Below are 65,292 nucleotides of genomic sequence, written 5' to 3'. Positions count from 1 at the left end.
GAGAAAAAAAGAAAAAAAAAAAAAGGACGATAGACGAAGTATTCTTAGCAGATTATATTTTATTCTTTTTGTTTAGATTGTCTAATATACACCTGTATAACCTCACGCTGCTCATAAGCGGCTGAGCCCACGATGCACTTCCCCGGTGCCCTAAACTCGATGCACAACCAACCTCGCTAAAACATCTGATCGCCTCGGATGCACCCGGACGTTCCAATCCACACTCATTTTGCTTCAACCGCTTTTGTTTTCTCCTTTTTCTTAAAAGTAATATGAACAAAGGTCAGATGAACTTCTTTGGAAATTGCTGCAGTGTGTACGTGTGAATGTGAATGTGTCCCTGTTAGTTCTGACAATGGTGTTGATCTGTTAGACTTTTATTTCTCTACCTTCAGAGGCCCCCGCACAGGAAAAACGGCATATAGCCTTTTGAGGTGCCGTGTTTTGTTCCGGCCCTAATGAGGACGACAGGAAGTTACAAAACACACACTTTATTTTTTAGTGCTCGCTGTGATAGAAAGGGCAGGAGACCGTTAATAAACCCTTAAAGCAGCTTTGATCTTTTTAAAGTCAAATCGACAAAAAACACAACCTCCATCACGGGTTGTTAATGCAATTTTATGTCAACTTCAAATGATGCAATTGGACATCTGCATGCTTTTATCAAACAAAAGTCTGCAGCAAACGTTCATGGTCGTCGGATGTTTTACTGTCTCATGAGTTGCAGTTGTCTCCATGAGTGACACCACGACGTTCATGTTGTGGGTTTAAGACCAGCTGAGGTGTCTCCTCCCTGGAGCCCAGGACTGAAAGAGAGAGTAGATGTCCACAGAGTTGCCACCTTCATAACAGTGCGTGTGTGTGTGTGTGTGTGTGTGTGTGTGTGTGTGTGTGTGTGTGTGTGCGTGCATGCATGCATGCATGCATGTGGAACAAAGGATCAGATGACCTATTTTTTTTTTTTTTCAGATTTGTATACGAGTGTTCTATTCCTTGGATATAATGAGAGCATGTTTATTTTTTTTTTTGGTTGAATTATCTGTTGGGAAGGGGTGGGGGGGAGGTTTGGGTTGATTTCTGTCAGATTTGATTTTTATTTTTAATTTCTGTGCTACTTCAGCCCATCCAGAGTCGTAACAAGTATTTTGAGCAGTTCAAAATGGGCAAAACCCGCTCTACACCATCACTGACTTTTACTGCTCATCTGACGCTGTTTAAATTTAAATTATCACCCCGTGTAAACTCCCCCTGTTTTATTTTGGAGGTTTAAATCTTCTGCCCCTGTGTTTGGACACTTGTCTCCTCCGTGTCCCCCTCACTGTCCGGCCCTTTTCTTCTTGAACACGGTGACTACTGATGGATGAAAGGACAGGATCGGTAACACCTAACAGAGTGAACCCGTCTTCAAACCAGCTGTCAGGATGTATGAGGAGGCGTTTTAGATTTAGAAGGAAACGTGTCTGTTAAATTTTTTTATTTTTTTTTTTGTTGGTTTAACTCCTGTGAAACTCTGGCAGTTCCTTGCGGGCATTACAGCCTATCACAAAGAGCCGAAGGGCTCCGTTTAGCTTATGATCACAGACTGAAGGGCTTTGTCATCAATATCAATTCGTAGCCACGGCCTGCGGTGTTGCACAGCTCTCTCTGGCGATGCATTTGGAATAAGTCTTGACTTTTCACGCCAGTTCAGTGTTCACAGATGTCGGAGGCAGTTTCTTTCTTCCTCCTGGACGTCCGCTGTGATATGCAGTTGGTATATTATAACAATCAAAAAACTTGCTTCTCTGTCCTCACCTGGGGCGACATCTGCCATCCTACAATTCTAGTTTCACAACTATAAACTCTCCCAGAAACCAGTTTGCTGGTCAGATAAACCAGATGTTTTGGCTGTCACGCCGCACCACAAAAAGAAAGCTGTGGTCCCGTCAAAAAACAAACAAAGTGGAGAGCAAAAGGTTTTGCTGCATGTCACATGTCTGTTTCCCCTGTTCCTCTACCCCGTCCCCTCTCTTGATTTTGATCTGGAAATGTCCGATAGCTTTTATTTAATGTGGAAAAAGAACACAGAAATAAATTATTTGATTTTTTTAATGCTGTAAACTGAGTTATCTTGTCTGCTGTCTGGAGTGGTTTTCATTTAAAGCAGAATGTTATAAGAACGAGTCACAATCAGACCTCTGAGAGAATTGTTTATTTGATCACGTTTTCATATCTACATGAAGAGACAAAAAAAGTGTCCACTATTTTACACCACACGTACTCAAACAGTATTATTGCAAATAAACAGGCAGTTGTACATGAAGCTTATCAGATGGCTTGTGAAGTTACAGAAAACATATTTCCTTTGAACGAAGACTTTGTATTGAAGACGTTGGTGTTACAAACATGGCTCAAAGAGCAGCTTTCAGATATTTTTTTGCATCCTTTCTGTCTGAACTACAGACCTTTTTATGACATAATTTCCTCTTTTTCCTTAAAACGTAACGACTGGATTTGACTACATATACACATCACATATGTGATTCCCGTGAGGAGTCTTGTCTTCTGTATCTGTCCTCGTCTGAACCGGATTAAAGCACAAATGTCACGATTGTGCAAAAAAATGAGCCGGCTCAAAGTAATCGACTTGTGAAAATATGAACTTCTGGCCTCCTGGTCTTCAATGTTTGTGCTTTTCCAGCCAACAGAAAGCGTTCATTCATTAGACGTCTCTGCTACGGGCGGAGTGTATGAATAGACCTACGAGTCATGCACTTTAAAAAAAGAAGAAAGTGGCAAAATAATGACTTATATCAGAGTTATATTGTACATCAAAATCAGTTTTATGCTACATACTTTTATAGATTTATGGTACTTTGTATGTGCGTCTCACAGTAACTTTAAACAAACAAATGCCTTCGAATAAAACATTTACATTTCCACAAAAGTCACATTTAAACAAAGGAGTAATTTAGATGGTTTCTTTCTAACTCGGCAAGAAAGCAAATAAGATAATTTCCCAAAAATGTTCCTTTAAATATCCTAGATGTGTGGCAAGAAATAAAACTTTATTTACACTAAAACGACTGACGTCAGCTACATATACAGTACATATATATTTACATTGTTTATGTAATGTAACTCTTCTACAGCCCTTTTTTATTTTTTATTACTTGACAGAAAACCCGCTGTCCCACACGTTTCCCTCGACTCAAACAATTTACCAGCAACACTTCCATCCTGCCAAAACCCTGCTAATGCTTTTTTTTATTTTTTCACAAGCAGCAATATCATTTTTATGTCAAAGTGCATCACGCCAGCCTCTGCCTAACAAAGTCGACATCACCTGACGACGTTCAGAAAAGTGCTCACATTGGTGCTTTCGTAAGAGGGCATTCAAAGCTGACCGTTAGTGCAGATTGTGCTCTACAGGCCACTAAGTCACACTCTGTGGATCAGATGAGTCACAGACCAGACAGCCCGGTGATTGGAGATGCGGTAGTCATTGCGATGGGGGTGTTTGCAGAGCCTCCGTTACGGGAGCATCCGCCATTGGTCACGGACGAAAGGGGCCCCAGAGGACCTCGTCAGAACTCGTCCTCGGAGCTGTCGGCCAGCAGCATGGCCTGGTCCTGACGGCTGGTCCCGGGCTCTCGAGGTTGCTGGGGAGGAAGAATGAACTTAACACAGGATTGATAATCAACAACAAGTGGAATAAGTGATATGTGATAAATAGAAGTGGGCTATACTGACCTCTGGCTGCCGGACCTTCCTCCTCTGGTGTTTGAAGCTGTTCCTCCTCTTGCGGTAAATCATGCGGATGCTGTAGAGGGCGCCGACGATGAGCAGGGCCCCGGTGATGCCGATGCCCACGGGGGCCAACATCCCAGACACATAACCCGCCTGCCGAGGTAGAAAACACCGACATCAAAGTGGAGCGGAGTCGTCAACAAGACTAATCCAAGCAATCTTTCTTATACTCCAACGGATGAGAATAGAGAATATAGCCGGCTTCATCCAAAACATCATTCAGTAAGGGAGCAAAGGAAGCTGACATGTTGAGGGCAGCAGGGGGCGGTCTTACCTTTTCTCTGATCAGCTCTACCCAGCTCCTCACTGGAAGAAAAGATCCACAGGTTTACCACTGTTTCCCTCTTTATATGTTTCTGAAGGTATGAGCATTAAACACTACACTATGTTGAATTCTAGGGTTTGTAAGAAAATTCAGAAACCACGTTCGCTTACTCAACCCCTGGTTGCGTTGAACCCAGACGGGGGGCGGAGGGATGAGGCTGTACGGGGGCCGCGTTGACGATTTTTTAGGTGTTTCTGTTAGGTCCTCCTCGCTCTCGTCCTCCACCGATTCCTCAGAGATCTCATCGTCCTCGTCTTCATCTGGCTCCTCTGCCGGGATAAAAATAAATAAAAAATATCTACTCAGCCAGCCAAGAAAATATCACATTTATGATTCAAGATAAGATAAGAAAGAAAATGTTCAGTTGTCAATAAAACTCTCCTCACCCTCAGACTCCATCTCCTCCAACCCTGATCTGGATTTGTGCTCCGGATGATGGGTTGCCATGGTTACCGTTGTCATAGCATGCTGGAAGGATGAGGATGAGGAGGAGGAGGGGCCGGCAGTGGGCAAGCGCTCCTCGAGGTTCAGTGTCCTCGCAGCACCTTTACGTCGCAAATCACACGGTCCCAAAGAGAGAGAGAGAGAGAGCGAGAGACGATTTCACTCCACTGTGTGCAGCTGGAACTCCCAGCTCAGCTTAGACTTCAGGTCAACTTGTGTTCCATGTTTTAGTGATTTAAGACATGCAAAGAGTAAACGTTAGACGAGTTAATTCTCTGAGAGCCTCGTGTTGACATTGAGATTCATTCAATCATTCTGGTTCATGCCACATCACCTCTCTCAGACTGATCCTCAGCTCCGCCTTGCAGCTGTGACACAGACGGACCCGAGGAGCCGATTGGCTCCAGGAGCTCCCCGCCAGACGTCTGCCAAGGTGACGTCCAGTCTGGCATCAGCAGGGATGGGGCGTGCGAGGGACCGGGCACCCGTGTGACCGCCGCCGCTTCTGATGTGACATCTTCAAATGGCTCGAAGATGAGAGGGAGCGCCTCAGACGACATGGTGCCCTCTGTGGCCTCATCCTGAGACGGCGGGACCGCAGTGTCCACTGTGATTGTGTCAAACACAGAGACCGAGTGAGGGTCAGCATGTGTAGCATGTGGTGAAATACTGCAGTCTGAAAGTTTGTGTGATCGTGCTAGGTTCAGTTAAGTAAACGAGAGCAAATTAATGAAGGTCTTGCAGTTTCTTAGCACACAACTCTGTCGACAGCTAAAATAAAAGACTTCTTCTGTTGCAAAGCAGAAACGGTATTCAGCACATATATAGTAGCAGTGTACAGCTTTTTCAAAGAGGTACCTCTTGTGACATGCAGTTTTCTCATTAGAAGCACTTGCACTCTCACAGTGCCGAGTTCACGGTGCAGCTAAGACACAATGAAAGGAGGATTGTTTGAAAAATGGTTCTTTCTAGATAAGAGGCGACCACAGAGGGGGCTGTCACCGGAGAAGCTGCCACTGCATATCTCTCAGGCGTTTCCCTTTAGTCCAAAGCATTTCTAACGTTGGCTGAAAATGCTTACAATCCTTTTATATAATGCTGTTTTGGGAATTAAGTTTTTTTTTTTTTGTCAGCTTCCTTTCTATTGGGAGGAAGCTTCATCAAACAGACAATCCCCGAATGGACAGCGGGAATACATATTGGCTCAGACAGACTTCTTTAATCCATTTCCCTCTGCCTCTGAATAATAATCTGCCTGTTTCTTTACAATAGTCTGGATGGGGAGTGTGAAGGGTGGGAAAGAAGGCGAGGCGTTTTGAGGGGGAATATATAGATAGAGAGAAGAAGGGGTTGAATCCTCCCACGACTTGTATAACGCACACCCTCCACCAGCCCATTCCTAGCAGTTGTGTGTGTTCTCTGTTTTTTTTTACAGGCTGGAGTCAGGAATAGAAAGTAATTAGACTGCCACGGGTCCCAGCTGGGGTTCAAAGTGGAGCGTGGAAAAGCGGGCGTCTTTTCTTTGCCAATCATCAAAGGCAATCTCTGCCACTAGACGTGTCGTTTTCATTTCCGCCTCATTTTTAATGAAGCCTCCTGAAACAGTGCAAACTCGGCCTGTTGTGGAAGGAAGTCTTCCAGGGTGACAATGACTGCAGAGCATTACCTTACACCAGGGATTCTTTGTGTTTTAAGTTTGGACATGTTGAGTAAGGGATTATAGAAAGTTTTACCAAAAGGTCAATTTCCCATCAACATTAATTACGCTTCTAATTGTTCTGACTTACCTCCACTGGGCCGAGCCGCCTCCGTCCACAGGCTTTCTGGTCCATCCTCTCTGGGCATCAGGTTTGGTCCAATTTCAGGTAACAAGGGGTCTGGGAGGGAGGACATTGTTTCATCATGGCCCCAAATCGACAAAAGTGTGGAGGTCCGAGGGGAGACAAAGACCGTGGGAGGGATGGAGCTGTGGGAGGCTAGTGTCTGGATAGGTGTGCCAGGATTTGGAGGTTCTGTAGTGGATGGCAAGCTTGTTTCTGGGTCTAGTTTTGTCTGGTCCTCCTCACCTTGGTCTTTGGCCTCACTGGCTGTGATGCTCAGCTGTGGGGCCTCTGATGAGGAGGCTAAAAATCCATCTCTCGCTGTAACTGCTGTGTCCAACAGCTTTCTCCCACCTGTAGGACTTAACACAGGCTGATTGTCGACAGCTATGTCCTCCTGTCTGACGTCGGGTTCAACAGACAGCACCGCAGCTGCCTCCGTCTGTCCTTGATCGTCTCCCATCTCAGATGAGCTCCCAAACTTCTTTACCCCGCTGCTTTGGCTCCATGCCTCTCCGCCGGCCTCACTCGGCCCAGATCTTCCACCAAAGCTGTCCCCGTTTTCCGTCTGCGTCACTGGATCCATCCCCTCAGGTCGTCCATGTGGGCCAGCCCCTCCTACTGCACCTACATTCAATATCAGGCCAGTTACAAGCTCTGTGTCTGAGGGTTCAGACTTTACATCTGTAGTGTGCATTGACCCAACAGTTGTAACCGAGCTGTCCTGTGTGGGGGGGGAGTTTGGGAGGTGGACAGGGGTCCCACAGACACAGAGACAGGTCCCAGCCAGCAGGAGGCGATGGAGCCTCCCAGACATCAGCATCTTGGTCTCGTCTCAGTGCCTGCTGAGAGTGGACACAAATGATGAATGCTAATAGGCTCAACTGAGGTGTGAACAGTCTCTGCCTGCAACTTCAACACCCAGCAGACACATGGACTGAGAGACAAAGCAGAGGTGGTGGTGGGAAGAAAGATAGGCGAGAGGACGAAAGTTGTGCAGCTGCAGATTAAAGGGTCAGAATGCAAAGTGTATAGAACTTGACACAGCCTGTGATAACCACAGAGAACAGGATTTACTGTGCATGTCTGCCTGCCTTTGCTTTGATGCCGTGGTTGCACTGTTTTTGAATAATTCACATGAAATTTCCTATTTCATCACACTAACTGCTCATTTTGTAGGATATTACCAGAAGGAAATGTTGGGCACATGCACAGAGGGAGAGAATCTGACACAGCAAGCACCCCCTCCGCACTTCACCTATAAATAGCACCAGGTTTTCTATCCTCTACAGATGGATCCGTGAATGTTTGAATCACACAAACCTGCAAAGCGGCAATTTTCAAACATGCACGCGCATTGTCAAAGGCTGAATTGGATCGGAAAACGAAGCAAACAGTTGTGCGTGGCGCAATTTGTTGCTTCACGTGACGCGACAGCCATGATCACCTAACTAGCGGTCGCTGACACGTCTGGTGTTCACATGGTGACACCGCTTTCATGTTGTCTGAGTCAGACAAACGTCTGAATGATCATCCAGCCCAGTCCAACAATGTCACAACGCAACCCACTTCTCTGTCTGCGCACCTCCCCTGTGATCAATACAGAGAACAGACAGTATGGTCATGCAGTCCACCGCCTGTCAACATAATGGCTCGAGCATTTGCACCGCAAACATATTCACGCTGCGGAATGATCGCACTGGGGCTAATCACAACCTCGCAGAGACTACAATGCATTCCCTTAAATCGCATCATCCATCACACTGTGGCTGTGAGAGCGAAATGCATATTGGTAACAATTTAAGTCGAGTAAAAATAAATACCTTCCAGAGTTCATGACGGATCGCTGTGCCTGGAGGACGCAGAGTTTCTCTTGCAGTGTGCAAAAAAAAAAAAACACACACGAAAAGAGTCAGTTCGTACGGACACAAATTCAGGAGAGTCAAGTGTGGAAAGCAAGCTGAAGGAGAGGCTTGTTGTTGTGCAGCTTGGCGTCACTGACTGGAAGTCTTCTCTACGTACGTCCGCCTGCTTCAGAACAGAAGTGCTGCCACCAAATGCTTAAAATCTGCAGAATTTAGGCAAATTGTCGTCTTTGAAATCGGCTTTATATAAGCATCTATTCCCTGTTGTATAATCATCATTGGTTCCTTTTTTCATTGTCTTTCCCAAAGAGTCGTCTGAGGCTCCTGGTGGTGCTGAATGGACAGCTCCCTAACCTCGAGTTAAAGGTCAGCGGGGACCAGAGAAGAAGAGAACTGTCATGTCTCTTATCCTGAAAATATTATATTAAACTTTTTATTGCTCAAATTTCACCAACTCTGTTACAACAGGCGCAGATGACTTTTAAGGTTTAAAATAGCTTTAATGCATACATTAGGTTAGAAAGCATGTTTGAAGTTCTTCATTGTCATGTGCACATCAATTACACAGAAGGCAAGTCTTTGGAAAGAAAAGAAAATCTTGGATCTCAGGCTCCCTCCAACAATGCTCATTAAATAAGTATACAAATAAAAATTAGGCAAGTAAAAATAGAATCTGTAGTGCAGAAATTAAAATATTGGGATACATTGTATTCTATATAATGCTAATCCAACACTAACATTCCATTATGAAAATGAGAAAATAGGCTACTTATAGAAATAAATAATTGTTTTGTTTAATTGATTCATTCTCTGTGACCGCTTCAATTAGCACAGTTATTCCTAAATAGAGCAGAAAACCAGCATGTGTACATGAGCACTTAGTACTATAGGCAGGAATTAGGTGACACACTGACAGTTAATGATATGGCAATGTGGTATGGTAACTGAATAATAAATGGTTTAATAATTTGTTTGTTTTTCCACCTGATATTTATGACTCATGTGGGGACAGAGATATCCTTCATATTTAAACATTTCATGGACAGCCCGGCAAAGCTGGAGTGTACTCAGAGTTGGGTTTGGGCTATAGACTGTATAAAATAGGGTTGGGGCACACAGAAAAGGTCCCAGTGACCCCCTCTGGTGCTCCTGTGAGGTGGCACCATCACCATCCATGGTTTACATCTGTGTATTGTCAATAGCTAAGAGATAATCAATATACGTTTTTAAGAAACGTTTTTATCCATTTCTAATCCATGTATTATTCATTTTCATTCAATTAAATTGTATTACATCTTAAATGTTCCCGGCCTGTACATCACATGGTTTTTCAATGGTTCAAAGAAGACATTTCTATACAATACACAATGTAACACAGCACAATAATATATCTGACATATAAAACAGTAAAATTATGTAATCTGATATACTTTGAATATACTATTTCTTAAGTTTGTTTGAGTTTTACTTTATGTATTTAAAAAGTCTGCATTTGGTTCATCTGAAATGATGTTTTTTGTTGAATAGAAAGTCAATCTAATAGTTTTGAGCATATTTTTGATCAGGCAATTCACGTGACGTCATCCCGGTTCTTGAAGGACCCAACCCTACGCAACCCAGAAGTCAACAGCGTTTTGTTTTTTCTCCTCCTCCTTTTTGATACGATGCGAATTTGCCACTGCCCAACACTTAGCACTGACATTATTATTTAACAAACTAAATAAAATGCCCTTATTTGATGGGTTGGGCAGTGGAGGAGAGAAGACTGCGATCGTTATTGACTTAGGAGCAGCGTACACGAAGTGAGTACCAGCCGTTAGCATGTCGTGTTAGCATAATATGCTAACGTATATATTTGACACAATGAGGTAATTTAACCCAGAAGTCAGACCAGACAAGGTCCCTGTCTTTTGTCCATTGGGAGATAAAGACAATACCATGTTAACTGTTGTTCGAGTGACCTAAATCATTTTTGTTAATCATCTGAAAGCTGTCTGAAACCAAACGTCATGTCACCTATCATGATATCTTACACATCTCTCCAGCATTTAGGTTATTTACAACGAGCACATGTTATACCAGAAATGCTACTGGTACATTCTTAATATATTTTTTGCTGGCAGTATATTTGGCTTCAATGCTACACAATTTATGTAATCTTGCAGGAATTGTAGGCAAATGTATTTTATTATTAAGATGAGAAACTGTCCTGAGGCGAGTCACATGAAGATCAAGAGGACGGTTTTCTTTAAATAAAGATCTCTTTGTCTACAGTGACTGTCCCACATCATTTGACACAGCTGCAATGGTTTTTATGCAACTTACTATAATGATCATGTCGCCATTTCAGCCAAGTCTTTGCATGCAGTCCTTAGACTTATCTGCATTATAGAATGTATTAAGAGTATGAATCTCAACCTTCTCGTGAAGCCCTCCAGCTGACTGCGTCTGTTTCTTGCAGATGTGGCTTTGCAGGGGAAACGGGGCCCAGGTTCATAATTCCGAGCGAGATCCGGAAACCGGGACAGCAGCAGGTGAGATGCTGCTGTGCTTTGCTGAGTGTAATCATCTGGAAAGATGTTTGGAAATTGCAAAACATATGTAAATGTGGTTATCTCACTTTCAGGCCATCAAAGTGGTTCAGTACAACATCAACACAGAAGAGCTCTATGTCATCCTCAAAGAGTTTATCCATTTGCTGTACTTCAGGTGAGACTCTACTGCAATAAACATTACAGAACATATACTGCTTTTAGCTGATGGAGTGGTCCAGCCTCATCAAGTCAATGTGTGTCTTCCCGTTTGTTTTCGATCAGGCACCTGCTGGTGAATCCTCGCGACAGAAGAGTGGTCATCATCGAGTCCATCCTCTGCCCGTCTCACTTCAGAGAGACGCTCACCAAGGTTTTCTTCAAACAGTTTGAGGTACGAAAACCAAGCAGATCCGTCTTTTATAGAAGCTGCAATAACACAACAATTTTTTTTCAAATTTGTTGTTTTTATTTTGGTGTTCTCCAGGTGCCGTCTGTGGTCTTTGCACCAAGTCACCTCATGGCCATCATGACTTTGGGTCTCAACTCTGCTCTGGTGATGGACTGTGGCCACACGGAGACGCTGGTGCTACCTGTATCCTTTTCCTGTCATCTCTGACCGTTTAAAGGAATATTCCCACTCTGTAGGATATGGGTTTGTTTGCCTTCTTACCCGTCAATAGGAGAGAAGATTGATATCAGGTTAATCTCTGTTGGGTACGGGACACACAAAGACAGGAAGCAGCGGGAAATGACAAGTTCTATTGAAGAGGAAAATAAATCATAGAACAAAATCCTTTAGGTTCATTTTATTGTGTATAAACTTTATATTTTGCCGCCTTAACTGTGAACACAGGTGTATGAGTGCACTCCTATTCTGCCAGCTTGGGAGGCTTTGCCTTTGGGAGGGAAAGCCATCCATAAGTAAGTAGCTCGAACATATTTAAGGAAAGTGTGTGACTCTGCATGTTGCCGTACTACTTTGCGCACACTTGTCTGTAAAAAGAACACTTTTATTTTACTCTTTGTTCCATGTTGATTGCAAATCGTGTGACAATGAAGTGGAACTTTTTTTTAAAGATGTGCTACTTCTTCCTCTCGTAACAGCATGTGTCTGTGTTTATGATAGAGAATTAGATGGACTTCTTGTGGAATGCACTGTGGACACAGACACCACCACCGGGCAGAGTGTACCAGCTGCCATTGGTAATAACAGAAAGAAACTAAACACCGTGTGTCTTTCTCCTTTTTAAATAGAGAAACTTGTAACTCTGATATGGACTGATTTGTTTAAAAATGCAAAAATATAATGGCTTTGATTTATTATTCATCAGAAGAACATGTTTCTGTTTGAGCGAGTCCCCTTCTCATTTTTTTGAATTATACATATGCACACAGTCCATTTCAGAGTTTTCTCTCCACACTTTGTCTTGGTGGAGGAATCCAGCTGTAATATAGTGTTGAGCTGTGAGATCTACAGCTGCAGCAGAGTGAGAGAAGCCCCACGTAATAATTCATCAATAATTGAGACAGACGGAATGCTGAACGAACTGCATGTCTGCAGTAAGCACAGAGCGGCTGAGATCTCTGTAATCGCACCATCTAGACTGGGCATGACTGGAAATGAAAGATGTGGCTGATTTGTCACTAAGCGAGGCAAAGAAAATACAACTTCCCCTCAGTATGTGTCTTTTTCATCTTCTCCTCAGGGACCATCCCAGAGGACACTGTGGAAGATATCAAGGGTAGGTTTTGATGAAGTTGTTTTCGTGTTTTAAATCCGAACCCCTCGCTTTGCTCCCGTGAGGCTGATGGATCAAGATTTTAATTATTTCCATCAAAGGCAGCATTCCCAAAAGCCAACGACACAACAAATACAAACTTCAACTGAGACTGTGGCTGCTTCCTTCGTTACCGTCCGTCCACCGGAATATTATCCCTGTTATCCCATAATGATGCATTTATGTAATTTACTTGGTTTGTGCTGCAAAAGAGCCCTCATCAATAATGTAATAAAAGCTTTCATTAAGGACTAATGTGCTTCCTATAACCTTTTAATTCATTCAGGACACTGGTAAAATGTTCACCCTTTGTTATGAATGTACATGGTTTTAGTTTGGATGTTTAATTGTTTGTTTCCTGCAGTCAGAACATGCTTTGTCAGTGACCTGCAGAGAGGCCTCAAGATCCAGGAAGCCAAATTTAACCTGGATGGCACAGCTGAAGTGAGTGACTTGTTGTTTGCATGTTGGTTTGTATGCTTGTCAGCTTAGTTATACTCAGTCTGTAAACAAATGCTTGCATTAAATAAAGCCTTGCTGTGCTTTTTATTCTTGTGAATGTGTTTGTAGCGTCCGGCCCCTCCTCCAGATGTTGATTATCCTCTGGATGGTGAGAAAATCCTGCACGTCAAAGGATCAATCAGGTAGTTCATCGAAGTGTTTCCCTTTGTCACAGCCCTTCAGGTGTTAATGTCTTTGTAGAATCTTGTCTCTCTGCTGTACCGTCCATCTGTGGGACAATACATTTGTCTTTTAACTTGCTTGTTTTCTTCACTGTGTCTTTAAGTGTCTGACACAGAGTTGTCCCTCATTAGATTGTCTCTTTTCTGTCCTCCAGGGATTCTCTGATGGAGATCCTGTTTGAACAGGACAATGAAGAGAAGAGTGTGGCCTCTCTGATACTTGACGCTCTGGTGAAGGTAGAGAAAAGTTCTCCATTCTGTGAGACTCGGCATGTTTGTGGGGCAAGGTGTTATGTTTATGAACAGTCACTTAATCATCTTTCGTCCATCTCATTTAGTTTTAGATTGCACATGATAACCGGAAAGTGCGGTCCTGTAGTGGTAGAACGTCTGCTTTCCTCCTACTGGAGGACTGTGGACACCTGTGGACACACAGATGACTGATAACATGTTTCCCTGTAATCTGTCAGGTCAGGGTGAAACCCATGTGAGTGATCTAATCAGGTGCCTGTGTTTTCCTCTAGTGCCCCATTGACACACGCAAGGTGCTCTCAGAGAACCTGGTGGTGATCGGAGGCACGGCCATGCTGCCGGGTTTCCTGCACCGTCTGCTGGCAGAGATACGCCTCCTTGTGGAGAAACCCAAGTACAGCAGTGTGCTGGCCAGCAAGAGCTTGCGTATACACGCTCCCCCTGCCAAGCCCAACTGCACTGCCTGGCTCGGAGGTCAGATATGAGATTTTATGAGACGAGATTATTTGTATGTGGCCTCTCGTATCATTTGGAAAAGCCCTGTATGTGTATTCGTACTGTTCTCTGCTCAACAGGCGCTATCTTCGGGGCGCTGCAGGACATCCTGGGCAGCAGGTCCGTGTCCAGAGACTACTACAACCAGACGGGCCGCATCCCAGACTGGTGCTGCTTGAGCTCCCCTCCTCCTGAATCTCTGTACGAAGCAGGAAAGACGCCTCCTCCACTCATGAAGAGAGCCTTCTCCACAGAGAAGTAGAATATGATCATTCAGATAATGTACTCATCCTTTACTCTACGTTATATAACAGCTCAGTACTCTTAAATGTAACATCTCAACAAGTCCTGTCAATGTCTTGAACACGCAAACAGCTCTAGATGTTTTTAAGTCTAGTCGTCACTGTGACTGTGGGCTGTTTGATGATCCGGTGAGCTGGTTTCTGAGCCCACCAGACAGAACAAATATTGGGATTTTAGGCGTTTACATTGATATTCTGCAAGGATTACAGTGTTAGAATCCCTGTGCTACATGCATGTTTGACTTCAGTTTCATTTGAAGTCGCATTGAGCAAGACTGAACCCATCCGTGCTCACTCTCACTCTCACTCCACTTTGTTGTTGTTTAACTGAAGAATCATGTTCAGCAGAAATGTTTCAGATGATTACAAGTTGAGCGTTGCCATTAATCATCAATTTGTCAGCCAAACAGCTGAAAATGTTGCTTAACTTTAGAGAAAGCAGATGTAATATCTGACTGTATTTTGGTTTCTTTGACGGTCATGAAGCCCCTCCCCCCCCCAAAACATACGTTCACGTATTTATTACACGGCAGTGTAAAGTGGCTGTTGACCTCAATAACAGCCCTGTACACTCACACAGCTGTTCTGTTATTCCAGCTAATAATCATCATCATCTTTAATTGGTAGCACATGTGACAGGAGATGTTTTCTCTGTTTTTTATTTTTTTTTATTTAAACTTTATTTAACCAGGCTAGTCATTAAAAGCATTCTTATTTACATTGGCGGCCTGGATGTCAATCAGTCCTGACCTGAACACATCCACAATAATTATAATCACCTGTGTGTGTCCACCGTAGTAGTGTTTGTTGTTGTTGTTGTTGTTGTTGTTGTTGTTTACAGGCTTTAAAACATCTTCCAAACAATGCAGTCTCGCTCTGTAACCTTTGAATCCAACTATTACAACAAATAAATACTCAGAATCCAATCAGACGTGCTTTTTCTGTCCTTTCTATCCTAGAATGGCGTGTGTTTCAAATAAAAATATTTGATAGAGAAATAGCTGATCACATCTTTGTGGGAAGCCAGCTTATAAACACCAGCCTGAACTCTGAAGTCTTAAAAACGGACTACAGACTTATTTTTCCAAAAGCTAGAAAACAAGCAGACTGATTTATGACGATGTGTCGCTCTGCCACAGATTCCCTACAGATAGACTATAAAGACACTGAAGTCACATCTAGAAATAACCTGCAGGTTAAAGAAAACACTACAAAAACTCATTTGGCCCTACAGTATCGCCACAGGTGCTGCTAAACTCAGTTTCTACTTTTCTCCCCCGTTTGAATCTCCGAGCTATAAATTTGCTCAGAATCTGAGAGAAATCTCTTTCCCTCTTCTGCATGTCTTAACAACGCGTAGGAGGAAACACGGGATCGGTTGCCAGCATCCTTCTGGCTGAAAATACAGTCAACACAAGGAAATGCATATATTCATTTATCTATATAAACCTCCCTGACTTTTCCTCATCTATTCTTAATTCACTGAGCTCCATCCACGAGCTCCTTTCTCTTTATTAAGAGGTGAGCGTCTCGTATTGTGGAACAGTGTGTTTCCTTGTTCAGCTAAACTTATTCAAGAAACCCCCAACGCACTGTTAACGTCCCAGAATGGAGTTGCATCTGTTTGACCTTTTGGGTCACATTCATCCCTCAGTGTTGGTCCGTCTGGTCACTGTGGGCTTGGGAACCAGTAGCGTTACCCACAATGCACCTGCAAGCCCAAGACTGGCAAAAAAGTGTGGGAAATCCGAGTAGAGTTTGGATTCTGCTCACAGGCATTAAAATAGGCCTGAACACCGAGCGTAGGAGAGCTGAAGATCAGGCTGTAGATGAATGTTAGGAGGTTTTCATCTGCCTCCCCGAAGCACTCATATGATTGTTGGAAACATTTTCTCATTGCACAAGGTTTCTGTGATTTGTTTATCTGTTCCCATGGGACGTATGGTCAAAAAGAAACTTTGAACTCCAGATGGATTTTGGAGAGTAAAAGAAGAGCTTTGTTACTCTTTTGATGGTTGAGTCCAGACCTCCTCCCTTTGAGCAGGCCAGTGTTTGTATGAGTTACCACGCGTAAACTTACTCAAACTATCCTTTTTCTGACCATATAGCTAAAGAAAACCACAGCCTGAGGATATGCCGTATAGTCCCACCTGCTGCCTCTGCTCCAGCTGAGGGAAACCCCATCCTCCCTCTAATGGGGACTGGGACTCGAGCATCAGTGTGGTTCCCAGAGACAGGAAGCAGCAGCTGTCAGTCTGACCTCTGGCTGTCAGACTGGGAGTCTGAGCGGGATGGGGGAAACCCCCGGACAGTGGGTGAGCTGAGCCCTGCCGAACCGTTTGTTGGAAGTTCAAAAGGAGCTCACACGCCCCAAATCCATCAGGATGTTCACTCCGTGTTCACAGATGAAATCCTGACATTAAATCCTGATTATATCTGTATTCTAAACTGAATTTAGAGATTGTTCAGATATATTTCAGAGTGCAACCTCACCTTGAACTCTCTGGTTTTGCCAGGAATTATTTCGTGTCATTGATATTACTTTTCTCACGTGAGCAACAAGCTGGTGCAGCATCACAGTCTACGTGTTGAGAGGAGAGGCATCATCCGTCTGAGTTATCTCCTCCACAGAGGCTGTTTTTCAAAAATCACACCAGCCCAATTATCCTGTAAATCACACTGGCTGTGAAGACACACCTGGGCCCTCCTGGTAAACGTAGGAGCAGATATGTGCTTGTGATTCATGACCTGCAGAATGAGCAAACAGGAATTGTGAAATGGCTGCTAGCACCTAACTCATTTTGACAACATAATTGGGAATCAGAATTATTTGTAGCTGAAAGCATCTACAAACCAGGAGAAGCCAGGTATTGTGTAAGAGGAAGGCTAACGTTATAGAGCTGTTGTTTATAGCGCTATACTGGACATAAACTGACGATAACAGGCATGTTACCAGAAGTCAACACACCATTGTGTATTTATGTTCCAAAATCATGAATAACTCAACATTATGCTCATTCATGCAGCATCAGTGTCGATAACCTCAGGTCTACTGCGTTTGTTCCAAGATTTGAACGATAGTGTTTGTTTGTTTTAAGCTTCTTAACGACAAAACATTACTGGTATATTACGTTTTTTTGCCTGCAGGCAGTTCGTGTTTTTCCCCCCGTGCTCCTGTCAGCCATTGTTTTTCATTCATTTCTGTATACACGTCGATGTCCTGTTTAAACCATCTATCTTCAAAATGTCAACCTTTTATGAGTGGTGAGTCATGTTTTTGTGATTGTTTGTTTAGCGTACGAATAAAATGAAACACCTGATTCTTCATTTTAATAGCAGAAAAATTTGAGAACTTGATTTTTTTCAGGACAAACTTCTGAGGTAAACTGGTCCTGCTCCATTTCCACAGGCAGTGAGAGAATCCTACTGAGCATGTGCAGAGTGGCATCACTCTAACTTGTTTCTGAGGCCCCGGCCTCCCCCCTCCAGCGGGTATACCTGTATATACCTGTGTAGATACTAATTTATAGCTTTAGCTTTAGGTTAATTTATCATGAATACGTTTCCCATTACAATTGTTTAACGTTTTGTTTATTATAGTTTAGGCTGTTATATTGCTTGTTATGATGATTATTATGGCTGCATTAATTATTACCAGAGAGAGAGAGAGCGAGAGAGAGAGACACACACACACACACACACACACACACACACACACACACACACTGTGGTAACTCATCCCAGCCTCTCTCTCTCTCTCCTATTCATAATCAGCTGTATTCAAGGGTTTGTCCCGCGCGCGCTCTCCATCCCAGTTGCTCGCGCACAGCGGGACAACGCGCCGCTCAAAAGAACCTCAGCCGCCTCACGACGCTGTTATTTTGACTTTGTCACTTCTCACCGACCGACCGGAGACGAGTCGGAGGTAACTCGTCTTTGGCACAATGCAAAGTCTCATCGGAATCTCGCACCTCTTCTCGGTTCTTCTGCTGCAGCTGGCACCTGCACAGGTAATCCAAACAAACTCAAAACATGCCCTGTTTGTAATGTTAGCAAAAATAAAGCAGTTTTTTGTTTTATTAAGATATGACATTTCTAAGTTTAAGGTGTTTTGGTAATGGTTGTGCAATTGATTAGTGAAATATTCGCATTATTATATTTAACAAAGTAAAATTGAATTTGAAATTAATAAATATTCAGCGTGCTGAAGACAGCTTTAAGGTTTTTAGAAGGCTGTCTTTTCTCCTTGACTCCAATTAGCACCTCAGGTGACACGGTGAAGCTAACAGGAGTCACATTTAAATGGCACACTATGTCTTTCTCAGTGTGAGAGGACACATCTGCTCCACACTGCAGTCTGTTTACACACTATCTGTATTTTGTCTGGCTGTGTCCCACTGAAGATAACATCTGCATAGAGGGTTTGCCATGTTCACAGTAAGTCATGTGGCACATACCAGCTTCAGATGCAGCTGCTGCATGTTACTGATCCAGGTTCAGATCGAGAAGTGGGACTGAGGAAACAGTAAACCAGGCACCGGAGCTCGGCCAGAATAATGCTGCCTGTCATGGAACAGCAGCTGTGGTTTGGAGACTCTGCAGCTCCAGGTCCTGCTCCCATGGTCGTGATGAGGGTGTCTTACTGGTGTTGCACATGTGCTCCTTCTCCGTGTAAGAACATCTGACTCCAGGCAAGACAGATACGTTCAGTGTCTCCCAGCAGGGAACCGACTGCACGGTGTGAATATGGTTTGCAGTTTATGTGAGGAGATTAGACTTGAGTAGCAAGCTGGTCTTTAAAGGACTGTGGAAGAACAAGAAATGTTTCTAATAGTGCAGTCCAGGAAGCTTCTCACAGCGCTGATGTGAGAAGAGTTTGCTATTAAAAGTCACAAGATATTGTGAAATGTATATTTGTTTTATTCCAGAGTATATTTCATCCATCCACAACGCTGTGTTTTACAAATGTTTGAAGTGACGTAACAGATCATGAATGGAAATACTTGCATTGCAATACTGCATGAAGGGCACAATGCCAGTGCTAAAATTATTAAAGTTGTAGTTTTGGCTCCAGTTGCCACACATGAGAATTAGTTAATATGAGGAAAATGTGAATTTAGCCTCCAGAATCAGGAAAAGCACATTTACTTTTAGCTTTGCCATTTTCTAAATCCCAAATGACCCCCACATTAATAACTGGGGAAATGCCAACACCTATTACTGGTTGTTCTGGTTTAAAATGGTTTGCAAATGTCTTCAGTATGATAATAACCCATTGTGCCTTTGTGTGGACGTTTTGTGGTAGTTACAAAATTAGAGGACGGAAAAAGGAAATTGTTCCATTTTGAATTATTTTCCATATTTTTCCTTTTTTAGCAAGTTTTAGTTCATCGCGTCCAACATCTTGCCTCTTCAATCACACTGTGATGTTTTTGCATGTTTTATTAATTACAGCTGCTGTGATGCATCTGGTTCTATTGTTGGACGACATCGTGCATTTTTGTCTTTGGCACAAACTCATTTCCAGCAAACATTTCTTTTTAAATCCCACAATAAAACCCACTGTTGTCTAAACAGCGAAAGCATTCCCTGTGTGTGACATTTAGAAGACAATGTTCCCATCGATGTTCACAGAGTGAGCGAGCGAGAGGAGAGGTGAGGAGTCAGAAAGAGATTGTTGATATTGAAAAGAAGAAGAGAGCCAAGATCAACTTTGTGTTTCTGCTTAATTTGGAGTTCAAAAATCCGGAGTATTGTCATTGTGAGTTCGGAGGCTGAGAACTTGGACAAATCCATGCTGAGTCATGAAACCTTTCAGTGCCGCCTTTGTTTTAATCTGTGTTTATTGTGTGTAAAACTCCCACGAGTAAAAGCAGCAACTATTCTTTGCTGTTATTTTTTGCATTCTTTGAAGGTTTTTGCTTTCTTGTGATAATAAACCTTCTAGTATTACATCAGATTGAGAAATCAAGTGCGTTTTTTATTTGCTGATGGCTCATTTTACTGCTTAAACAGCAACACAGTGGTACACTCCTGAAACCATGCTGCATCAATGTTTTCACTGGATCAATGTGTGTGCAGTCCCTTTTCTCTGACACAAGAGGGCGCTCTGCTATTAGAAATTATCCAAATCGGCTATTTTGAAACCATTTCATCTCTCACTTGTATCAGTTCCCTTGTTGTATGCAAGTTCTGTATCATAACAACCATGTTTGGCATTGATATTAATGCCTTTATTAAATATATTTAAAGCGTTGATCACTGAAGATGTCAATTGTTTCTTATTATTTTTCTGTATTTTGCAGATTTCACACCCTCCAGAAGATGGTCACTCAAGAGGTAAGGGGCTGTCCCACTGAATAGGCATCTCCACCTCTCGCAAATTGATCTAAAGACTCGGCTTGTCTCGTAGTGATGCCGTTTCGTGAGGTGATTGCAAAGAGCATGTGTCGGCCCATGGAGCAGTTGGTGGACGTGGAGCAGGAGTACCCTGGAGAGGTGGAGTTCATCTACATGCCTGCTTGTGTCCCGCTGTGGCGCTGCTCTGGCTGCTGTGGCGATGAGAACCTGGAATGCCAGGCCTCCCTTGAAAGCAACATCACTCTGCAGGTGTAGAAAGATCCCTAATCAGACATGATTGATCAGAAATACCAAAAGAGATGTTAAAATATTACATATATGGCCCTATAGTCAGTGTTCCCTTCCCTTTGTTCCTCATGATTGTTCCAGGTGATGAGGATTCATCCCATGATATCTATGCACCATGTGGAACTCAGGTTTGTGGAGCATCAGAGGTGTGAATGCAGGTAACTCTTTCTAAAACACAACAGATGCAAATTGAGATTTTTATAACACAGCTAACTGACAATTGTTTGTGTTTTCTGTTTTTAGACTCCGTCAGAATCAGCTGAATAATAAAAGGTCAGTGGATGAACATTTTATCCATCAGACTTGAACACGTCAATATCTTCACTGCACTTTGGACTTCTTCCACAGCAGCAGCAGCAGCAGCAGCAAGTCTATCAAGAACAGACCTCGGAGGAGGAAACACAAGAAGACAGCAAACGGCTGTGCCAAGTAAGAGATGGATCGCCCTCCTGCGGCACAAACACACACGCACACACTCACACACTCTCCTTATTATGTCTGGACATTTACAGCTACATTCATCACTGATTCTTTTCCTCCACACTGTGAGACTACCAGGGACAGATGAGGTTAAACAATATCACAATGTATTGTCTGCTGTGTTGCTCTTCGTTTTGGCAGGCCTGTAATCCACCGGCCATTTATTATGAGCTTGTGCTTCTCTGTGAAGCCACGGAGCATTTGCTACACAATCTAAGAATAATCCAAGGCCGCTGATAGTTCCAACCAAGGACGGCCAGATTCACATATAAGGAAAAATAACAGGAAGGGATCAGATCGGTGGAGGGGCTCAGTATATTTTCTATGTCACATTCTGCAGCTGACGATATGTGAATTGAAGAAGGAATAAATCCAAAAAGCAGCCAAATCTACCTTGTGAACAAGAGTAAAAGGCCTTTTTTTGATGGAGCATCCAGTGACCTTTTTTAGTCCAAGAAATTCAGAGAAATATCAGACTATCATTTTACAGTCAGATCCAAGAGGTGGATTTTCAGTGAGTTTGGTATTTTGTTTGTCTGTGTGTTCACTCTTTTCACATAAAGGTGTTTATGTCTGTTGTTTCTCTGTTATTTGATGAGGAATCTGCATCTCCTCTAGTAAGAAGCAGAGTGAGGGGACATTGTATCCAGCAGCACAAACAGAGTTGGAAAGGAATCCATCCAACCTTTAAATCAGAAAAAAACGTTGACTCCATGTACGCCTGTCGTTTAATCTATTTAAGCGTCAAAATGATAATTTGGGAATTGATTTGTAGTTCTGAGATTTCATTTTAGTACATTAGTGGGTCTCATAACCTGAGAACACTTGCAATTTGGGAATCGGAAACGTACAAATTCAGGAAGCTCATCTGTTAGTGAAAAAAATCAATTCAACTCACTTACAATGAATGGAATATCCAAAAAACATCTGGATAAGAGAAATGTTACGTAATAGCTATAAAACATGAAACAGGTAATTTCCATTGTTTCTCCAATGTTTCGACCTGATTGAATGATTTTAAGGGGCAAATACAACAATAAGCTCCAGCAAAATGGAATAGTAGCTCATGAATAACGTTGATAATTAACACCAAATGCTCTGCTGCTTGCTGGTTAAAAGGATGGACACGGATGTATTTCAAACACACTCTGAAGTACCAATATGAATGTCTTTGATGTCTATTTTTGTCTTTTCAGGTGCCAGTTCCCTCAGAAAAAGATAACTCTTCACTGATTCACATGGCGGTCCATATTGTGGAGTGACTTCGGAGGGACAAACAACATCGATCGTCTCTGTGACTCTTCATCTTCTGTATATCTTTCCTCATCCAATCGGACATGAGACGTTCCATCGTGTCCATCTTGACATTCTAGTCATTTTTTTTATTAATTATCCAATCAAACAACAATATCTGTAAACTCCTTTGGGCTCTATCTGCTGGTTTTAACAGGCAAAAATCTGTCTGTTATAGAAAAATATTTCTTTAAATCTAGTTGCTTTTGTGGGAGGCCTCAGAAACAGACTATGATACAACACATTCAGAATAGACCATGACGGGTGGAATCCTGTAAACTTATCAGTTACCAGGGGAAAGGATAAAGACCTCCATCTTTAAGTGTTCACCGGCAGAAACCTTCTCCACGACTTCATAAGTGTGACTTTCGCCACCTGTTAATCATGTGTGTTACTTTCTGTAAAGTGTTATTTACCTATTTACATAGCACATTTATATAAGTTCATTAAATAAAATGTTGATTACAAGGAGCCTCTGTGTTATCTATACGTTTGCATTGGTAGACCATTAGGATGTGAGACACAGAGCTTTTCCTCTGAGATGATCAAGGTGTGGCTTGATTGTAAGTTGTCTTACATAACAGGTAGGATCCTTGTGAAGTGACGGAAAAGAAATATACATATAGATGAAGTAATCTACTTTCTAACTTTGTGAAAGCATTGTCTTGCAGCATGTGACAGGCCTATTAGCTGCTCTTACTGTTTAGTAGAGGTTGTCCTGTCTTCCCTACCAGACATGTAGGCTAACTATGCCACCTCATCCTGCATTTGTGTTAATGCAGGCATGAAAACGTGCAGTCACATAGCCTAGTGACGATCAGCATGCCTGCACGTGAGAAGGCTTTTTGTTCTAGGCGGCAGCGTTGTGTTTACTTCTTCCAACATGCCGTAAAGAACACTCACTCTGCAGAAAAGACCTGTAAAGAAGACCTGCCCTGCTTAGGTTAGCTGCAGGCCCGCCAGGCTATTATGTAATACACCCGCACATTAGGCTCCACGTCACTTTCCCAGACCGTTCATTCAAGATGCGTGTGCACTGTATGTCTACTGTAAGCGCACAGCGAACACAATTAATGTCCCTTAATTTACCACACGTTTGGCAGTGGTCACGTTTTTGTGCTTGCTTTGCCACGTCGGCCAATCGGAGGCCTGGAAATGTATGTGACGTAGACGCTACTCCAGACAACCACGCCCCTAACCTCCCAAATATGGCCGAGTGTCTGTAACTAACACCCCCCCCCCCCCCCCCGTCCCTTGATTTATTTTACGCCGCCCAGGAACAACAACTGTCGGTAGGCGAGTGAAAGGCTCCTCTTTTCCGTTTTTAACGCTCACGGAGGACAATTAAACTGCAACGGTTAACGGCTGCTGCAGCCACCGCGCGCCGCACGTGTCTGAGCAGAAAGGGGGGGCGGCGTGTCTCGTGCGGTGTGCAGTGAACACCCGAGTTCTGCTCGACGTCGCTGGCTGCCGGCTCGCGACGTTACCCCTCAGCGTTGAAGTCAGCGTCGTTGGAACAGAACAAGGTACTTCCGCTTATTCTTTTTTTTGTTTGTTTATCAAACGTTTATTTGTGTTTTTGCACACTGCTCTAACTATGTACTTTGTGTCGGTTGACGCTCTAACGTTCGTTAAACAAGAGTTTGCTTTAGCGCGTGACGTTAACGTAGCTAGCCAAAGTGCTAAGTGTTGTTTACTTGCATTTAGCTAGTAAGCTAGTGATGTTAGCCGTCATATATCGAAAGTAGAACGTTGGTATATGTGTTGATGGTACAAAATATGTATGCAGTATGTTGGAAAAATGATATTTAAACCAGGTAACGTTAACCTAATACTATCCTTTTATTTTGTATTACACCAACCGGTAACGTTACTTAACTGTCCAATAAAGTCAGAAAAGTGTCACGTTAATGCAACCTGTAAGACCAGGAAGTGACGTTTATAGCATGCACCAAATCAAGATACAGATAGGCTGCCCACCTCAAACTGAATGTTTAACCTCACGGCTTTTACGTTTTTACATATTATTTACATATTGCTGGTGTTCTGTCATTGTTTACATGTTGCTGGTATTCTGTCATTGCTGCTGTAGTTGCTGTGAGAGCTCGTCGGAGCCAAATGACATTGTCTGTAACTTACAGCAGGAAAGGAGATGAGCACCAAGAGGAAGGCGGATAGTCACTCGAGGGCAACAAACAGACCTCGTCTCATGAAGTCTGGAGGAACCCGGGCAGAATCAGAGAGAGACTCTGGGTTCTCAGGTCCGGCCTTGCTCTCGAAACAGTTTTATGTGCTTAGATTGTAAAAGTATCTCTGACTTGAACCCCGTTAACACTTCTTCCTGGTCTATAGATGCAAGCTCGGAGCATATGAGCACAATGGACAACACGGACTCTGAGGATTCATCCCGACCTGTTGTACACAAGGGGCCGCATACTTCTGGCTCGGGGCCGCCATCCTCTCAGCTGGCTGTGGTGGGAGGCTCCTACTCTAACCTCTCTCCCATGATCATCATGAACAATGTCCTCCTCAAGCAGGTACATTGCTGCTACACAGCAAAGCCATAACTCTGTAACGTAAACCTCAGCGTACAACATAATCTGTATGGATGAATTAATGCTTCCACTCAGGTTCAGCCCTCAATCTTTTTAACTTCAGGCGGTCATACAGGCCGGTCACAACAGTAAAAGTTGCAGTGTAATCCCAGCTGCCTGGAATGTGTTGGCAAAAAAAGACTGTGACCATTCACACAGGGTCAGCACTACTTGCTGACCAACAACAACAGTAAATTGAAGTAGCTCAAATGAATGATATTAACCTGATTTATTGTATTTCACATTGGTGCTAGTTAAACCTCAATATGACAGACACAATAAGGTGTAACATGTATCTGCAGTTTGTCTAAATGAATGGACTGCATGTCATCTGACCCTCTTTTGAACATGTGGGTGACCACATGTGAGTGAAACTCTATCTGATGATTATGTAATTCTGAATTTTGACTTCTTTGCCTTTGCAGCCTCGAGATACTTCTCCTGCTCTGAAGCCCTGGAGGTTTAGTCCCACAGTGGAGGTGGTTCAGCCGGTGGTCCAGCAGCCTCAGGTGGTCTTTCTTCAGCCTGTGGTCTCTCATCAAGCTTCCCCAGCCTCCAAAGAGGCCTCCTCTAGACACAGGCGCCCTAAGAAGTATCTTCCAATCCTGAAATCCTACCCCAAGATCGCCCCACATCCCGGGGACAGCTCGAGTTCCTCAGGGAGAGGAACTGCTTCCTCATCTTCCTCCACCTCGTCTTCTTTTCACTCCTCCTCCTCCTCTTCTGGGTCAGAGAGGGGTAGCAGCAGTTTGAGCTCCAACAACCGGGATCACTGTCAGAGACCGAAGCAGAAGAGAAACCTGAGTGGTGGTGCTAGTAACTCTGGCTCAACCGCTACACCCAGCGCCACGTCTCCTCTGGACCAGAGCCGACTCTCTCTCCCCACAACAGAACCCAGTGCCAGCAGCAGCCCTGCCAGTGAGAGGCCTTCATCTGCTGTCAGCCAGGCAGAGATCTCCACCTCCTTGTCTGTTACTCAAGCCACTGGCTCATCGGGAGAAAGGAAACACAGTGACAGTGGTGTCGATGCAAAGAGGAAGCGCTTCTGCAACACGTACAACATCCTGAGCAAATCTGGCCTGCTCGATATCGCGCTGCGCACCAAGGAGCTGCACCGGCAGAACCGACGCACCCAGAGCGACCTAAACCGGCTAAAAGAACACACGGAGCTGTTCCTTCAGGCTCTGTGTGGCGGAGACGCCGACGTCTGGGTTAAGCTGCAGGCCGAGCTTCAGGGGGAAGACCGAGAGGACGGGAGGGAGAGAGCTGCTCAGACCAGCTTAAAGGCAGATTAGACCCAGACTAGTGCTGGGCAGTAATCCTTTAGACTGAGATCGGGACAGGAAGGCCATGGTTTGGGGGGGTTGGAGTGTATAGAGACAGATGGACCGACAGTAATGTGCTTCGCAATACACATCCCCCCCACAGTCCTGTGGCCTACATTTGGGCTGCCTTAGGGTCCTGACACACCAAGCCAACCTCAAAGAATTGGTGCAGATAAATAATTTTTGTTACTGTTAAAAGTTGCACTTGGAACTCCTCGTTAAACTGTAGCTGGTGGACAGTTGACTGCCAACATGCACATATGTTCTGAACCTGTGTGAGAGGGGATGTGTTAGTCAGCAGTCTGTATTTGTAATGCAAGAAACAAAGCAAACTATGCTACCCCTTTGCTACAGAATTTGTGAAAAGGCAGCTAATCACAGGTTTGCACGGTCACACAGTCTCTTTGATGGCTTCTGTCACCGATTCAACGAGCTTAATAATCCAAACATCCACCTGCTTGTTGTGTTCGGTATCTACGGTCCAACAAAGCCACAACCACAGCTCACTGATCTGCAATCAAGACTCTGAGAGATTTGGATCCAAAACATGATGCGGCAAACAAACGCAAAACTGAAAGCATAATACAGGCTCCGAATCTGAAAGCTTAAAGACCTGATGTGTAAACGTTTAATTTAACAGTGCATGCTAGGGGACAGACTGTCTCACTACATTGAGTTAAGTTGACAACAGTCTTTGCATCATTCATAGTAGTTCTCTAAGCTGTGTTCCACTCATACTGCTTAACAGACATCCGCCAAAGTGTGCACATAATATGAATTACTTTATTCAGCACTTACAATATCAAAGTAAACGTTCTCATGTCACGTAGAATGTGTCCAGTCAGCGTCTATAAATAGACAAACATGCCTAAAGTGTCTTTTTTTTTTTAGTTTTTTGCTGCATTTTCAAACTTGATGTGAAAGATTTGGCACGTTGATGATTTCAAGTTGAGTGTTCCCATCATGTTGATGGCGGCTGTGCTACTGTACAAACTGGCTGGAAGTAAAGCACATTTTCCAATAACATCTCCGCGTGCTTCCTGTAGTTCATCAGTCACTTCTTTGGGGTTGTTTTTGTGTTTACTCTAACTTCAGTGCAGATTTTTCTGTTTGCTCCTGCATGACACCAGTCATCCAGACATCGTCACCAGATGTCACCGGATGTCACCGGATGTCACCGGACATCCAGTCAGTTTTCTTGAAGCTCAGCTTCGGGCCTCATGAGTCCAGGTTTCTATTCTTTTATTTGAAAAAGAAAGAACTACAGGAACAAGAGCTTTGTGATGCCTTGCTCGGAGTCTGAGTCCAGTGCTCCGAGCATCTTGTGTCTTCCCACTATGATGAATGTGATTCAAGCCAATGGGAAGCAGCCAAAGACACAGAAAAACATGCTGACTGTACTAGTTTTATTTTTTTTTATCCAGCAGATGTTCAGAAAAGCCCATAATTCATTCATGAAGGAAGCTACATGTGTTATTTTGTGCTGGTTTGCTAATGACGTGAGTTTCCCAAACGAGAGAAAAAAGAAATTGCAGAAATAATAGAAATTCTTTCATGACATAACCCATGTGGCTTTTAAGTGAGTCACTCTTCTTTCTTTTTCCTCAAATCAAAGCACAGTTGGCTCATTGTGAAAATATTTTTGATTCATGGAAAAGAAAACCTTTTTATATGGCACAGCAGCGAGACTACCGGCACTATTTTGGTCTGTCTTTGGTGAAAAGCAAATGTCAGCGTGTTTGAGCTCTTTTAACAGTCACAGCGTCGAGCCTCTACCGATGCTTATTGTGAATTTCTTCCACCAGCAACATTAAATCCATCTAAACTCAAACTATGAGATCAAAACTTCTTACACAACTCATTTCTACTTTTGCAGACAATTCCTCCTCAATCAGAGGAAAGATGAGGGATATATTCTTGGTCTTAATGTTTTTCTTTCTTAATTAAAGGTTCCTGTAGGCTGCTGCTGAAATGAGATCTTGCTGTTTTTCGATTCTGGTTCACTGCCAGTGGAATAAATTATATGGAAATATAAAAAGATCAATGACATTTTTGCTGAAAATGACACACCGGTCATCTCGTCTTTTTTTAGGTGGTTTCCTCGTTTGCTGCCATCAGCCTTTAATAAAGCATCAACATATTATAAAGTAGCTCTGCTCACTGTGATCTAAAGTTAGATTTACTGCTTCTGTGACTGAACTACAAGTCTCTAAATATATGTGCTACATGCTGTGTCATGTTTTTAACTTTCAAGACAAGAAGTTAATTGAAAAAGAGTCGAGACCGGCTTTGCTCGTACAAAATATTTAGCTCAAATAATTCGTTTTTTAACGTGAAACTGAGTGTGAGTTGTTGTGGGAACATGAACACTTCTGTTAATGGACGTAGTGGGGCTCTCTGGCAATCATTTGTACTAAAGATATAAATGCAGAAAGCTGTTTAAATCCTCGTGGGACTTTACAAAAACATCTGTTTCATGTCTAACAGTTTGGAACATCTTATAACGGTACTTCAGCTATAACAATCAAGGTTTGATGTAACATGCTTTTTGTCGTACAAGTTAGAGGCTCATTGCTGGTATAATAAATGTCATTCCAAAGAATCAGTTTTTGTTGGGTATGATGTGATATGCCTAATCTCTTACAGATTATTGGTACTGCTTTTTGTAGTGTATCAGTTCAGACAAACACTAAAAGGAGCGTTAAGTCTTGAATCTTGGATGGAGGTGAGGAGGAAGACTGAGATGTTTATTTTGGGAGTTTTCCACACACTCATCGCACGAGCAAAGAGAAAGTGAGAAGTTAAATGTTTGCTCTTACATCACAAACACTGTGAACAATGTGTGGAACTCAAGAGATGTACACGCCAGGAGCCACAAAGCCTGTTATGCATCTATTCCTCTTCAGTCAAATATTTTGGAAGTTTATTCTTTAAATGTTTGGAACTCAATCTCTGTACTTGTAAATACCCCTGAATCATAAAAACATATGTGACGCATTGATACTAGTGGTACTAGGAGTTTGTATAGATGTGGTAAAATACAGAGGATTCACCATTTGATCTTGATTAAGGTTTAAATAATGTGCAGCAAATTATCTTTTTATCTGTTTCTGAATTCTGAATTTGAATTTGGCTGCAGCCTCTGTACACCACCGCTTTAATAAATAAAATTAAAAAACAATTACGTAATCAATTCATGTATATTTAAACGGTCTTCTAGACCTAATCATTCTTCAATAACTTTCTGTTTTTGTGATTTCGCTCTTTACATTGTAGTTCATAGTTTCAACCACTAGGTGGCGCCGATGATGCAACATCTGTGGCGGAGACCGGAAAGGGGAATAATAATAAACCCAGAAGCTGTAGGTGACAGCTCCCTCCACTAGGTGGCGGTAATGCGACACCAATGAATGTCAGCTACACGTTAAAAAAACCAAAGAAGAAGAAAAGGAATAGGACTCTTACTACTTTCTTTAGCTCAGTTACACAACTAATAACAAGGTAAACAGAATAATGTCATGTTACCAACGATTTAACGACGTTAAATACACGTACAGTGTATCGTCAGCCGTTGGTATTTGACACCGGGCAGCTAACGGCTGTCTGTTAGCCTCGGTAGCGAGTTTGGTAACTGCTAACCCTGCTAGCTAACAACATAGCCTCTCATCTGTTTGTTTATTTGCCCTCAGATTGTGCGATGGTTTTGGCGCAAAGATGACCTGCACCTCATCCTCATGACCGACCGAGAGTCTCACGTTTAGCAGGTCTAGTTTGAGGTACGCATGATGTTTTGATCAGACCTGAGCCGGAATCGTAGAACACGTGTGTATGCGTTTGATGGGTCAGTGTTGATGTGCAGGTTCCACACAGGGTGACCCATGCTTTCTGATGAGCTCGACTCCAAACCAGAGGTGAGTTCATCATTGTCATCACCGTCGTGCTTTTAGATAAGAGTCGATCATTCATTGCATGCTGTGGTTCTTCTTCTTCTTCTTCTCTCTTTTATCCAGCTGCTGGTGCAGTTTGTGCAGAACGCGTCCATCCCGTTGGTGCAGGTTCTGGAGGACTTGGGGTCCAAACACTCGTGTCTGCCTCTGCTGAGTCCAGCGCAGAGCTCGCTGTGCAGCCCGCTGGAGCTCACAGGTGAGCAGCCTCTCACTGCTCCTGTTCTGTCCTCCACAGGTCCAAAGAACTAGCGGTAGTATGCAACTCACTTGATGAACTTACAGAGTAACATCAACTGGATCTGCATCTCCATCTCGGCTCTCACTGCTCTCACTGCATTGTTTTTGGATGCAGTAGGCAGCTACTTGCTTCTACCTGCTCTGCACCAAACAGCAGACAGACACAGATCGTGACTAGCTGACATACATAGTGGAGCCTTTAGCAGCTAGAAAGCCAGATATTGTCCTCAGGGGTTGGTAGAGACCAAATACAGAACTAAAGGAGAGTTAATATTGGATTCCTTTCACCAGGCGGCCAGAAACACGACTACAAATGAATATGTATGGTCCTCTGTTACTGCTGGATGTGCTAAACCGGTTTGCTGTCTTTAAAAGTTGAATAATGCGTCTAATGTGTGAATGTGGAACATGTAGTGCTGCAGGGGTGACGTGTTTGTGTAGGATGTCAGCTTTGACCCGGTTCCCTCCACAAAATTGGGTTATTGCAGACAAAATAAGCTCCGTAGCGAACAAAAGTGTACGATACTTATACATGGAAAGATAATCTTCACAAATGAACGCCACCTTTATGATTTTTTTTTTAAGCACGAAGGCATTAAACAGAAGTAAAAAGTTAACGTTGGGCTTTAAACGAAGTCCACCTCAGTCGAATGAGAGCGAGTAAACACAGCGAAGCTGTGAAGGAGTTTTTTACCCGGACTATCAGCACTGGCGCCCCCCAGGGTTGTGTGCTCTCCCCACTGCTCTTCTCCCTCTACACCAACGACTGCACCTCAGAGGACCCAACGGTCAAGCTCCTGAAGTTCGCAGACGACACAATGGTCATCGGCCTCATCAGGGACGGTGATGAGTCTGCGTACAGACGGCAGGTTGAACAGCTGGTCCTCTGGTGTAGTCAGAACAACCTGGAGCTAAACAAGCTCAAAACTGTGGAGATGACAGTGGACTTCAGGAGGAGCCCCCCAACACTGCCCCCCCTCACCATACACAACAACACTGTGTCTGCTGTGGAGACCTTCAAGTTTCTGGGATCCACAATCTCCCAGGACCTGAAGTGGGCCTCCAATATCAACACCATCCGGAAAAAGGCACAGCAGAGGTTGTACTTCCTGCGCCAGCTCAAGAAGTTCAACCTGCCTCAGGAGCTGCTGATCCTGTTTTACTCAGCCATCATCCAGTCTGTTCTCTGTTCCTCCATCACTGTGTGGTTTGGATCAGCCACCAAACAGGACAGGAACAGACTGCAACGGATTGTCAGGTCTGCAGAGAGGATCATTGGTTCCAGCCTGCCCTCCATCCTGGACTTGTTCACCTCCAGAGTCAGGAAACGGGCTGGAAAGATCTCTGCAGACCCCTCACACCCTGGACACAAGCTGTTCCAACTCCTCCCCTCTGGTAGGCGCTACAGGGCTCTGTACGCCAAGACCACCAGACACAGGAACAGCTTCTTTCCACTGGCCATCACTCTCATGAACAATAAATAAGTTATCCTGCACTATTACCACCACTTATAATTCATGCCATTGTCTATAGGTTTATGTTCACATGTGTATATATATACTGTATATACACTTTTTCTCTTGAATATATATTTATACTTATATTGTATATAGCTAAATGTCTATGCCTACATCCGTTCTACTTTTTTGCTGCCCTTTTTTATTCTTTATATATATATATATATATATATTGTCTTGTTTATTGTAAATTGGTGTTTGTACATTGAGAGCGGAGTGGAAACCGGAGACAAATTCCATGTATGTGTAAGCATACATGGCCAATAAAGCTGATTCTGATTCTGATTCTGAGGAGGACGAGTCGTCGTGATGACGTTTAGTTGTTTAGTCTTTTGTTTGCAACCAACGGTTTTAAGCTTCAACATTCACAAGAGGGATATTTACTGACATATTTCATATCCAACCACAAAACGTTAAAATCTATTATGTCAGGCATCTAACCAGAAACTCATTAAAACAAGACAGCTGATTTCAAAGTGAGGGAACAGGAACTGCAAAAATGCTGACTCATCTCTTGGTTTTAGGACTTATTCCTGCAGCACTCTATTGTAACGTTCTCTCTCTCTCGCTCCTTGGTGCTCTGTCACGTTCAGGCTAACGTTGCCATATTTGATAAGTCTGTTTGCTTCCATTGCTACATTGTATGAAAGAACACATGTTGTTCTTCACGTTGAAGTTACAATTATATTCAAAGAGTGAAAATTGTGGGAATGAGAGCGAGTTTAAGATCATTTTTAAAGAAGATTTTAACTCTAAACATCAGCGGGTAATTTTTTTACTACGCTTCAACTAACGTTGCATATTTAAAAAAGCGAGGTTTAAAAGTTGATTAATACTCAGAACGTATGAAAGATGTGGAACATTTTAAAGTCTGAACGGAGTTTCTAGCTCAAAGTATGATTTGAGTAATAAGAGTTCAAAATGCATAAAAAAATATGAGAACGTAAATAAGAATAAAAATCCCCGACTGTGCCGGCTCTCCTTCATCTCTGTACACACATTTCACAGTGTTGTAGGTTTGTGGATATTATCCCTGTTTCACAACATCTCCAGGCTCTTTAGATGTGGATCAAGATTCCCTTTAGATCCGACGAGCTCCCTGACTGCTGCAGAAAATAGGATTATTATTTGTTTTAGACTCCTCAGCGCCCACAGCTTCTCCATTTGGATGGACAGATGCTCATTAGGACACGTCGTGTCTGGTTCCCTGTAAAAACATTTAGAGAGGAATGATATAACTAACAATAGATTTAAGAATGGAGGTATTTATACATTAAAGGTGCCCTCTGGTGTTTTCTTGTAAGCAAACACAAATGCGTTTATATTTGTCCGTTACATAATTGAAAGTGTTATTTTTACATCTATGTTTGTGCCACTAAAGTAATCGCTCCTATTTTTATACCATAGTTTGATTATTTTGGATATTGACTCGCCGACTAACGAGCGCTGGTTTTCTCCTCAGATGGAGGCCTGAGTCACGAGCCGGAGAGTTCTCCGTCGCTGTCGGAGTTCACAGGGGTGTCGGGGCGAAGCCCGCTGGTGGTCCAGACGCACTCTCACCCGCCCAGCCCCCTCCCCATCCTCCATGACCTCCAGCAGTCAGACAGCACTTCTTATGTCCTGCTGAACCTCGCGAAAGGTAAGGAGCTCTAAACCCAAGCCTTAAACCTCCTCAGAGTCCCCGGTGTATTCATTAACGACTCTAAATCTGATCGGGTGTCAGCGCTTCGTGTCTTGCTCGGGATGCTAAAAAGCAAACGGGGTGACACATTTTCACGAGGAGCCGTGACTTATTTTTGGGCTGAAGAAATGATCCTTTGCAAACACGCTCTCTTGGTTCATCAGACCTTTTGGCAGGGCAGCCCGAAAAAATGTATTTTAGTCTCTAACATGCAGCTTTTGTGCAGCGCGCCGTGTTCTGTCTGTGACTCAGTGAGCGATGAGAAGCATAGAAAAGGCTTTTCAGCACAAAGAATCACTTTCTGTCTCGTGTGGCATTGAATTCAAATCATGAATAAAGAAGAATCGTGTTTATGTACTTTTTCAATGTTTCCTCTCAGCCTTTCCGTATGAATCTCTAACATTGCTGAGCATGATGGGACGACAATAATTCAGAAATGTGACCTCGAGGGGCTCAGGCCATTGACGCTCATGCAGAATGTTGCACTGGCTTTGAATTCATGCTTCTCCTCCCGCTTCTTCTTCTTCTTCTTCCCTCTCAGGCATCACAGCCTCCTCAGAGTCCCTGATCTTCGCCGCAGACGGCGGCGGCGAGGATGACGATGAGGGGGATTCGTCGGGGGACTACGGGATCGACGGCAGCGCTCCGTGGTACCTGCGGGTGCAGGAGCTGGCACACGACAGCCTGATCGCCGCAACGCGTGCACAGCTCGCCAGAGACGCCAAGGCCAGCCAGGACGCCAGAGCTGCAAGTGTCAGTAACGGTAAAGTCACAAAAAAAGACTCCTCATAACAAGCTGCTGCTGTTCTTGTATATGTGCAGGGCTGTTTGCATGTCCATCACAACCCGTCTGATGTATTTAACATTAAAAGAAAGAAAATAAAGACTGTTGACAAGAAGCTGCACATAGTTCTGGTGAGATAAGATCCGCCGGTCTACTTAGAGACGGCATCAGACACAGAAAGACGAGGAATGAGGTCAGTGATGAGATTAATCAACACGGACTGAGACTGTGTTCAACACTTCTCATCAAAAGTCCTCAAATCAAAATGAATTTGTAACTTTGTCTTCACACATTTACAAGTCTGACAGCAAGCGGAGATCTAAACGGCACATTGTGGTGAAGCGTTGATCGGGCTTCAGCACTTGTTGTTGCAGTGTGTCTGATGATCTGATGATTAATGCTGCAGAGAGGCAACGTGGTGATCAGACAGACAGACGCAGGTTAGACGTCAGGGAAGAGAAGTAACCAGACAGACAACACAGGACACAAGATTTCAAAGACAGTATAACATTTAATGAAATACTATACTATGATTTTTTTGATGTTTTAACAACATCCTATACTATGACTTTTCATTTTTACATTTTTAGACGTACTACAATATGACTTTTTATGACTTTTATACTTTTTCATGATGATCAAACGTTGTTTAATCCAACTTCTTCACTTGACAAAAATCCTAACATCTTGCTTGCTTACTTTTTCTTAACCTCTTTTCACTCTTTTAACTGTGAAGCTATCTTCTCTGATCATGCACCGAGCTGTTGACCCACACCAGGAGTCCGGACTTCATCACAACCTCTCTTTTAACTTCCCTCTACAAGCTGCCTGAGAGATAAAAATGATTTGCCCGTGACCTCAAGAGACCACGACTCCGAGCTACATCTCTGATCTTTGAACCGAGCCCAATTGCAGCCGGAGGTCCTGCTTAGAAAAAAGACACGAGAGTGAAGTTTATTCCCATCTGTGCTCTCTCCCAGTATACGTCCTCCCTCCCCGACCGTGATCTCACTGGTTTATGCTCTCCTACTCAGAATGCATAAACTGCTGCGTCACTATCACCGCATGTTGTCAGGCGATCGTGTAACCTCGTTTATGTTCAGATGGACGTTCTTAGCGCAGGTGTTCTTCCCTCATTAGGATCTCTCAACATTTATCTTCCACCTCATTCTTCTTCTGTCGAGCGAGAACAGTTAGCGAAGGAAGGAAGGAAACATTTATTTAGGATGCCTTCGACACGATCAAAGGGAGCAAAGCGTGGTGTGTAGAACACTTTGTGTCTTATTCTGAGCTAGAAGGGGTGTAAAATCATTGGTTCACTGTCGGGTAAAATGTCTGCAGCAGACTGCAAGTGGTTTCAGTGTGGGACTGAAACTCCACTCTCTGAGCCAGTGTGATGGCCGCCCTCCCACTAACTGGCTGTAGATTAGACTAGTTCCCTCAGCAGTGGGGTATCCGTTATAGATGCATTACTGCCGGCACGCCGTAAGCTGAATTGGACCTGTTAAATGCATTCACGGCGGGGGGGGTCCGGGCAGGTGAAAAGGGAGTGATTGCATTCAGCTTCGGTTGGTTGTTTCTTTTTCGGGCTGCGGTTTGTTCGGCAGGTCTCGGTACCCGATGTGATTGGCTCTAGCCGGGGGCCCCGGGGACCGGCCACCTCACAACTCCTTTATTGTTTTCTGCTTCCTTCCTCTTGTTTCCTAGGTGATCACACACACAGTTTGACAGCAGACGGGGACAAGCGAGAGCTGCAGTCTAGAGCCAGCCGCCCGCTCTCCAAGCAGATCCTCCGCTGCTCGTTTGAGGGCTGCTGCAGGACGTTCACCTGGCCCGCTCACCTCAAATACCACCTCAAAACACACAGGTAGCACGACTCTCACACACACACACACACACACACACACACGAGGGAACGTAATGGATTCAGGCAGCAGTTTGCAACAAGAAGCCATTTCCAAAGCATGAACCTGTGCTAATCCTGGCTTTCGAGGATCAATTTTCCAAATTGAAAAATAATAATGCAAGCTTGCAGCTAATTGAGCTTACTGCTTTTTATTCAAGTAATTACACTCGCAATTATCTTAGCTGTTAATGGAAACGTCAAAGCCATTATTGAATCAAAATGCAACACAGATATTTCACGTTTTAGAAAAACAAGGTATCATTTTAAAGTGCTTCTGTTCCCTCTGCATGAAGATTATTTTATCCAAACCACTGTCCTCAGTCCACAAACAGCTTTACAAGACACCGCTAATCTACATGCAACATATATATATAATAAGAAATAGTATTATATAATATTATATTATATAAAGAAAATGAAACGCGCACACCGGGAGAGACACTGTTCGTTTGGTTATCTCGGCTCCCAGGAACGACCGGATGTTCAGGTGTGGCGCGGAGGGCTGCGGGAAGAGTTTCTACGTGCTGCAGAGGCTGCAGGTTCACATGAGGACCCACAACGGCGAGAAGCCCTTCATCTGCAAGGAGAAGAACTGTGGCAAGAAGTTCACCACGGCTGGAAACCTGAAGAACCACCAACGCGTACACACAGGTAGGTGGGGGGCGGCGACAACAAAAGGGCCCGAAACGCGCTGGAAGCAATAACTGACTCAGGACATTTGACTCCGCTCATTTAATGCTTCCTTGGCGCAGTCATGGCCGGAGATTTGAAGAGTCAGCAGCACTGGCGCCTCCATTTCACTGCTGTAATGAGTAACTGTACTCTTGTCATATTTTATTTAGGGTGACGGTAAGATTTTTTGATGGCCTATCTCACAGTCTGCTTCTTCTATCTCGGGGCCAGCTACACTTTACAGTGTTTATATTTGTGCCCTCACGTCTGGAGGAACAGCTCTCTGTGCGCCATAATGTCCACTTAGTCGGACGAAAGGATCTTACATTTGTTTTAGTGCGTTTAAATAGCTCAGCTGTCACCGTGGGCTCCAGAAATGACTACATTAAGTCTTAATATTGTTGAGTTCATCTATATATATATATATATATATATATATGTATGTGTGTGTGTGTGTGTGTGTGTGTGGCTGCTCTCAGGGGAGAAGCCTTTCCTGTGTGAAGCAGATGGCTGTGGGCGATCCTTTGCGGAGTATTCCAGTCTCCGAAAACACATGCTCGTACATTCTGGTGAGTGGGACCGGGTTCACAGCTGTACAGCTGAGCACTTTTCTTTTGTAATTAGCGCGGGTGGTAGCAGATATAGCGCATTGTCACGTACCCTCCCTTGTGTTTCCCAGGCGAGAAGCCTCACCACTGTGGGATCTGTGGGAAGACGTTCTCTCAGTCCGGCAGCCGGAACGTCCACATGAGGAAGAGACACGGGGAGGAGGGGCTCGGCAGTGAAAGCAGAGAAACAGGTCTGTTTCACACACACACACACACACGGTGCAGTAGGTGGTTATGCTAATCCTTGGATTATGTGGCTTCAAGCTGCCCATACATTTAAAAAATGTGCATAGAGATAGTGTTGGTTTAAGTTGCGTTTTGGAACATTTCTTGAATAATTAACGGCTTTAAGCACTTGAAAATGTATCATTTCAAATTTTCATTCTTCGTGGCCGGTGTGCGAGTTTAACTGGTTTTGAATTAACTGGTTTATGTGGGAGTGCCTGAGGCAGATGTGTGGTAGGAGTGGCATTTCAGGACCCACGTAGAATAAACAGGAAATAAATATTTCGATCGTTTCGCCTCTGTCTTTCACGTAGTTTCTACGGTTTCTTTTGATAGAATATAAACGGAACACTTTGCTGGAAAATGTACTACTCGTTCGCGAGGCTGTGGTTGAGATTCCGAGGACGCATAACGAGGACCAGAGTGAATGACAAAGTTGGTGGTAGGTGTCGATGCCTGTTCAAAATACTTACGTCAATACAAAATACTTACGTCAATAAATCCTTTAAGAAACGCTCTGTTGTCCGTCTTATATTTGTATCATATATCGTTATTAATCTCATGTCAAGTCGATTTGAGACCGATGTACCTGTCTGTGCATCCATACAGCCTGTGAGTTAAACATATGAGCTCAAACACCGCGTACAGATGACTGACAACTGTGGGAAGCTGTGATCCACCCAGATTAACTTGTGATTCAATTTCTGTAGGCTATCTCACATCGCTTATGTTTTATATTAAAGACTACGGACATGCATCTTATGTTAACGATATTCTACACTGTGCAGCACACATTCATCCAGATTAGACATGACTGGTAACTCTCGTTTTGTTACTAGAGGGTTTAATAACTACACGCAGGGGTTAGGGTGTCTGTTGAAACATTACGATGGAGAGGCTTGTTGGAGTATTAATTTAGGATTTCGACAGCATTACCACGACCAATTATCCATCTTCATTACGAAAATAAGATTTGTTGTCTGGTGACATAAAAATAGTCGAAATATGCATCATACAAGAATCGAACCGTTGACCGACCCATGATGTCTAAGTGTCATCTGAACTACCACTGAGCCACGGAGCCTCAGCCTCGCGAACGAGTAGTACATTTTCCAGCAAAGTGTTCCGTTTATATTCTATCAAAAGAAACCGTAGAAACTACGTGAAAGACAGAGGCGAAACGATCGAAATATTTATTTCCTGTTTATTCTACGTGGGTCCTGAAATGCCACTCCTACCACACATCTGCCTCAGGCACTCCCACATAAACCAGTTAATTCAAAACCAGTTAAACTCGCACACCGGTAGCTGAATGACTTTAGACTTCTGCAGGAGTGAGATCGTTGGGTGTCGGGGAAAGTTTTCACCAAGTCATGGTGGCACCGTAACTTAAATCCAGCTTCTCGTGCCTCACTCAAATGTCTCCTTGCCCTCACCTCACAAGTTAAATGATCGGATACTTGAGTAAATCTCCCGCTGCAGCTGTGAGAAACGTCCCCGAGTTCACTTAGTGTCCGTGTCACTACCTCTTCAGAGTAAATCCTTTCTCAATGAGCGGTCTACGTTCCAACATATGGTCTAATCGTACAAAACGGGTTTAAATAAATGTATTTTATTGGTGTGAAACAATGAGAGCAGACGTCACATCTGCCTCCTTGTACGATATGTGATGCAGCGGGGAAGCACCGCCGCTGCATCACCACCGAGGAGCCGCTGCCAGAGCTCTAAATTATAAACAGCAGATTTATTCAGGTCAGCCTCCCCGAAGAAGCTCGTCTTTAGTAAAAGGAAGATGCAGCTTCAAAACAGATGGTGACTGGATGAATAATTAAGTAGACGGTCTGTGTTGGAATAACTACAGTCCCCAAAAAATCCAAAAAGAAATTCACACAAGTGTCAAAGGGACTTAGAAGCTAGTGATAACGAGATTTCCGTTTTGAACATCGATTTCTCCCGACTGTAAGTTGTAACCGTGGATTAAAGTACAGCGTGTGTGGCTCTCCTCTTCGTACAGGAGAGGCTCTGACGCAGAGCAGTCTGCTGGAGGCGGACGGCGTGAATGGAGACGGTATGGTGACCATCACGACGACTGTGGAACCCATGAGTCTTCACCACGCCATGCTGAGATCACCAGGTAGGCCTTCATACACGCTGTCAGTCCGGCCTTGTTCCGTCTTTCTATCAGTCCGGCTGTTGTTATTCTCAGAGGTTGGTCGCAACCCAACTATGATTTATTCAACTCTTGGACCGTTACTCACGATAATATTTTATAACTGGAGCGCTCAACAACCAAGTTACACGGTGCAGATTCTACTGCAGTCCGTTATTGGGCCTCAATGTGAATGTTTAATGGTTTCTGACGCATGTTAATATACGGTTGTTATATTTATCCACCCCGTGCAGTGTTGTCCATCATCTTCTGCGCTGTTTCTCCAATGTACACTGGATTATTATTATTAGTAGTTTGAATGATATTCTCTTTGATCTAAACTTCATAGCTTAAACAAGCTTAGATTCCATATGTAATGCCTAAAGATGAATACGTCTTTCATAGGCTCAGTATTAGGTTTCTTTGCATGGCCTTCATTATTTCCCAAATTGCCCTGTCAGTATTAATAAAAGCCAAAAGGTATAAGCAGGTGAGAGCTTGCAGAAACTGAAGGACAAAGGTTTTAGTAGAGTTGTGGCCCCGGAAGCCGTTTCCTCTCATGACTGTAGGTCCGTACCGACAGACTGATGTCTCACTATTACCCAGCATTCATGTTGCTCTCTGCACTCCTGTTTCTCCCTCCAGGCTCTGCAGACTCCGTGGTCGTTCTCTCTCAGCCACATGAATTGGTGACGATGACGAGCGACGGCCACGCGTTTGGAGACGACGTGGTGACGCTGCTTTAGGCCGCCGTCGTGAGAAACGTCGCACACTGACGACGCGTCTACGTGTAAATAGATGAATCGCCGAATTTCACCCCTGTAGATATTTGTAATTAGCAACCGACGATGGTTTTATTTTGACGTGCGTGAAACGGCAAAGTTTGTACAAACAACCTTTTTTTCCTCAAGTTTTTTGAAAACAAATACTCCCAAAGAAATACTGAGACGGGTTTTAAAAGTTTATGAAAATATAATGACCGTGTACATTCTCCTTGTAAACAGTGAGGTTAAAATGCAGTGATGTTGTCTAATAGAAAATAATCCCACTTCTACAATGTCAAATTTAAATGTACCAGACACGTGTATACCCCATTATCCCCATTAACCCTAACTACTACTGAAGCACTGTACATCACATGTATGCACTGGTGTAGCACAACAAGCCAGCAAAACACACACACATCAATCTCAAACAAACTGAGTAGCCGGTAATGCCCAACGCTGCATTAACGGAGTGTTATTGGTAACATCACTCAAACGTCAACCTCCAGTGCTTCACTTGTTCTCCGAGTAAGACGACACGTTGCTCATTTACAGCTCAATATATTACACTTGAGAATAATTGCCTTTTTTACTCGTGAGGTTGGTTCTGCCCTTATGAAACAAGCGGTGGCTGTCTGGGGCCGTCAGATGAGGCGGTGCCGTGTTCCTGCCGCGGCCTCAGTGGATCTTCAGGTTGTGGAAGTGGTCCAATGTGGCGCCCAAAGCCCAGCTGGCCTCAACGTTATTCACTTTCTTGGTCAACTAGAAGAGTGGGGGGGGGGGGGGGGGGGGAGACAGCAGATCACTCAAATGCCTTTTGTATTTATTGAAATAAAAAAAAGTAACCGAAACTGTGTTGTTTACTTTTTCTATTATTAACTTTTTGGTATTGTGTAATGTGTATATATTATATATATATAAAAAATTATTATTGTTACTATACTATGACTTTTTTTAATTTATTTTTTAAAGTTTGACATACTATATAAAATTTATTTTTTAGTCAAAGTATAATGGGTCATAAAAAAGTACAATTATAGGATGTACATTTTCTTAGAAGTCATAGTACAGTATGTCATAAAAAGGACGTATTAAAAACAATTGTATGTTGTAAACTTCTTTTGAAAGTTATAGCATAGTATGTCGAAAAAAACTCATAGTATATGTTGTAAAGATTTTTAAAAAGGACATAGTACAAAAGTAAAATAAGTCAGTATTGTATGTAATTTAAAAGTAATCGTATATGTCGAAAAAAGTACCAAAAAAATCGTATCGAATGTCCTCAAAAAGTAAAATGTAGTGTGTTGTAAAACAAAAAAAATAAATAAAATAAGGCATATTATTGAAAAAAAGTCATGTCATAAAATAATAAGTCTGAAAAAGTCTGTCGTAAAAAGGTTGTTAAAGAGGTCGTAGTATAGTGTGTCGAAAAAAATAATCATAATGTAAAATGCTTGTGTCTTTTTTAATGTGACTCAATAGTTTGATTTGAACAACTCTTAAGTCTGAGCTACACAACATGGGTAGTTTATAGAATGACTCGCGACCTTTGGGAAAATGTTCCTTTGTGTCTATTCCACCTTAAAAACAAGACCACGAACCAGCTGATTGTGTTGCGTAAGGCTCACCTGCAGCACGGTGCTCTCCTTGAAGCCGAATCCATCCTTGAGCAGACAAGTGATGTAGGTCATGTCCATGCACAGGAAAGGACTGCTGGAGGGGTACTTGGTCATCTTATTGCACACTGAGCAGGCAAAAGGGAGTCATGTCAGTGAGGTTGAATGATCCTCTATATTCTGCTGAGAGCGTAGGAACTCAGATAGCAGCGAGGACACAGGTCCAGACTATTGAGATGCGCGCTGTGTCTCAAGTACAGGGTGCAGATCTGTCACAGAAAGGACGCGTTGCCCGTCTCACCTTCTTTAGCTCTCTTCCTGAAGTCTCGGACCTCCAGCATCCCTCCTTGGACCCCATCTGCAACAGGAGGTGATTGGGGTCATCTTCCACACTTTTTAAAGGCTACACCGTTCATTAAGAAGGTAGATCCACATTCACATTTCCATAATATTAATAATAAAGAGTGTGTGCCCTTTCAGCTCGGACTGGCAGAGGATAGCAATTTCTCTAATAACTACACACCTATAGCTCTTCAAATCCACTGAGACGGGTGCAGATGACTCACACTTCCCTGCCTCTGTCTTGCACTGGAATGGGTAATATCATCCTGCTAGGTCTGTATAATTATGTACGGCGTGTGCAGCGGGTGTGTGTGTGTGTGTGTGTGTGCGCTAACCGATAAGGCCCGCATCCACAGCTCTGTCAAAGTAATAGGAGAATGCGTAGAATACATTGCTGCCTTCGAGCTGGTACGGCTGATGAATAATCCCCTTCACCACCGTAAGTACTTCCTGATAACAACGCTTGTATGCTGCATAACCTGGGGAAGAAAACAGACACAGTGGTGTAAAGTACACGTCTTCTGTGGGAAAAACATTACGACATGACGTGTAATTCAACTCAAGTCCATTTTAATGGACTCTGAAGACATAACTGCGAGGGGAATCGGTAGTTTTGGGCTTTTTCGACTGATTTATTGAGTCTATTACGATTATTTATATGCTCGTTCATGCTGAAAACAGGTGAGCACATCTCTAGTAAACACAAGATTGTAAGTGGTGCTTTTGCATGATTCATCTTAGAGAAGCTCAATCTTACAGATCCGTCGATTAAATCAACTAATAGATTACTCTACAAAATTGTAGAGTCTGAGACGAGTAAGAATTTCTTTGGTCGATGACAGCCCGAATAACTGCAGATGATTCTCTATCGTCACAAAAGATTCACACTCTGATATTTGTAGTCCGACAATCGTAGGTTTAACCTCATCATCAATAAAAGTCAAAGGGGATTTCTTTATACAGTAGCTTTGATTGATAACACTTTAGGTAAACAGGAACGTACCATCTGGGTCCCCGCTCACTTGATAGGTCAGCCCTCCAAAACTCCACTCATCCCTGAACTTCTTCGGCAGGCAGGAACTTTTAAAAACACGCCACTCCAACCCTGTTAAGAGCGTTAAGACGTCACTTGTGTTAATCTCCTAACTCGCTCTAAATGCTTCACAACTGGTCACCGCGGCGCGAGTCTGACTCAGTCACTGACATGATTCCCTCTGAAGCCCTTCGTTGATTCATCTCAGGGTCTCACTTGAATTGTTTATCAGAGAGAAAGACTTGAAAGTACATCCCAGAGAAAGAAAAACATCTCTCTCTCATTACCTCCTCCACTCAGTGTTTGCAGAAATGGCCAGGATGGAAACAACACCCGAGAGAACACTTGGAGAACTGACTCACTGTTGTGTCTCAGTGTCTGTCTCAGACACACTCGCAGTGAACAACACCGACCCACAGCTAATGGCATAGGAGCACCTTTCCCTCCCCGTACAGCACACTACCTTCTGCACCCAAAGCGCCCAGTGTGGCCAGTCGCGCTGCCATCAGTCCATGTCCAAGGTAACTGGATGAAGTGAAAGGATTGTTGTACAGTTACAAAACCAACCAGGGGACAGACCGTGTACGTAACAAGTAAGGCATTCTGAAAATAGGCCAAACAAATGGTGTCACACAGTGTTCACATCCTCATGACTACACAGACAGTAGAAGTTCCCCTAATTAAAAACCAAAGCAAGTGAAGTTACAACGTTAAAGTCAGGAGCATTTTACTGGAGGCCAATTTAAAAAACAGATGGAAATTACCGTTAATAAGAGAATTTATCAAGAATTGACTTCATGCAGTCAAATGTAAGATTAATATATCTTATGAAACATGCATTAATCAACACATCTGTTACCTGTAAGTGTACAATTCGAATGACGTGTCGGAGATGTCAAATCTGGCAACGTAATCAGCCACAGGGACGCTCTCAATGGTTTTCTACAGTGAAATATGAAGGATACAGTGTGTGACGATTCACGAAAGATTTTCATTTGTACAGAAATCTCAAAGCGTGCAAAACAAAAACTGACCCTCAGCTTTGGCAGAAAAGTGATCTGCGTGGATCCTCCTCCCAGATCCAGGATTCCCACTGTCTTCTTGGTTTGTGCGTTCAGGTGACCTGAAAACAGTTTCCTGCTTTAATCCAGCAGCCAACAGAGAAGAGCTAATCAGTTATACCTTAGATGCTATCTTCAAAAGCCCTATTTGACACAGACTGTGCAAGCAAAGAGTAAGAACATCCAGATATGGAGCCCGATAAAGATCAGAGCTACCCCCTTTAGGCAACGAAATCATAGTTGTATGCATTCGGCACGTATTTGTGAAGCGGGCGTCTATAAAAAGACACGAGGTTACAGTACTCACCTGTCAGATAGTTCACAGATATCCAAGCCAGGATCCCTACGTTAGAGAGATTTGCAAACCAAGAAAATTTCAGGTTGAACACACAAGTCAATTTTAAGAGAAAAGCTGACAACAAATTATCACAGAAATGAAAAAGGTCACGGCTTGCACGAACACGTGAGTGAGAGCTATCATGCTGAAAAAACAAGCTTGAAATGCTGACAAATCAATAACACTTGTGGCTCAACAGACAATAACACCAATTTCTCACCACATAATTACAGACTTTTAAGGTCACAAACAACTTTGTGGTGAAGAGCAATTTTCTTAAGCATCATCACAAAAGGCCGCAGTAATCTGCTGCAATTTAGCGTAACAGTCTGCAGTCAACAGAGACACGCCTTATAGAAAGTGCACAGCACACAAAGTAGGGCAGACGCATCGCTGATGCCACCTACGAAGTGCTGCAGAAAGAGCATGAGTGGCTGTGATAAGTGACAGATGTGTTGCTTGTCGGGGCAGACGTTACCTTCATACGTGCCATTCATTATGCTGACGCTGTTGTCTGGGACCAAAAAAGGAGATTCATCAAACACATGTTGAACCTGTGGAGGAGGAGGGGAGGCAGAATGAGTGATTGAGAGAGGGGGGGAGGAGAGCATGAGGGCGCCCAGGAAAGCAGCAGAGAAATGGCCTTAATGTTATCTACTGTAATGGCAGCTCATCCAGAGGTGCCCTCCGCTTGAAGGGATTAATTAATTCCCTCAAGGGGATTAATAAAGTATCATTAATCTTCCAAAGTGCCCCAGGGCCATCCATTACTACCTTATCCCCTCCACAAGAGTCTTCCCCACTAAGCTCACACCGCTTTGATAAGCATACTTTTTCTCTCGTCTATGCACCACCTGCCATCGCACTGGAAATGCTCCCCCCCCCCCTTCCTGCCTGCTACCTCCCTGGATTAAGAGGTTGCACTTTGCCTCGAGAGTTTCAGACAACGTAGCGCCTAATAGCTCCCCTATGATAAAGACCTGCGCTCCACTTTACAGAGGTCTCGACAGTGTGTCGTGTCTCTGTAGCGCTGCACTCTTGTACCTGCTCCAACAGAACCCGGGCTTTATCTGCGGCCAGCAGCCGGAGTCCAGCTGTGGCTCTGAGGACCAGTGGAGTCCTCTTCCACTCCAGACGAGGCACCGTCTTCTTGGCCACCTTCAGCAACATCCTCACCGTGTGTCCAGCCTTTAAAAAAAAAAACAGACAATGCTCAGAGCAGCCTTTTGACAAACAGGGTGACTAGTTAGAGTTGAGAGAACACTCGAAGTGTTGCTTATTATGCTGCTTGAATATTCACTTGTTTGTCATTTTGTTTTTTCTCACTTCCTACTTACTTTGATTCCCCGCAGTGGGAGGCTGCAGTGTTTCTGAACACAATGTAGAGTAGGTGGACCATGTCCTTCAGCTCAATATAATTGATTCGATTTGACAATGAACTTACCATTTCGGGAGAGTCAGCATATGCCGACAAACCGGGCTTTATGGAGTGGAACATCTCATTGTCCAAAATAGGCAGCTCCTCTAAAAAGATACAAGATCCGCCCACATCAAATATGCAGCAGCTATTAAACGCATTAAGAGGCCTAAATCTGCTTAGCATACATATGCAGAATATATATATATATATATATATATATTAAATAGGATTATTTCTTCAAAAGTAAATGCAGTCAAGTATAACCTATGTCCCCCTGTGGTGAACGATGTAGAGGCTGTGAGGACAGAGGGAACGCTGAGGAAAGGAAGAGAGCGAATCAGTGTGTTGCTCTGCTGTTTGCATTGTAAATCAATTGATCACAGGACATGCAAATACATTACATGAAGCCCTGACTGCACTGAATACACATGTGACTTTACCCGTCCCTCACCCTAGATATTCATAACACGTGTTAGAGATTAATACGTCCAATATTACCCGAGTCACTCTGGATGAAGGTGTAGACATGGATGCGCGTCCCTGTGCTCCCCGCATCAAACATCACTGCATAGAAGATGCGGCTGTGGTTTGCCGGTCGGCTCAGTCTGGGAAGGATGCTCCCAAAGCTGTTGGTCAAGTCCAGGAGAGAGGTCTTGACCCGGGCTCGGCTCAGCCCCGCAGCGGCGAGCAGGACCAGGAGTAGAAGTGGCACGGTGAGCTTCATCTTCACTCTGGAGAGTCAACCAAAGAAAGGTCTTCTTGTTGGAGCACTTTAAAGCTGCTATTCTATTAAATGGGGCTGAAGCAGCTCAAACTGATGCCGACTGATGTTAAATTACAGCAAGACAAGCGACAGAGGCGTAAGAAGCAATAGAGTTTTTATATTAGACCACACCCAGTCAGACTCTCCAACCAACCACAGAGACATACCCCAAAATCAACCTCTCCACCTGCTGAGTCAACTCCTGCAGACCATTTAGAAAGCATCGCATCAACACCATGTTTGGTGGACTTAAATCCTTTGATCTTTGATCAATACACGGCAACTCAAGCATGTCTCAACATCGCTCTACAAAACTATATCTAATGTGAGGAAGATTTATTTAAAGCCTCAGTCGGGCAATACTCAGGGAGAAACCCCTGTTGAGACAATCACTCTGCTTTAACTGGAGCTAAAGTCTGGAGAAAGTCACAGAAATGTATAGAAATGCTACAACTAGACACACCGTTGGAATTAGTTTAGTTTGACAAACCCCAGCCTCTGTCCCTTTATTATTTATTAATCACTGAAACGTTTCAGAAGCTAAGCATGACATTCTTATTTGTGGCCTGGATTTTTGCTCATTAAAGCTACTCTTTGCTATAAAATGCTAAACATCAAAATACACACCAGGCCTCATAAATTGATATAACTAGTTTGTGGGAATAAGACACTGAACTTGTCATGACTATAGGAGGTATATAGACTGGATCTTTATGTGGATATTCTGTAAATAAATATAAACAATTAATAATTATATATATATTTTTTTATATATGTATTATAAATAATAAATATGTGATAAATAATTATATAAATGGCTCGTTTTGTCTGATGTTTTACCGGTAACGTTAGCATTATACCTAACATTAGCGTTGCCGTTAACCAACAGTCAACTGTCGTGACTGAAGTAACAACGTAGCTTACGTAATAATGTCTATCCAATACGTATGCTTACTAGTTTTCACTCCTTAATACACTTTACCCCAATAAAACGTTACCATACAGTTGTTGTTTATGTCAGTGGAATGAAAGTAGAGTATCTTTGAACGGCTAAATGTCGTTATATGGATTAACTGTTACATAGCTCTTCGTTAACGTTAATTCTCAGTCAATTGACGTTACTGTCGTAACTTACGTCAGCTAGCGTGAGAATGCTACGTTAAACAAAGCTAGGCGCCGAAGTTTAACAAGCTAGTTAACGTTAGGTAAAAGCCGCATATTACTGCGTGTTGTACCTAGAACAAACAACTAAAACACGGTAGAGATATTTGTAACGTTAGCCAACTTATTTAAAGTGCTTTCTGCACGCTAAACACACTCGGAGCTCACCATGATGGTACGTCCGACTAGTCCTCACGCGGACGACTCGTCGTGACGTCACCTGTGTTGTGAAGTCGTTTTCGGTCTCGTGCACACCAATGGACGTCTCTAGAGTGAAACGTGCTTTAGTACAAAACAAGATAGCGCACAAATACACAGCCTGTTCTGTTAATGAACAGTATTTTGAGTCTCTTACAGCTAAATTACAGGCTGTGTATTGATGAACCACAATAACAAGTTCAAACATTACCAACTACTTCTCGTCTGTGAAGTTAATTAGGCATTATTTCGATCTTTACCCCAGCATACCAATGTGTTGTCTTAGTGTGTAATGAATAATACATAGAATAGCAACAGAACCAGAGGATCATTTCAACACAAATCAGAATTTAATTTAGTCAAATTACAGTTTATTCGAACTGTGAACTACAACTACCTTGATCTCTTAATTTTCAACCACAACTAGTCTAGGTAAAATTTGATGTAGCTCATATCATTTGAATGAAAATATTTGCAACACATACGGTTTCATTATAATAGTTTATAGAGAATGTCAGATGTCATGTAAAACACAGCAATTTACCTTTTACACCATCCATGATCAGAATAAAAAGATCTCTCCCGGCAATACAGTACAAAACCCTTGAACCTCTCTCTGACATACAGACATCACATGTTAGTCCTGGACAGTAGGATACAATACATTTAGAGGTACAAGAACTACAACCATTATTTCAGATTTAACAGAAGAACAGAGAAAAGGTGTGCTCTTTTGTTCTCATGTAGCATTTGCTCCATTTACATCTTCTTTCCAAGTATCTACACAACGCTCTGACAAACAGAACAAGCTGAAAAAAACACGGGATAATGGTGGAAGACATTTGGAGTCATTGCTTCAAAAAGGCAGAATCCCTGATCCTTTTGAATTCTACTGCAGGTTTAAAGAAACGTGACACCAGAGTATAGTAGTGATCATGAAAATAACAGAGCGTGATTACATCCATAGTCCACCCGGTCAGGTCATCAACCGGAGAAAACGGGTACAAAACACAACAAACCCATCAAGAGACTCACGGCACCATTCATTGCATCAGTCCAGCTCATCTCCCGCGTCTCCAAATGAGGTGAAATTTGCATTTGTTTGTGCAACAACATTGTTAAGGATGGATGAAGTTAAAAAAAACACCAACTAATAACCCTTAGTGTGAATATATCTAAAAAACAAAAGGACATGTAGCCTGTTTTCCCCCTATTTCCCTCCATGGTCTTCAGGCATATGAGACGTCTCTCAAAGTTACGCTGGATGTGCCGTCAGCTTAGCGTCCCATGGTGGGCATGGTCACCGCTGGGCCTGTCAGAGTGGAGTCCTCAGCCTTCCACTGTGAGGTCACAGTCTTGATCTGAGTGTAGAACTGGATGCCCTGGTGGTGAAGAGACAACTGCAGCGTCAACTACCCAAGTTCACAAGTTTGTAGTTGTATCTTGATGCAGAGTATTTTTACGATGACAAACCGCTTTTTGTTATTTACCTGCTTGCCGTAGAAGTTGGTGTCTCCTCTGAAGGAGCCTCTGGAGCCAGTGAAGGAGAACATGGGGAGGGGGACGGGGATGGGCACGTTCACGCCAACCTGTACAAATGCATAAATACATGAGGGATGGGAGATATGGCCAAACTATCACAATATATCTCCGTTCATATAGCATGTTTTCTGCCAACTCAAGAAATAAATTAATAGTTTATATGAAATTAACTACACCATTGTATTTTTCAGCTTTTAAATGACATTCATGGTAATCAAGCCCCTTTTCCACTTATTTTTTTAGTAATTCCTACTCGGGGCCCGGGGCCCCTACTGACTGACTCTTACACCCTCAGGACAATTACAGACATTTACATATCCCTGCACAACTCCTCACTTTAAATATTCACTTTACACTTTAATAACACTTGTTTTAACATTCTTAATTTTTTGTTTTGTTTATTATATTCTATATTTTCAGATTCTTTTTAAATTATGCATTATATTATTGCACTGCGTTTATTGTTATGGTGCATAACAATAAACGCAGTGCAATAATATATTAATCACCAAGTGCAAACATACTTGGCAATAAACCAATACTGACATCATTTCTATTTCTTGGGAGGCGATAACTGACATAATGTGCCGATTCCTGACTGGAAAAAAAGCAAATACTGAGTAAAAGACTATTTCTTGAAGTTAAAGGCTGGGTTCATGTAATTCTTTCTCCTGTTCTTACAGGCCCTTATAAAATCCCTTCCAAACACGCCTTTAATGGAAGAGATGGGGAGGATTTGTTACAGCCAATAAAAACTATTTCAATGCACATACATTTAAAGATTGACTTTAACTATTGTGAACCCATTCTTTAATGGTGCAGACAATAAGTGTGAAACAAGGATGAACTGTTAAAATTATACAGGAAAAAAATCTGAGCGAGGAGTTTCACTTTCATGAATACTTTATAGCACCATTGCTTTGAGCCGTCAAGTTGCTACGATAAATATTCACACTTCACATGAAGTCTATGTCCGTTTCCCGTCTTTGAAACACAACACCTCAGACACAAAACTGTGAACTCACACAGGTGACTCACTGAGGCCCACAATAAGGCATAATGTGACCTTTTTTTTTTTTTTTTGGAAACCCTGACAGAGCTCTGTTCAGAGAATAGTGTTCAAATTGACTAACAATCTCCGGTGTCCTTTTATTCAGCCCTTGTAAAAGCGTCTCTCACCTGGCCAACGTCCACCTCATGTGTGTATTTGCGCGCTGTGGCTCCATTGGTGGTGAAGATGGCGGTGCCGTTGCCGTAGGGGTTACTGTTGATTAAAGAAATGGCTTCGTCAAGATCGTCAGCCTCCAGGACGACGAGCACCGGTCCAAAGATCTCCTCTTTGTAACACTTCATGCCCGGCTGGAAAGAACAGCAGAACGATCACATTAAGAGTTTAATCTGCAACAAAAACTCCACAAGGCATCATTAACAGTCCACAATGTACCAGTGTGTACACACTTTATGAGGTTATATCAATACATAGAGATGACTGGGAATAAGCGCATTTAACACAAAGTCTTTAGGCTCCTGTTAAACAAGCAAACGCTTTCCCTAAAATATTTAAACATATCATTCTGGGACCTGTATTGTATCATATTAAGACTTTTTAGTAACTGAAAAAAGGCCAAATCTCACATCAACACCACTCAGTATGGTGGGTCCTACAAAGTTTCCATTTTCATATCCTTTGACGTTGACGTTTCTCCCGTCCAGCAGAATCTTGGCGCCCTCATCCACCCCACTCTGGATCAAATACTCCACCCTGGCCTTGGCTTCAGGGGAGATCAGGGGACCCACATCTGCCCCAGGCTGATCACCTTCAGGACACGTACATTATATCAAAAACTCTTAATATCAAAATGTTTAGCAAAGACTTTTTAATTTGTGTTGACACAGTTAACATTGAAGTTACCTGCGTTGACACGCAGGGATCTGGAGCGCTCCACCAGCTCTGGGAGCCATTCACGAGACTTCCCGACAAAAATAGCAGTGGAGAGAGCCATACAGCGCTGGCCAGCTGCTCCGAAGGCAGCACCCACGAGCTGGTTGATGGTGTTCTCTTTGTTGGCATCAGGCATCACCACGCCATGGTTCTTGGCACCCTGAAAATGAAAAATGTAGGACACGGCTCTGTAGGGTTTCTCTCCAGTTAGAATGTAGCACGGAGCTCATCACATATGTTACAAACATCCGTGATTGACAGTTAAGCACTGAGTTTTGCTCCAATAAGTGGGTTATCATGGCAAACAACAGCTTCACGAGACTGATAATGCAGAATGTAAGAACAGTGTATTTGGTCTGAGGATGTTAAAAGGTGTACTGTGAGTTCTGGTGTACCATGTTGGACTGCACCCTCTTGCCGTTTTTGGATCCCCGCTCGTAGATGTGCTCTCCAGCCGTGTTGGAGCCCACAAAGCTGATGGCTTTGATGGCCGGGTGGTCACAGATGAAGTTCACCGCTACACAAAGATGCAAACGGATACTGTAAATCCTCCGCTCTTCATGCTGCTGCACCCGTAAGGCAATATGAGAGCACAAAGGCCTCGAATACAGAGATCCAAACCCTCTTTCCTCAAACACTCATGAATTACTTACAGATATAGGCCTGCACATTTTATGGAAATTCCCCATCTACATATTGCCAGGAGGTATATGATTAGTGTTTGAATCACCCGTGTACTTTTTGCCATTGGTTATATATCTCACACACACACACACACACACACGCACACACACACACACACACACACACACCTTCTGAATGAAGAGGGAGACACACACTCACCTCCATGCTGGCCGTGAATGATGTTGAGTGTGCCATCTGGTGCTCCGGAGTCCTGGAGCAATTTGGCCAGGAGCATGGTGCACCCTGGGACCCGCTCGGAGGGCTTCATCAGGTAGGTGTTGCCACACACCATGCCGATGGGGAACATCCACAGAGGAATCATGGCGGGGAAGTTAAACGGGGCGATACCGGCACACACTCCGATGGGCAGGCGGTAGGTGTAAGTGTCTATGTCCCGGGCGACGGACGGCAACGTCTCCCCCAGCATGAGGGACGGGATGCTGCAGGCATGCTCAACCACCTCTGGGGGGGGTGACGATGAAGAGAAAAGATGATGTAAACCAATAATAGTGCAGCGATGGGAGGCACACAAACTAATGGATGCATGAATATAAGTTATTTAAGATGAGATCATTTAATGTCTACATTACAAAAGCATTATGCAGTTTGTACTTCTTCTCTTACTTAAGAATAAAAACTAACAGTTAATTGATTTATTTTCCCTATGAGTGAACTCTTGTAGGACATCTCTAATGCTGGCAGCACACCTGCTCATGTAGCCTATCTTTCAGCTGATAAGTTAAAAGTTAGCATGCCAGAATAACTCGGGCATCCCAAAACTGGGAGCTGCACCAAGTAGAAAAAAATACTCTGGCAGCTCTGTCTTGTAATAACCAAAACACATCTTCCTTTATTTGCAAGTGTGCATGGCTTGTTTCATTTCTCAACAGGATTCTTGTTGATGCAGGTCTGCCAAAGTGCACCTTAATGAGGGGAACTGCATAATTATCTTTATATAGCATGCCACCAACAGCAGAGCCTCCAGAGTGTTTCACATAAAAACATACTAGGTAGTCACACTTTAACATCAGGTCTTAACAATGTGATGCTGCAGGGACGTTTCCTTAACCCTTGTTTTCTTATAATTGGACACTGTGAAAGCTTCTTGAAAAGCAGTTTAAGCTTCTATATGTCAACGTGGCCAAAACAGAAGCCTTGCTTCATTATTCATTTCAAAGTTTAAGTTGCGTTCGCAGGAAGTGTCTGGTTACACGCAAATAATTGACACCCTGCAGCCACTTAGTACCAAACTTTCCTCCAGGCAAAGGGCTGCCAAAGATACAGACTTTTCATCAGGAGATACAGACACTATAGACAACAGTTTCAACGGGGGAATTTGATCTCCGCTATATATTCACCAACACTCTAATCTAATCAGGATTAACTAAACCTAATAGCAGACTGGGAAGCCGACGCTTTACTTACGAAGTCCTCTAAATACATCTCCCTCTGCATCGGCAAGAGTTTTGCCCTGCTCCAGGGTGATCAGTTTAGACAGTTCTTTCTGAAATATGAAGAGGAAAAATGATTAATTCAAGACATCCATGAAGGAAAAACAAAATGTAACAATTTCCTTGCTCTCTAAATTGGTAATCTTAAAATGGAAACCCAATTGGGAAAGATGAAAAACGAAAACAAGCATGCGACACATTTCCGTACAATGTTCTCCTTGATGAGCTGCTGGTAGCGCAGGAAGACCTGCTGCCGGCTGAGGACGGAGGTCTCGGACCAGGACCGATAGGCTCTGGAGCAGGAGTCCACCGCTGCCAGCATCTCCTCCTGGGTAGCTTTGGGAACACGTCCTACCACCTCATTAGTGGCCTGAGGAGCAAGAGACAGTCCACAGACAAGTTGACTGAGAGCAAGAGAAGTCATTGCGGCATGTGCATTAATTAATCAATATTAACAACCCCATGGTTGTTTTCTATCCTTTACAGGTTTGATATTTTATCTGACGTATATGCTATAATCATCCATCACTGCTTTTCACTTGCTTTCTAGAGGCTTATACGCAACAAGCTTAACTACAGCAAGGCTGGACTTCATGAAACATGACTGGCTGTGTAGACTCTCTTAGAAATTGGCACTTTATTTCCCCCTCCCCAGTGTTCATACAGTGAGTTACTACTATAAAGTTGTACTGGTTATTTGCAGCGAGCCTTTAGTAAAGATCTGGTTACTGCAGGCTGGATATAGTTCATCTATGAATACTTACAGGGTTGTGAATGTCGAGCCATTCGGAGGTGTTGGACTCAACAAACTTGCCATCGATCAACAGCTTGGTGGTGGGCTAGAGGATCACAGAGACATATGGGTAAATCCCTTCCTGTCTGGCTACATCATGCCTGAGTTCATAAGGGCATCTATCCATCACAACAGCGTATACAGTGACCGGCTAAAGCAGTCATTTTTGGTCTCTTTACTGTCGACTTTAAATTGAAGTCCTCCTGATCACAGATTTCTAATGTACCGCAGCCATCTCCCAATCCCATAATACAGACTTATTCTAAGCATGTTTTTGAGTATATAAAGTATACAATAAAAGAATTACGTGCACTCAAATAAGTCAGTATGCATACTGCTACTAAAACACTCTTTTGAGCGTGTTGTTGAGCTTTCTTTGTGAAGTTTTGGCAGCGGCTTTCCTGAGTCGGAGTCTAAGTTTAGTGCATGGTACATGTGCTGCATCTTGTTGGTGTGTGGTATGGACTTAGGACATAGGTAATGAGTATGCAACGAGTCAAAGTGCAACATCTACAAAGAGTTCAGAATGTCTTACAATAAGTATGCAATGCTACTGGGAACTCCAACATGTTTAAATGTGCCTCAACAAAATGTTTACTTGCAGGTTTAAGTGGAGTTTCTTTCACAATCTTTTCACTCTGAAACCTGAAAAACTTTACAGAGATTTTTGTCGAATTAAATCATTTCCAGTTAAAAAACAATCAAAATCTGGAGACATCTGATGTCTGTATATATAATATTTTTTAGTAATTGTGGATTTTTTTTTTACTTAGTTAATATTCTTTACTTATTTATAATACTTGTTTTGATCTAGTTTTTACTATGTCTCTTGTTTGCACTATCCACTCTGCTGCTGTAATCCTGTAAATTTCCCCACTGCGGGACTAATAAAGGATTATTTTATCTTAATCTAGAGCTGGACTAATGACCAGTACAATCAGCCATGAGTTAATCGTAGATATATCGTTCTTGGATAATACGATAAGTAACAAGAAGTACTTCAATCTGCAATTGAGGTATTTTAAAACTGTCTCTTCGTGACATTGAAAGAAACAATGCTGAAAAGCTTATTTTTCAAACCAATTGTAAAATATCCCACTTGGTACATACCCAGGCCACACATGTAGTGATCCTAATAAAAATGTTTATGTTAAATAACATATGTTGACCAATATACTTATTTGTTTAGGTTTTAAATATTGATATTGTATTAAACATACAATTAATTCCGTCTTAGTGATAATATGATAGAAGAAAACAGGATGTTTGTGAGCTCTATTTGTAGTTTCATGGCACAAAAACATTTGAATGTTAATAGTTATTTCAATAAAACACACTTTCTTTACATCATGGGGTCAAGTGTCCAAAAATAAAAACACGTGTTAACCTTTTAATGGCATTATGCAACACAATGTGGCACATGGGAAGAAGATTGAGGACTTGTAGAAAAACATGTGCTGACCACTTAGCATTCATTCATTCATTCATTCATTCATTCATTGACTGGTGAGTTATGAACGCGTGTCAGTGGGGGCTCTTACCGCTGAGGATGACGAGTAACACATGCGACCCAGCTGGAGGGACACCTGCAATAATTAAGACACCATTAGTCAACTTCAATTCATATTTAACTGAATGTCCAAGGTCTAAGGTTAATGAATAACAGCCAGATTAAAGCTTGACCCCCAGTGTTCCACCATGCAAATACAATATAAAAACCGTAGTTACCTAACTTAACGTGCACTCAACTTTTACTTTTAAATGTTTGTAAAGAAGTAGGGATGGACTGTGTGCAACGTGTTTCTTTGGCTAACGACTTTGTTAGCTAGCAGCTGAGGTTGTTAGCTATATTGAGTTGCATAAACGTGCAACAAAAGCAACTGTCGTGTAAAACACGAGCGTGTTGTTTGTCTTACCTTCTTGTTCACAAGGGACCGGAGAATTGCTGCCATTATGGTGTGTTGAGTTTCTCTTTTCCTACTCCAAAAGCTCCTTCAACCCGACCCCAAAAGACACCCAGAGAGCAACTGGAAGTTCAGCTAGCAGAGGACGGAGGCGGTGCTGCGCTTCAACGCAGAGCTACAAGGACGCTGTCGGTGTGGGTGTTATTGCGCAACAGCGGCGCACATGGTTTGTTGATCTGTGAAAGCCGCGCGTGACACCGTTTGCGGTTTCCGCTTTGGTGTGGGCGGGACAGACCTGATTATAACGGCCAATCACTGCGCGGGAGTTACCAACCGCCCTACATTGCAAGAAGCTGATTGGCTGTTTACATAAACACTAAACTGGAGTCATATTAAAGATTTTTTTTAAACTTCTTCCTGAAGTTTAAAGCCAGAGATGTTGCCTAGATTCCTTACAACAATAATAATATATATATTTTTAAATATTACTAAATATTTTATGACTGGACAGTGAGGGAAACACTTATCAATACCTAGTTGCAGGCAACAGTTTCCATAGCAACATGTCTACAGGCAACATGGAGTTCCTGTGTTGGAGTTGTGAGGATGTTGCACAATGGATTGAGTCTTTAGGATTTCCACAATACAAAGTAGGTTAACATGCACCTGACTAAACAGGTATAACGTCAACCGTTGCAGGACATGTGCCTGTCTGCTTTCATACGATACTATTTTGTTTTTTCAAAGCTCTAACCTCATTATTATACATTTCTCTCGTAGGCATGTTTCACGGAGAACTTCATCACTGGAAGAAAGCTCATTTTTGTGAATTGCATCTACTTGCCAAGACTTGGAATCACAGATTTTGAAGACATGAAGGTATTATTATTATTTATTCTAACCTTCAGAAGAGATTGGTGTTATTATGGAGACAGACTTGTTTACATATCAAAGCTGGAGGCTCACACAATGTTCAAGGCAGTTTCAACAGGCTTAGTAACACGAAGATAATGACAGCACTGTGAAAACTACAGTACTGCAGGCCCACATAACCCACTCTTATCATCAAAAAATGAATTTGTCTTAATTGATTCAAATTTTGATACGTGATTTATCGTTTAAGTAGCCTAACTCATACCAAACATTTGCTGAACATCACTTTGGGGCTCAGCAACTTGTGGCATGCGTATTTTTGCTTGATTTGCTTAATCACGTGATAAAGTCAAAGATTATTTAAAAAGAAAAACATTCAAAAGATTAACCTCCAGGAGAAGTAATTGGTAGTTGCCACATCAGATGTATTCAAATATCTCTCCTGTAAGCTCTAAGTGGACCGTAAACATTGTAAACTGGTGTCTAGTCTGTGCCAAACCAGTTTTACATCCCATTTGGCACTTTAACACTCTTTCTTTGAACACTATGACATCAATTAAAGTGTTGAAACCGAGCGTCTCTGCCAGCAGACATCCCAGATCAGCTGTATCGCATATATGCTGCTTACAGTTAAAGCAACTGTTTTTCTTATCCATCCCTGATGTCAGAACTAAATTGGCTAAAAGCGAGTTTATGTATTCAGCTCTGCTTTACTGTACAAGCATCAAACCAGAAAAAGAAGAAGGACTCGTCTCTCTTAGTGAGTGTAAACTGATAATGAAATAACTCGAGACAGACAGACTTTGTCAGGATTGTCTTTGGTCTATTTAGTCGAGATTTCACTGTAGATTGGGTCAGCCCAGAAGTACTTTGATGCGTTTGTTTTTGGGAGTGTAAACTTGGAACCTTTCCTCCCATGATGCCACAACATTGCTGAGATCTCCTGGAAAGACTAGACACTCTCCCTCTCAGTGGGACTACCTTATTAAGTGAAGGTGAGATACTGTGTAAACACACTCTTTATCAAAGGACTGAACCCTGCTGTGTGCCCCCGCAGGTCATCAGTGCTCGTGTGCGTGAGCTGCTTGGGATCACAGAGACCCCGTGGAGTCGCAGCATCGCTGACCCTCCGCGGGACAGCACGGGGCTGTTCTTAGAAAAAAAGAGCCAGACAGGTGAACAGGCGGATGGCCTCGCCTACCAGCGCTTCCTGGATGACATGCGTCAGTGACAGAGAAAGAGAGCGCCTGACATGAATCACAATAGTAAAGGAGTGCAGCAAAAACCAAGACATGTCAGTGTCATTTCATATCACCAACTGCTCATGATGACTCGGATGAGTCACAGGAGGCCACATGCAGGCCTTGACATTAACACTTCCCACCAGCAAAATGCTTGTATGTTGTTGTTGTCGTCGTTATTCTAGGTTTCTTGTGCAGGTATAGCCAATATGAGTGCAACACTTTTTCATACATAAATATTTGTGCACGCACGGCACAGTATGAAAAACAGTTTCAATAGCTCTACCCATTTCAATTCAGGATAACCATAAACCACTTAGTATATTTCTATTGATCTCAAGTGGATATGTTGAAACTGGATGGAGCTATTGATCTGAAGGAGAGATCCTCAGGGTAATTCTGTGGATGACAACTAGCACCCATTTCACAGTGCCAGGAGGCCCCGGGAGCAGTGTCGTTTTCTGGAATAAAAAAACAACAACAAAACACTGAGTCTGCGAGTCCAAGTCTCCTGCTCCGCTGTACTGTAGCAGACTTATGCTGCACATATGGGCTCATTTGCCAACTTACATAAAAGGCCAAAGGATCATTGCATCAGATAGTGATGGGTTGAGTGCCAAGAAGACCCACAGGGAGCCAGGGCTTTCAGTTTCGGCCAACACAACACCATCTTGCCAATAATCTATGTAATACATGCAGGACTGTTAAACTATAGGCTGCTATATTTGGCTTTACAGATGTTGGCCTGCTGTTCACCCCAGGTTTTACCTAAAGGAGTGGATGGATTTTCAATAACAGTCTCGTTTAGGGTCTAGTTATTGCATTTTTCATCTCCTGTGTGTTTGAATCTATTTATTTATTTGTTATAACATTTCTAGAGAATATTATAAACCTACTGCGTTTCGTGCAGTATAGTTCAATCTACATGAATAAATTATGATGCCTGCCTGTGAGAGATAGGCTGGGAGGCACTGCATCTGTCTATGCACACAAATGGTCTCTGTGCAGCTCGGAGCGCGCTGATTACCATTCCGAGCACAGCACCTCTGGTCAGAAATGGAGCCGGGTCGGTGGTTGACAGTATAGTCCGGGGGCAGAAGGAGGAGCGGGGGGGGGGGGGGGGCATATTATGGCAGCAACCCTTCAGTCAATCTGGATTAACTCGCACTGAGCCCTGCGTCGCCAGCAAACGCCCGTGAAAGCGATACGAACATCTGGCTGGATTCCGCACGGCACCAGTCACTCACAGCGCTGTAGATATTAAACAGCCTGTCGCTACAAAAGGCGTTTTCTCTTCTGGAGGTGCATATACAGGCGGATGCGCAGTAGAGGCGAATCCCCCCTGCACAGCTGCAGCCTCACAGCCACACCGGGACCCCTTCGGGTTGCGTTTTCCAGTATTCTTCTTTTTTTTTTTTTTCTTCACGAAAGTGGGGAGCTGAGTTACATATCTCCGGTGCGAGCGGATCGGAGAGGAGTCGTCCTTTACATGCTGGTCATGGATTTCTTGAAGGGCATCGCTGGTTTCGCAGACCGTCACATGTTATAGGCGCCAAGACGCGTGTTTTCGGGACACCTGAATTATGGCACCGTCGGTCCCATTTTAGGCGAGCCGCTGTCAGGATGCTCTCAGCCCTCCTGGGAGGAAATAAGCTCAAACACACCCTCCTCTGACTTGGCTTGATGTTTCATCTGCAAGGTAAATTCAATCATTTACAGGCTGAGAATTGTGGACTCTCGAGTGTGAACTCTTTTGGGTAAACTGTCTTTGAAGAGGTGCAGTGTTGACTTGAAGTACTTCTTCCAGGACCCATCTGAAAAGGATTGAGATTCTCCCTTGTGACAGGGGTTGTGGCTGTAACCCACCAGCCCAGGACCTGTACCGCAAGGTCAAAAAAAATCCCCTCAATTACCTAGAAACGCCGTCAGATATGAATTTTATTTTTAGTGTGCGCTTGGGCTGCATTCTGTGCTGTTTCCTCTCCCCACAGGTGAAACTGAGAATCCTCCCTAATGTGGCCATTATTCAGCCCGCTCTCTGAGGTGCAGGATATGACTGAATTCAGATCTGAGATGCTTCTTTGTTTTCTTGTGTAGCCTATTTCATCAGCACAGAGGATCCAGTGATCTGCTCTGGTTAAACCCCTGCTGATATATGCAAAGTGCACATCAGCCATTAAGGTGTGATGAAGTCTAAATTAGGCTAAGTAACACAATTGATAATAGGATGAGTGTGTGGGCAGGGGGACGTGTTGCCAGGTGACTGATGAAGACAGGTGAAAATGTGATGATTTTTTTTTACAAAAGGGTGAGGTATAACTGTCTTCTTATATCGAGTGTTAGTTATCACATATCTTATTATTCATGAGTGCCTGAGGCAACATTGTAACACCAGTAAAAATCAGGCCCACGCCTCATTTTGCTGCTTCTATTTGCTCTTGCTGCTATGTTAATGCACTCGGTGATGTAGCTCGTGTGCTGCTACCTTTCACTGAGGAATGATGTGTGGTTCCTCCAGCGGCGAGGCTGTTTCTGCAGACTAGCTCTGCATTCGCTGACCCTAATTTTTACTCGCCACAAAATGCGCCGTTGTTTCTGCTGAAGGAGGGCTTTCATTAAGATCTGAACCACCTGAGGTTATTTGACAGTCACAAACTTGCATGCACACACACATACCTGGTCCACATGTTGTGTATACGGGAAGGTTGCTTTTTGATTACACAACACAACAAGGAGAGGGAAGATTATGCATTATTTAACCATTTTGTTGCTGTGTGTGGTAGAAAACACAGGATCCTGAGTGTCTTTGAAAGAGGGAAAATTAGTCAATCGAGTGATCGTGGACTTCAGGTTGGCTGTCCTTATTTCCCCACATTTAAACACTAACATGAATGAAAGAGAGGTTAAGATTTCGTTTTTTCTTACACTTGCACCCTAAATTGGCCAATTTGACAGTCCACAGACGTGTGGGCCCGTACTGTGGGGAATATTCACTTGAGGAGGCCATATTGGTATTCAGAGGTGGCGTTCACAGGTTGTGCATCGCTCTTTCCGGAAGAAAATCCCAGTTCATAAGCCCCTCACATCGAGGGTACGTCACAACGGTGAAAGAATTAAGATCCAAAGTCAGTGATCAGCATTTCAGTTTGGCCTCCCGCTGCAACACAAGACAGCATCTAGAACATGAAGAGTGTTTTCTGTGCTTGTTTGTTTATTTTGTTGGACTGATGCTCCGGTGAGGAGATAGCCAGCGTATCACGGTATCACTAAATTTCCTGTGTGAGTGTGTGAAGGAAAACATTTGGAAATGCAAGGGGGGGAGTTGTAAATGCTGATGAACAGCACTTCTACTGATGCAGTTGGGTCTGCTTAGTATGCTATATCCCTGACACAAACACACACACACAAGCTTGTCAAACTGAGAAATAATTTGAACTACATCAGAGTGCTACATCGAGTCATTTAGGTTTTTATTACGCGCAAGATTGGGAAAACGGTAATGATTCAGTCACTCCAAACACTGAATCCAATACAAAATTAGCTGAGTGCACAGTCTCCCTGCCTCTCATCACCACAGAGTCATAGATGGTACAATGAGTCGGCTCTGGCCTTCAAACAGAACCTCAATTGTCGAGGACTCTTTGTTCGAAATATTATTAGGTGATCTGAAAATGAGCCACTGATTACATCTCACCCAAAACTGACATTTCCTGTGTTGCCATGGCATCAAGGCTGTCACCCAAGAGCTATCGCATTCTAACATTGGCAGACTGTGTAGGAAAAGGGTGTCACAGCACACACCCTCATTCACAAACACAGATGTGTTGGTTAGACGGTCTGTTACGGCATCAGTGTTTGGTCAGGATGTTTGGACTCGGGGCTACACGAGCATTTACTCGACAAAATAGAATTTCTACCAGCTCAGACAGAATATGATCCTCTTCAGCTGATGCAGCAGCTCCATTTGGTCTCATAAAGCGAGCAGGCCGAGGACCTATATATTTCACTGCTTTGTCGATACCATTTTACCATCATGTTGCCGCATCAGTTTACCTCCATGACCCAACAGAGCTTATTTCATGTGGTAGCAGACGCCCGGCGGCTTCTCCCAGAGGAACCCAGGTGAGACAATGCCGAGACGCTGCGATGTGCCATCGCGTCGACCTGCGTGGAGGCACACCGAGCAGACTGCATCTCGTTAACTTCCCCTCAACAGGGCTGCTTTCCCTGGTTCCCTTCCCAGACGTGGATTGCAGAAGGCTTTCTCACATGAGCTCCAGCATAAGTGAGACCATCTGAGAACATATCCCCCATTACCTCACTGGACGACTGGCATGCAGTATGCTGCATAAGGCTTTTCTTGGCGAATGCGGCCCCAGGGAGACCATAGATATCCTCTGCTACAGTATACTGCTGCTGCACATGAATGTCTGTCTCCATTGCTGGGGGTTGTTGTGTAGTGAGCTACCTCTATTAGGCACAAATCCACCCACCGGTGTGCGTGTGTGGGTGTGAGCTGTCAGTCTGTTCTGTCCTCGGAGGGGGAAAAGACCTGCTCAGAGGTAGTAAACGAATATTTGATTGACTATGAAGGAGATTATGGTTAATGCATCAGTAGATTACCGGTTTTCTTGTTTATTTGTGGCCCTCCCAAGTCGCATCACCATAATGAACAGCTCAACCTGGAGGATAATGATTTTCTGGGGATGTGACATTTAAAGATGAAGTGTGTGATTGATAAATGCATTGATTGATTATCTAGTTATTTGTTCATGTACCTGATGAGTGCAACCTGTTATGCAAATCTCCTTGGAACAACCATAATTAAATGCAAATTAGGGAGACGGCAACGGACAGTTCCTGCTCCGTCTCGGCAGCGAGGGGCTGTCCCTTTGTCATCACAGAACAAAATTTGTAGGGATTACCATTGCAACCATTCTCTTCACGTTCGGTTGAGTTTTCAGCAGGGAAAAAAAAAGAAAAAAAAAAAAGCCCCGTCTCCACAGAGTGAATCAATATCACGTCTTCAGCATCATTCGGGTCTGGAAGTAGCAGGTCCTCTCCGCCTCATTGCACATCCAGAGGCCGTGCCATTGAGAGTCAGAGCAGAAGCCGGTTGGCACACCAATACGGACACACTTGCGTACACCTCAGCTTTCACACACACACACACACACACACACATACACGTAAAGTAGTTTCCACTTAGGTACCACTACCACATAGCTTTGCAGGCCAGCTTGACGCTGAAGTCATCTGCCATCTTTAAGGAGCGTCTTGACAACATTTAATAGTGACTCCACAGGCCGTTTTTCAGCAGCTCAGATCTCTGCAGCACTGCACCCCAGACTACAATCCACAAAAACGGGGCTCTTGTGTGACTCGGTGAAGTTGTCCCGTGTAGAAATGGGTCGAGAAAGACATTGATTCATTGCTGCTCGATCAGCAGTATTCATGAAAATGTCACACCCGGTGTGCTTCCTCCAATGATATCATTCCTCCCTTTGCTATTATGGGCCATTTTAAAGCGACCTCTCTCCTGCCTCCTTTGCAAGTCTGCGATAGGTTTTACCCAGCTGACAAATTGCAACTGTTGTCAGTGGACGGCACCAGGCTTCCTTCACTCACCTCCTCACATCAAAAGCAAAGGGGGGGGGGGGTCTCTCCCACCCATGTTTTCATTACTCTGTGATATTTTCCTCATACTCCGACTGTCAAGGTTATTACACTGTGAGTTCTATGTCACAGCTCCGGTGCGACAGAGGCTTTTGAGGCATAGGTACTCAGTTGGCATGCTCTTTGCTGAGGCAAGAC

The 65,292-nt window shown here is 43.3% G+C and overlaps 7 protein-coding genes across 17 annotated transcripts in view; 5 read left to right on the top strand and 2 right to left on the bottom strand.

The window, feature by feature from the left end:
• Window positions 1-2,091, top strand: part of naa30 (N-alpha-acetyltransferase 30, NatC catalytic subunit) — an 8,139-nt gene extending 6,048 nt beyond the window's left edge. For all 3 annotated transcript variants that reach the window (XR_012951604.1, XM_076084773.1, XM_076084772.1), the window contains one exon: window positions 1-2,091. This exon is cut by the window's left edge. The gene's annotated coding sequence lies outside the window, so the exon portion shown is untranslated.
• A 7,744-nt stretch (window positions 2,092-9,835) lies between these two features.
• Window positions 9,836-15,213, top strand: actr10 (actin related protein 10). The gene is made up of 13 exons (XM_076084771.1): window positions 9,836-10,045; window positions 10,705-10,777; window positions 10,870-10,952; window positions 11,060-11,168; window positions 11,262-11,369; window positions 11,631-11,698; window positions 11,904-11,980; window positions 12,484-12,519; window positions 12,920-12,999; window positions 13,126-13,199; window positions 13,394-13,475; window positions 13,763-13,964; window positions 14,066-15,213. The coding sequence occupies exons 1-13, from the start codon at window positions 9,969-9,971 to the stop codon at window positions 14,245-14,247; spliced, it is 1,251 nt and encodes a 416-aa protein (XP_075940886.1). The 5' UTR covers window positions 9,836-9,968; the 3' UTR covers window positions 14,248-15,213.
• A 144-nt stretch (window positions 15,214-15,357) lies between these two features.
• Window positions 15,358-23,170, top strand: LOC142942449 (snake venom vascular endothelial growth factor toxin HF-like). Its single transcript, XM_076084775.1, has 7 exons — window positions 15,358-18,297; window positions 20,593-20,626; window positions 20,700-20,896; window positions 21,017-21,093; window positions 21,179-21,208; window positions 21,284-21,364; window positions 22,612-23,170. Exons 1-7 carry the CDS (start codon window positions 18,232-18,234, stop codon window positions 22,646-22,648), a joined length of 522 nt encoding a protein of 173 aa, XP_075940890.1. The 5' UTR covers window positions 15,358-18,231; the 3' UTR covers window positions 22,649-23,170.
• Window positions 23,171-23,986: 816 nt separating this feature from the next.
• cipcb (CLOCK-interacting pacemaker b) lies at window positions 23,987-27,653 on the top strand. 4 transcript variants are annotated; one of them, XM_076084828.1, is made up of 4 exons: window positions 23,987-24,234; window positions 24,853-24,969; window positions 25,061-25,245; window positions 25,728-27,653. In XM_076084828.1, the coding sequence occupies exons 2-4, from the start codon at window positions 24,861-24,863 to the stop codon at window positions 26,595-26,597; spliced, it is 1,164 nt and encodes a 387-aa protein (XP_075940943.1). In that variant the 5' UTR covers window positions 23,987-24,234; window positions 24,853-24,860; the 3' UTR covers window positions 26,598-27,653. The 4 variants fall into 4 exon arrangements, with proteins under 4 accessions (XP_075940943.1, XP_075940942.1, XP_075940940.1 ...); XM_076084827.1 differs by having other exon boundaries at window positions 24,850-24,969; XM_076084825.1 differs by having other exon boundaries at window positions 24,801-24,969.
• Window positions 27,654-30,012: 2,359 nt separating this feature from the next.
• Window positions 30,013-41,968, top strand: znf410 (zinc finger protein 410). Of its 2 annotated transcripts, XM_076084824.1 has the most exons (12): window positions 30,013-30,128; window positions 30,317-30,403; window positions 30,487-30,538; window positions 30,638-30,770; window positions 33,791-33,967; window positions 34,551-34,772; window positions 36,501-36,660; window positions 37,169-37,350; window positions 37,851-37,940; window positions 38,051-38,170; window positions 40,219-40,338; window positions 40,999-41,968. In XM_076084824.1, the coding sequence occupies exons 3-12, from the start codon at window positions 30,506-30,508 to the stop codon at window positions 41,097-41,099; spliced, it is 1,338 nt and encodes a 445-aa protein (XP_075940939.1). In that variant the 5' UTR covers window positions 30,013-30,128; window positions 30,317-30,403; window positions 30,487-30,505; the 3' UTR covers window positions 41,100-41,968. The 2 variants fall into 2 exon arrangements, with proteins under 2 accessions (XP_075940939.1, XP_075940938.1); XM_076084823.1 differs by having other exon boundaries at window positions 30,317-30,538.
• On the bottom strand, window positions 41,302-49,098 carry entpd5b (ectonucleoside triphosphate diphosphohydrolase 5b). 4 transcript variants are annotated; one of them, XM_076084818.1, is made up of 16 exons: window positions 49,019-49,036; window positions 47,857-47,891; window positions 47,425-47,657; window positions 47,191-47,241; window positions 46,951-47,030; window positions 46,551-46,694; window positions 45,985-46,060; window positions 45,477-45,512; window positions 45,143-45,231; window positions 44,968-45,050; window positions 44,572-44,633; window positions 44,079-44,180; window positions 43,411-43,554; window positions 43,035-43,091; window positions 42,746-42,861; window positions 41,302-41,879 (listed from the first exon to the last, which is right to left on the bottom strand). In XM_076084818.1, the coding sequence occupies exons 1-16, from the start codon at window positions 49,019-49,021 to the stop codon at window positions 41,796-41,798; spliced, it is 1,395 nt and encodes a 464-aa protein (XP_075940933.1). In that variant the 5' UTR covers window positions 49,022-49,036; the 3' UTR covers window positions 41,302-41,795. The 4 variants fall into 4 exon arrangements, with proteins under 4 accessions (XP_075940933.1, XP_075940934.1, XP_075940937.1 ...); XM_076084819.1 differs by lacking the exon at window positions 47,857-47,891 and having other exon boundaries at window positions 49,019-49,098; XM_076084822.1 differs by lacking the exon at window positions 47,191-47,241.
• Window positions 49,099-49,535: 437 nt separating this feature from the next.
• Window positions 49,536-57,550, bottom strand: LOC142942477 (methylmalonate-semialdehyde/malonate-semialdehyde dehydrogenase [acylating], mitochondrial-like). 2 transcript variants are annotated; one of them, XM_076084816.1, is made up of 12 exons: window positions 57,377-57,550; window positions 57,002-57,046; window positions 55,432-55,506; window positions 54,876-55,037; window positions 54,642-54,720; window positions 53,376-53,678; window positions 52,928-53,049; window positions 52,503-52,692; window positions 52,226-52,407; window positions 51,770-51,949; window positions 50,539-50,637; window positions 49,536-50,430 (listed from the first exon to the last, which is right to left on the bottom strand). In XM_076084816.1, the coding sequence occupies exons 1-12, from the start codon at window positions 57,410-57,412 to the stop codon at window positions 50,326-50,328; spliced, it is 1,578 nt and encodes a 525-aa protein (XP_075940931.1). In that variant the 5' UTR covers window positions 57,413-57,550; the 3' UTR covers window positions 49,536-50,325. The 2 variants fall into 2 exon arrangements, with proteins under 2 accessions (XP_075940931.1, XP_075940932.1); XM_076084817.1 differs by having other exon boundaries at window positions 54,876-55,071; window positions 57,377-57,516.
• Window positions 57,551-65,292: the final 7,742 nt, after the last annotated feature.

The sequence above is a fragment of the Anarhichas minor genome, unplaced genomic scaffold (genome assembly GCF_050575085.1).
Source record: "Anarhichas minor isolate MPS153535 unplaced genomic scaffold, ASM5057508v1 ptg000136l, whole genome shotgun sequence".
Lineage (NCBI taxonomy): Eukaryota > Metazoa > Chordata > Actinopteri > Perciformes > Anarhichadidae > Anarhichas > Anarhichas minor.
The sequence above is the reverse complement of the archived record's forward strand: the minus strand, read 5'-3'. Positions and strand labels throughout refer to the sequence as shown.

Excerpts from the sequence above, each read along its gene's own strand:
- actr10 (XM_076084771.1), top strand. The coding sequence starts at position 9,969 with ATGCCCTTATTTGATGGGTTGGGCAGTGGAGGAGAGAAGACTGCGATC. Across the intron at positions 10,778-10,869 it reads GGAAACCGGGACAGCAGCAG|GCCATCAAAGTGGTTCAGTA; the intron begins GTGAGATGCTGC and ends TCTCACTTTCAG. Across the intron at positions 11,699-11,903 it reads GGAGGGAAAGCCATCCATAA|AGAATTAGATGGACTTCTTG; the intron begins GTAAGTAGCTCG and ends TGTTTATGATAG.
- LOC142942449 (XM_076084775.1), top strand. The coding sequence starts at position 18,232 with ATGCAAAGTCTCATCGGAATCTCGCACCTCTTCTCGGTTCTTCTGCTG. Across the intron at positions 18,298-20,592 it reads TGCAGCTGGCACCTGCACAG|ATTTCACACCCTCCAGAAGA; the intron begins GTAATCCAAACA and ends TGTATTTTGCAG. Across the intron at positions 21,094-21,178 it reads CATCAGAGGTGTGAATGCAG|ACTCCGTCAGAATCAGCTGA; the intron begins GTAACTCTTTCT and ends TTCTGTTTTTAG.
- cipcb (XM_076084828.1), top strand. The coding sequence starts at position 24,861 with ATGAGCACCAAGAGGAAGGCGGATAGTCACTCGAGGGCAACAAACAGA. Across the intron at positions 24,970-25,060 it reads GAGAGACTCTGGGTTCTCAG|ATGCAAGCTCGGAGCATATG; the intron begins GTCCGGCCTTGC and ends CCTGGTCTATAG. Across the intron at positions 25,246-25,727 it reads ACAATGTCCTCCTCAAGCAG|CCTCGAGATACTTCTCCTGC; the intron begins GTACATTGCTGC and ends TTGCCTTTGCAG.
- znf410 (XM_076084824.1), top strand. The coding sequence starts at position 30,506 with ATGCTTTCTGATGAGCTCGACTCCAAACCAGAG. Across the intron at positions 33,968-34,550 it reads CCTGCTGAACCTCGCGAAAG|GCATCACAGCCTCCTCAGAG; the intron begins GTAAGGAGCTCT and ends CTTCCCTCTCAG. Across the intron at positions 36,661-37,168 it reads TACCACCTCAAAACACACAG|GAACGACCGGATGTTCAGGT; the intron begins GTAGCACGACTC and ends CTCGGCTCCCAG.
- entpd5b (XM_076084818.1), bottom strand. Across the intron at positions 47,031-47,190 it reads TTCACCACAGGGGGACATAG|AGGAGCTGCCTATTTTGGAC; the intron begins GTTATACTTGAC and ends GTATCTTTTTAG. Across the intron at positions 46,695-46,950 it reads ATGCTGACTCTCCCGAAATG|GCTGGACACACGGTGAGGAT; the intron begins GTAAGTTCATTG and ends TTTTTTTTAAAG.
- LOC142942477 (XM_076084816.1), bottom strand. The coding sequence starts at position 57,412 with ATGGCAGCAATTCTCCGGTCCCTTGTGAACAAGAAG. Across the intron at positions 52,408-52,502 it reads ATCCCTGCGTGTCAACGCAG|GTGATCAGCCTGGGGCAGAT; the intron begins GTAACTTCAATG and ends CGTGTCCTGAAG. Across the intron at positions 50,431-50,538 it reads CCAACTTCTACGGCAAGCAG|GGCATCCAGTTCTACACTCA; the intron begins GTAAATAACAAA and ends CTTCACCACCAG.